We start from the raw sequence: 65,338 nt of genomic DNA, 5'->3' as shown, positions 1-65,338 counted from the left end.
AAAGAAAGAAATTGCAGGCCGGGCAGTGGTGGCGCACGCCTTTAATCCCAGCACTTGGGAGGCAGAGGCAGGCAGATCTCTGTGAGCTCGAGACCAGCCTGGTCTACAAGAGCTAGTTCCAGGACAGGCACCAAAAAGCTATGGAGAAACCCTGTCTCAAAAAATCAAAAAGAAAAAAAAAAAAGAAGTTGTAGGGCTGGCGTACTTGTCTCTGAGTTTCTGAGCTGTCCTGGGAGCTGAGCATCTGGGCGAGAGAGAAGGGTGAGCCAGGAGGCCTGCTGTATTCCCCTCTTTGTGCCTGGAATCTCATCCACTACGTGATTTACGGGAGGAGATGGGTTTTCCTACACAAAGAAGCAGAGGTCTTTAAGAAGTTTGTCCAAGTTGGGTGGTGGCGGCACACATCTTTAATCCAAACACCTGGGAGGCAGAGGCAGGTGGATCTCTTTGAGTTCGAGGCCAGCCTGATCTACAGAGTGAGTTCTGGGACAGCCTCCAAAGCTACAGAGAAACCCTATCTTGAACAAACAAACAAAAAACAAAACAAAAAAATTTGTCCAAAATCACACAGTGCAGGGGGGGTCCCCATTTTCTGATTCGAGGTCCCCAAGATAATTCCAGGGTGGGCTTTCTCTTGCTCTCCCCCCCCCTTCCCTGAGGATTTAGTGTGCGGGACAGACACACTATCTCACCCAGGAGAGACCAGGGCTTGCTTGCTTTGCGCTCAAACAATTCCAGGTGTGCTGTGAGCGCTGCTGGATTTGAGTCACTGCCTTGTGACTTTTGGAAGGTTGGCCCGGTCACCTGACTCCCTGAGTGCTTCTGTCACCTGTCATACACGTTCCGTGCTGCTGCTTCTTGATCTAACTTAAGGGGACGATGGATGCTTTCGTTGGGGGGTCAGAAGCCTTTGGTTGGGAGCTGACACAAAAGTGACCATGGACAGTGGGTAACCCAAGGCTGTCACTTACCCTTGCCGTCTCCTGTCCCCGTTCTTCAGAGCCGTCGGAGCATCTGGAGCGGCTAGACACACACCTGGCAGGTCTGTACCAGTCAGAGTGCTGCTGGCTTTCCTGGGTGGTCAGGGTGAGGGATGAGGGCTGGTGTCCTGAGCTCACACAGAAACCAGGAGGATGTGTTTCGGATCAGATTTCCATAGTGACCCCACTAAACGCCCACTGTGCTTCGCTCTAAGCCTTTTCTAACTCACTGGGCAGAGACTCGGGGGCCTGTTCTTTCGTGCATGTGCACACACAACCCATGGGGGGTTCCCCCCCTCCTCTGACTCCCACTCTTTAAGCTCTGTATCCCCTACTGTTCTCTGTGCACCTCCCTACATGGGGCTGAGGAAGGTCGTATTCCTCTCCTCTCCTGGATCATGTTGCTATTTTTGGACCAGGATCACGGGAGGGAGCAGTTGTGGGCTACGAGCTATCAATTCCAAGAAGGAGATTCAGGTAAGTGCTATGTGGTGGGCAAGGATAGATACACTCCGGAAGAGATGAACGAGTCTTCCCTTGCTCATCTAGGTCTGATTTGTCTCCATTTATTATGCCCAGCTATTTGACTTCCCCAGCTTTGCCTAAGTGTCTCCTGAGCTTGTCTTACAGTGCCCTCTGCTGGTTATTAATCTAAATGGCAGCAGCATGTTGTAGTGGAAGGGTTTCTGGGACTTGCCTCTCATTGACCCCTCTCAGTCCTCACCACGAACACCCCTCAGGCACGCCTGACTTCCGGGCTGTGATGGATGTCTGGGGTCATTGGAGAAAGGGGTCTGAGAGAATGGGATTCTGGGTCAGTGAGCTGATGGGTCTCGGGAGAAAAGAAGAAAAAAACGTTCCCTGTGGCGTTACTGAGCAGTGAAGCTGGGAGATTCCCACAGACCTTTAGGCAGAAGGGGTCCAGCAAATCTAAAATTCCAGGAAATCCTAGGCTCAGCCACACCAGTGACAATGAAGGACCTTGGCAGAGCCATTTGCAGATTTTAAAATTTAAGACACCTAGAGTGTAGCACTCTGAGTGTCCCCTTGGTCAGATAGGGTGACACATCTGAGCGTCCCCTTGGTAGGGTCAGGTAGGCTGGCAGAAGCTCATGGTTTGCCGGGAGGTGTTGGCACACACCTTTAATCCCAGCACTCGGGAGGCAGAGGCAGGCGGATCTCTGTGAGTTCGAGGCCAGCCTGGTCTACAATCGTGAGCTAGTTCTAGGGCAGGCTCCAAAGCTACAGAGAAACCCTGTCTCGAAAAACAAACAACAACAACAAACAACAAACAAACAAAAAGAAGCTCATGGTTTTACAGTTGAGGAGACAGAGGTGCAGAGATGGGAAAGCAGGTTGGAAGAGAGTTGTGGGCCATCAGGGCGTAACTGTGGGGTACGCAGGTGGCCCTTGCCTGGTCCTCTGCTGTCTTCAGACCTGATTGATTACTATTTTGAGCCAGGCAGGTCACACTGGGGGAAAGGCAGGAGCAGGGTCTGAGCAAAGTGGAGAGATAGCCTGTCTCTAAAAGTCGGGGGCACAGCTCTGTTCTGGGTGCTCGTCTAGCACGCATGAGGTTCAGGGTACCAGCCCAGCACTGAAAATAAAAACCCCACAGAATGAGCACTGGGTATGGTGGCACAAGCCTGTAATCTTGTTACTTGGAGTGCCGAGGCAGGAGAATTGCAAGTTCTAAGCTAGTTTAAGGTACATAATCTAGATCCTGGCTTAAAACAAACACACAAAGAAGCTAAACAACCAACCAGTCACTCAGTCAAGCCCAGATACCCAAAAGACTTGTGTGCAGCCTGTGGGTGGGCACAAGCCTCAGTCCCCAGGGGGTTTGGACAGGGGCAGGGCTGGCTGGCCTGGCCCCATCCGGGGTCACATTCAGGGTACAGGCTCAGTGCCAGCGGTCGTACTGAAGGAGCTGGCTGGGATCTGTAGTCAGAGGGTAACCCAGGAGCTAGACCTGTGAGGCAGCCTGTTCCACTGTGGGTCCCCTCACACCCTCTTCTCTAGGCCAGCTAAGCCGCCCTCTATACCACCGCTTGCCTCAACTTCCTGCACTTCCACTCAGCTTGCTATTTTGGGCCATCCCTAAGCTGGTGAGTCTCTGATGCATCTCCCTGAGCATCCCTGACTCTCCACCCAGGAAGGACTCACTGGTTCCCTCTCCTTCAGGACTTTGCAGGGTCCTCAGGCCTATTAACCAACCTGTAGACACCGTGGGGTCAGAACCTTTCAGATAGATACTGGTTCACAACTCTTTTTGTTTGTTTGTTTTTGTTTTTGTTTTGTTTTTTCGAGACAGGGTTTCTCTGTGTTTTGTTTTGGTTTTTTTTTGGAGCCTGTCCTGGAACTAGCTCTGTAGACCAGGCTGGTCTCGAACTCACAGAGATCCGCCTGCCTCTGCCTCCCGAGTGTTGGGATTAAAGGCGTGCGCCACCACCGCCCAGCTGGTTCACAACTCTTAAAGACAAAGCAGGAGTTAGGTTTTCATAGGGAAGACGGTCCTGCAGAGGACCGTCTTCCCCATGTCTAACCTTTCCCCTGCTTTAGAGCGAGGTCCACTCACTCCTCCCAGGGGGAACGATGCCCGTAGTAAGGGAAGGACCTCAGCCTTCCCCTTAGCAGGCATGTACTGAGTGGCTTCTGGGGACCAAGCAGGAGATGATCCAGGAAAGGCTGTGTGTGGCTGGTGTCCTACTAGGAGACCCTAGCTCCTGGGTTAAGCTCAGGGAAGTGAGGATGGTTGTGATCACATAAGCAAGGGCTCACGGGAGACAGGGCTTTCTGGAGCTTAGCTGCCAGAAGGCTTCTTGCGCTGTGCTCTCTGTGGGCTCCTTCTGCAGCGTCTGTGGGCGGGAACCGAGCACTGTGGGTAAGGAGTGATGCAGATCTCTGAAGCCTTGGGAGTTCATCTCCATCCTTGTTCATCCCAACAGATGCCTCATAAGTTGGTTATAGAGTAAGAATGGGCTAGCCTGGACCCACCCTGCCTCCAGCTTCCTCTTCTACTGACAGAAAGGACTGGGAGGCTGTGGGCTTTGCTCTCTACAGCAGAGCTGGGAGGAACCATTTCACTGTGGCTGAGAAACTCTGTGGCTTGTGGGTAACGTGGAATAGAGCAGCAGTGGCCAACACAGAAGCACGCACAGAGAGACCTTCTGTTTTCAACATAGGAATTTATATTTATGCAGCAATACAATGATAAATTCTTTCATTTTTAATTTTCATGTTTGATTAGAGAAGTATATTGGTTTTTTTAAGTTATGGAAATAATGGTATTGTTTATGAATTCCAATTCAGGTTAGTATTGGGATTTTGCTTTCAATATTAGGGACATTAGGTTTTTCAGGGTCTCAATATCTGCTCAACAGCTAACTGTTGGTACCTTCACAGACAACTGCTTGTGGGTCCGTCACCCGAACCCGTCCTCTCTGCTCCGGGGGAGAGGGTCGGTGTGTGTTCTCCTGAGCTGGAGTCTTTAGACATCAACGAAGAGGTGTCTTTCGACACGGGGGACCTTATTTTCACCCTGACACCACATCAAGGAGGAGGTGTCGTTAGCGTTCAGGGCTGGGGCTCCTGCTGTCATGAGGGACCTTATTTCCACCGACACTTCTGGGACTTGACTATTCAAAATTCCTTCCTCACTGGGTGTGAGCAGATGCAGTGTGTCTCTCCTGTGTGCCTCCTGCCTCCTGCCTGGTGGTAGTGTAGACCAGGAAGGGAAAGGACTGTAAACTAGTCCTGCTCAGGAGACACCCAGGAGGCCAGGGTAGTCATGGTCTTGACCCTGTGCCTTGGGCATCTTTCTCCTCTCCGCCCCCAATGGTGGGATCACTTCCATCATTACTGTGGATTCTTCCTGAAAATGTGTCTTTGATTCTAAGCTTTTATCATTGTCCAGACTAAGGCATTTTGACATGTTTTGGCCACTCTGGGCAGTTACTTTCCATGCCACTTTCTTTGTTTTTTCTAAGGCCCAGAGAAAGACAGAACGAGGACAAGGCTGGTGGCATCAGAGCAGATTAAGTCCTGGACGTAGGCTGGCATCATGAAGTATTTTTTTTTAGGTAACTGGAAATGTAGGAAAAAAGGAAAAGGCAAACATATCGAAATCTCTTTTGGGCTTGCTTGTTAGTTTTTCTTTTTGTCTTTTTGGCAGGGTCTCTTTATGTAGCCCTGGCTATCCTGAAACTCACTCTGTAGACCAGGTGGGCCTTGAACTCACAGAGACCTGGATGCATCTGCTTCCCGAGTGCTGGAATAAAAGGTGTACGCCACTGTATCAGGCCGCATTAAAAACTCTTATTGGACTGATTTGGAGCCTGAGAATTCTTTTGGGGGACATTATTGCTGTTGCCTTAGGAGGCGTCCTTGATGGCTTTTTTGGAAATGTGTGTGACAAGAAGTGGAGATATTTTAATTAGTTCTTCCAGGCTTGCATCACGTGACACATAAAATTTTATTTCTAAATATGTCTTTTCAAAAGAGTATTTCTGTGAACTCTGACTGTGTTTCAAAATCTCTACAATCTGCTTGGCCGGATTGTCTTGTTAGGCCGGCTTGTCTCATTAGGCAGGATTGTCTCATTAGGCAGGATTGTCTCATCAGGCAGGAGCATCTCTCTTCTGTCATCCTCTGGGCCACTGTGGCAGATGATTCATATATGCATCAGAACTCATCAAATGTCGTCCTCATAACTGGATTATCTTGCTAGGAGCCTTGCATGCGGCCTCGGTGTTCTGAGATCCTGGCTTTAATTCCCTCCTAGCGTTCAGTTTTTGTGTTAGTGGGGACAGCTGCCATCATGTGGCAGCTCAGACTGACCCTACCCACTGGAGATGACAGAATGAGTGCAGTTCTCCAGGTTCGCTCTGTGGATCAGAAGGGTGAGCATTTAGAATGCCTGAGGATTGGGGAGGGGCACAGGCCAAGTGCTCAGGGAGTCACTTGGTCACCCCTGTGTATTTCAGAAACATCCAGCTTTGGCCCTGTTCAGCCCTCTCCTCCCGGAAGTACTTCTGGGCCCCTGGGTCTACAAGGTCCCGCTCCAGGAAGACTAGGCACCTCTCTGGCTTTGTGTCTTTAAACACTAGGGGTTCGGTTAGATTGCTTATCCCTTAAGGTCAATCCACTGTAAATCCAAGATTACAAAATCTCAGAGGATTTCCTTCCTGGGTAGAAGACCAATGTACAAAATATCGAAAGTACCTGAGGGGCTCAGGGAGGGAGGAGAGAAAAGGAAAGAAAGAGGAGAGGAACAGGGAGAGAATGAGGAAGGCAGAGACGAGGTGGCCGGAGCGCCTTTCTACAGTTTCCCCTGGTCTAGAATATTCCCGTCTCTTCAGTTTCTCCTGCTCCTCTTTAGGCCAGAGCATTGCAGCTACCCTGGCTAGACCTGTGTGGTCTCAGCTCCTACCACAGACAGCTCTTTTGAGGACTTAAACATACATTTGTGACTCTGATTACAAGTCCCCACTGGGCCCTCAGCATCTTGAGGTCAGGCCACTTTCTTTGGCTTGCCCTCCTTACTCCTGGTGTCTGCAGCATCCTGGGTATTTTACTGAATGAGAAGTTCTGCGTTGCCTTGGAGAACTGCAGGGGAAGGGGTGGATCTAAGGACATGGAGTAAGAAAGAGGCAGTGGGGATAGGTGATAAAGTTTTGACTTGGGACTCTACCCTCAGGAACTTGTCTGGGGCAAGATAAGAGTATGACAGAGACCTCAACCCGAGGGCTATTCATATGCTGCAGGTTTTATCTTTAAATCTATACTCATTTTTCTCTATTTTAGAGATGTATGACATCACTCCCAGGAATATGTGGCAGATACTGGCAGTCACCTCTTGCTTACATAGTATACTTTTAATTAAAATTTTTGTTTTTTGTTTTTGAGACACACCAGGCCATACGTCCTAATTTTTCCCAAACAGTTCCACCAACTGTGGAACAAGCTGTGGAGGCTTTTTTTAAAAAAAAAATATTTTTATTTATGTGTATGGGTGTTTTCCCTGTGTGTGTGCCCACAGAAGTACCAGAAGAGGGCACTGGATCCTCTTGGAGTTACAGATGATGGTTAGCCACCATGTGGGTGCTGGGAAACGAACCTGAGTCCTTTGGAGCCATCTCCCCAGCTCAGGCCTTTCTTATTTAAACCATCACATCATCCATTGTTTTCCTGTCTGTGTCACAGTTAGTGAGAGGATGTGTGGGAAGCAAGCACCGAATCAGGACTTTATTAGCAACCGGTGAGACCTAACAAAATGAGTTTAGGGAAAAGGGGAATTTGCTAGCTCTTACAGCTGAAAGCCCAGGGTCAGGCCAGCTCCATGTGTAACATTAGCTATCGTGTCATTGATATAACATGATTTATTTTGTGTTGGGACTATTTTCCAGAAGGTTTTGTCTATAAGATAAATAAGATAGCTAATCTTAGACCTTAGATTTGCATCGTGCATTTTCAGCAACTCCATCAGGATGTCTCTTCCCAAATAAGTCTGGCGTGACTCCTCCTCCAGCCAGTGTGTTTCGTTGTGGTGATGCAGGGCTCTGGTTGTTTAGGCATGGTCACATGTACCCCCACCATTTAGACTGGGGGTTGGGAAGGTGACACTAAAGAAACGGGACCTTTCCTAGAAATAACATGTTCAGAGTGTTTTTCTTGTACGGTGAAGACTCAGCAAAGACTGTAAATGCGTCTCCGTGTCCTCTGGTTCAGTCGCTCTGTACAGTGGTAGAGTGGTGGCAGAAACGATCCTTCTTAGCTTTCAAGAGTCATGTTGTAATCATCCCCTCTAAAAAGCCATCCCTAAGCCCCAGGAGCTACATCCACACAAAGGCCCACATTCCTGCCTCCCAGGCTGTTCGGGGTTGTAGCCTTTCCTCCTACTCTCCCCGCTGCCCCGTCAGGACATATTCCTTCAGTAAACGCGAGCTTTAATAAACATCTACGGAGTGTTTCCGAAGCACGGTGGTTTTCTGCGGTCATAGCATCCCCAATTGCTCTCATGACCAGAAGGCTCCATTTAGTCTGTCTGGTCAGGCTTTGGAAACCCTCCAGTTAGTCCTTTTGAAACTAAACATGACCAAACACTACCAGTCCAACCCACACTGTATTGTCAGATGTCAGGGAGGGACCGGCACACATCCTGCAAGGAACTGGAGATGAAGAAGGCCAAACTGCTCCAGCGGCAAACAGTGGCTCTGAGGAATGAAGCCGTACACAGTCAAGTTGGTTCTCAGGCTGGGAGGAGGGTGCAGGCAAGTGAGCCACTCTAGGAGAGGGGACTGCTGGCTCCGTCCTGAGGGCCTGCCAGGACTGAAGCTGGAGGTTGAGCTTGGAGGCAAGTTCCTTCCTTCCTGAAGGGCCTTGCTTCAGACTCTAGCTTGCTGATCTGAATGCTTCTCCGAGTCTTGTGGCCATTATGCAACCCTCCAATCGGGCATGCCGGTGGAGAGGGACATCTGTCTCTCACGGAGGGCTAGTCCTCCGGCATGAAGGTTTTCTAGGTCAGTTTTATGAATCAATGCTATACAACCTTGAGCGATGGACCTGTTTACCTCACAGCAAAATCCAGTTCCTCAGGAGGCTCACGGTCAGACCCTTTATTCAGGCTATGAATGTGCTCCACATGATTCTTGGGGTATCCATAGTGTTTGCCCTGAGAAACCCTGACGTCTCTCGCTAAGCCACCACTATAATGAAGTGAACAAGCAGGAATGAACAACTATTTAATTTTTTTTTTTTTTTTTTTAGATATTACTTAGTAATAAGAGTAACAAGGCTGAAATTTAAAACATACCAAGTAGGCTTTCTATACATTATATTTACAAAACAACTCTGGTTTTCTTCTCTAAGAGCAGTGACCCAAGGAGAAGAAAAACCCCTGCCATAGTCTCTGGGATTCACAGTCTCTTTAGGCTGAGTCTCCTGAAAACAATGGATGCAGCAAGTGTCTCCACAACTTCTCTTTTCACTTGAAGCATTTCTAAATAACAAGGGCAAAATGAGGACTGTGCCCAAGAAAAACCCGGCTAGCCACGAAACTCTGGGTTGTGCTTCACTAGAGGAGACCCACTCAGCGAGGACATGAGTCACCCTCACCTATAGGGTCACTGTGACAGAGGTCAAAGGACTCCATGAATGTCACCTGGAAACCGAGTGAAGACATGGCTAACCTAACCTTCCTGATGTGTGAGGTTCGACCACCCCGCCTGGTGAGCTGGTTTCAAACTCAGATCTTCCCACCCGAGGCATCTGCCTTCCTAGTCAGTCACCCCACAGCATCAACCTTTGGGTTCAAAAATAGAATTACAGTAGATCAACAAAGTATGGTTTTTCTCTTCTACATTTGAGATAAAATATTTGATACTCCAAAACTTATGTATGCCGAAAAACTATCACAAAGTATATAACAAACACACGAGCCACAGGTTTTCCATGGGATGTGCAGTGTGAGAGTAAACCCACGCGTTGTTTCCTCAGACACAAAGTCTCTGCTCTGCATCCTGGCGTCTCCGTGCACATTTACCTCAGGCCTTCTTCACAAGAGCATCTCTTACCTCAGGCCTTCTTGACAAGAGCATCTCTTATCTCATACAAGCCATGGAAAAAAACTCATTAAATAAAAAAAAAAAAATCAAAAGATCATGATTCAAGGATTTCGAAACCTAGTGTCACAGGTAAAGCCTCATTTTCCCGGAAGACAAAGTACTCTGTTTTGTCCACTTCCAGGAGCTCATTAAGAGAAGCCACGACGACGTCATGATCCTGCAGCATTTCTGGGTAGCGGGCCACTGCTCGCTCGATCCTTGCTGAGCGCCTCACGGGAGTGATAAGCTTCATGTCTTGCATTTCTGGCATACCACATATCCTGAAATATATACCATATATTCTGAAATATACCAAATATTATATATATATATATATATATATATATACACCATATATTCTTAAAGAGACCAAAGGATGCGTTCAGAGCTATGGCAACATTCTGTTTTTACTCTTTGCCTCTTACTCACTGTAAGCGACCAAGAGACAAATCTGGAGTAGTTCTCAACCCACAGTGGCTTTCCCTGATGCTCAGGAAGCACTGGATGGTGGCCACATGTGTGCTCCTGGATGGTGTGAACATTAGATCTTATGACTGCAGGGTGAAAATGGTTTTGACTTGAAGTTAACTGCTTTACAGTTGCTTTTTATCTCATAAACTTTTGCAGGTTGTGAGGAAACTGGCCTACCACAAAACTTGATTCTAAGAGTCCCTCCAGTGTTGACTACTACAGATTACTCAAAATCTATTAAGATGTTGGACCAAACCATGTATTACTGAACAACTGGGAATCTTCCTTGTAAACGTCCCAATGCATTCAGGGAGCAAGTTTTGTATACATGACTGATCCAAAATTCACAAAACCACTGGCCGCATTAGCTTATGCAAAACTAGCAGGCAAGTCTGCTAAAAAGGGCTTATAATAGTATTTCTGGAGCCAATGGGAGGCGAGCTTTAGACTGACTGACTGACTGCTTCCAAGCATCCATGACCAATAGCAGTGGGGCGACGACGGCTAAGGGGCTAGTCTAGCTGTGCTCTCCAGGGAAGGAAGACACACCACTGAGTTGGTGCTCCTGTGTCGAGTCCTTTCAGAATCATGACGAGAGAAGAGAGATACTAAACGTTTTGGAAATGATATCGATACATTGCCACACTGCCTTAAAATAACTGTGCAGCTCTGCCTTGAACATAAGCTCGTAGGAGACAGAAGGCTCTAGAAGTCTCTGACTGTAACATCCTCAGTAGCCTCGTTCTCAAAGGGTTGGCCACGCCCTTCTCTCCCACACTAACTCACAAGTGAGTGCTAGGAGGGTGTGGACCCAGGCCAGCACCCGGGACTCTGCAGCATGACTTCACTGCAGTCATGTCTTCTCAGGGTGGGAGGAGGGGCCGGGTGACTTGCCTGTCAATGGTTCTAACCTCTATAAACAACTGAAGATGGATCCTGGATCTCCTTTTGGCACTGATCCTCATCGCTTTTTCAGGGTCACGAGCGCTCTCTGAGATAAATTGCTGACCTAACCTCACATCGTGGTCCCCTGGATCTGAGGCAGAGGTGTCTACAAACTATTGCTTCCCTGGATGGGTGCAAAGGAAACTGTGCTCAACTAGAGACAGGTCTGCAATCAAGAGCCTGCCAGAGTTTGCTTACTTCGGGACTGCGGCGATCTGTAGTTTGATGCCAGGGTTATCCCATTCTGCAGCGGTTATTGGCGGTGCTGATGTGACCTGTTCTCCCTCTGTTAGAGAAAGACACGGCTGCCCACACTCCTCCTTCTTGGCTGGCTCGTCCACAGATGTGACATTAGTTCCAGCAGCTAACGAGTCAGAGGTGACTGCTGTGTACACAAGGCCAGGAAGGGAATTAATAGTTAAGCAATTTAATAATTAAACTAAATATCAATAAAACAAGAAGGCAACATACACAGTGACTTCACAGTGACCCTCATGACTCCAACTGGCATTTATATTTGTTTTTTCTTACTGTATTTTAAAAAATAGTATTTTTTTATTCTTTGAAACTTTCATACATTTATAAAATGTATGTTAATCATATCCACCCACTGTTACTCTCCTCCAGTTTTCCCTAGTACCCCCCTTTCCTGCCAAACTCTACTGCAACGCCCATGGCATCAGGTCACCTCCCTAAGCAGTTCTCCAGACACCTTTTGGGCATTTTTGCCAACTAAAGATAGATCCTTGATCCCCTTTTAGCACTGACCACATTCTGATCGCTTGTTAACTCTCACGAGAGAGCAAATATAGTCTTGTTCCGAGCTCACCATGGGGCAGTTCTACTCTGTTCCTCAGATTACGAGTTATTTAGCTGCTATTCCACATGACTTCACGGTCCTTAGTTAAGCCCCCACCCCACGCCCTTTTTAAAGGTCTTACTTTGTAGTCCAGGCTGGCCCTGAAACAAGGCATTACAGGCATGAGCCAGCATGGCCACCTTAAAGCTATTCTTAAAGGAGAAAATATTTGTCATCTAGGATAGTAAGAGCCCATTAGATTTTCAATACACAAAGCACATTTTCCCTTTCCACTCATATAAAACGTATCTTGAACATTTATTATATGCCACTGAGTTTGGCATAGTGACAGTGACGGCCAAGTAAGGGGAGAGACTCTTGAAAGACAACATGAATTTAGATGAGTGATGGTAACTTAGGGATGATTAATCACACACTTAAACCACCGCATCTCTTCCTTTTGTCTCCATCTCTTTTGATAAACTGTCATTTGTGTTTTCTCACAGAGGACTCACTAGTCCATGCGGACGAAACTTTTGTTTAGCATTGGGTATATATTTACTTGTAATTATAGAAATAAATCAGGGGAAATATTATAGCTAAAAATGCCAGGTCATGAAGACCAAGAGGTGGGAGGTGTTTCAAAGACTCATTCCTCCCATCCCCTACATGTTCCACAATGATTTTTACTTGCAGTTCTCAAGGGAACGAATTCGAATACAAAATTAACCATACCCTCTGTGCTTCTGCTTGAGTCTTCCAGGCGGCTCAGAACCTCCCTCAGTTCTTGCGTTGGCTGGAGGCAACAAAATAAACAACGGGTATTAAAAGCATTCACGGAAAAACTGAGCTAAGGACTTCTGCTTAGCATCAAATAAACTTTCTGCAATAAAAATGTTTTCTTTTTAAATTGCAAATTCAGAGATAAACACTTAAAATGATTTAGCTTTAAAGATTTATGAGCAAAATGAAGAAACAGAAAATGTTGATTAAACAGCATACTCAATTTCATTCAGAGATGTGTTCAAAGCTGTTCATAATAAATTTCTCTAATCAAATTCTCTTTTCCCATTAATTTATATCATTTCTTTAAAGATATTTTCCTACATAAAGATTCTGGCTTAAAGGCATAAGGCTAACTGTAGGGACAGAGAAAGCACCACGCACTGCTGTTGTCAGTTTAATTCTTATTTTCACGATAAAGGCATGTGGTGTATTTCAGAAAGCTTGAACCATAGTTAAACTCAAGGAAGAGTTTTACCTAAAGTCCCATTACGTAGCCGTTTTTTTTCTTTTAGCCTTTCCTGCATCTTTCCCTGGCCTCTTCTTTCTCTCCTTTCTTTAGTTAATGTATCTTAATCATCAGGACAAATCAACCAAGCAAAAGTAAATAAAAAACTCCATTGCACAGAAAAGCATGTAAACCACACCACAGAGCATACCACAAAGGCAACTGTTGGTTTTTTTTCCTGGTAATGCTGTAATTGGAATTTTTTTCCTGACCTGGTAGTCTATATCAAATTAGTAACACACAGACACACACACAGACACACACACACACAGAGAGAGAGAGAGAGAGAGAGAGAGAGAGAGAGAGAGAGAGAGAGAGAGAGAGAGAGAGAACTGACCAAGCACGGTAACATATACCTTTAATTCTAGCATTCTGGAGGTAAGAGCAGGCAGATCTTTGAGTTCCAGCCCAGCCTGGTCTACAAGGTGAGACCACACATTTGCTGCAACAAAACTAAATGAAAAACCCCACTCCAACACAAACAACAAACAGATAAAACCCAAACCAAAGAACAAAGCCAACCAAACAGCAGGTTATGCTGTAAGCTTCTGAAGTGGGGACTACACACTTGTACAGTAAGGAATCCACATTATAAAATACTTATACCAAGCATAATTTATTATTAATTTCTAAGCTAAGTCAGGCTAAGACCAGGCTAGTCTCAAACTCATGGTAATTCTGTCTCAGCCTCCCAAGTGTTGGGATTACAGCAGTAAGCCCAGCTTCATGAAGTATCTTAAAGATGGTAGACTAAAAACAAATGTATTTCTAATCTCTCTTGAAATTCTACTGAAATGAAAATAAAGGATTAAAAAGAGACAAGGGAAGAATAAACAGCGACAAGATTTTGGAAGCTGGAATGATGGCGAGGACAGCCTGCTGGCCTGAGAGTGAATCCTGGGCCAGAAGTGTGCTTGAGGAAAAGCCTGATGCTATCCCAGAGCTTCCAAACTCAAGAACAGGAGGAAAGGCCTTTGGGACATCGACCTAAGACTCAGACCTCCAACTCTACCCTATACCCTGACCCTGCGCAGACTGGTGACTGTGCCCTACCCACTTCACCCTAACAGAAAACTGGGGTATATTCTCCACATTCCTGAGGGCCAGCATGCAAGTCCGGGGTGGGTGTCTACCTGAAAACAGGGTAAGTCAAAATCTCCAGGCTGAGGAGACCGCCCCCCCTCCCAACACTGGCAGCATAGTTTCTGCCCAAACCTCCTTAGAGAATCTGATCAGCTGAAGAGGAAAGACCTGAATATACTGAGGGTTCTCTAACCAGCCAGTGCAGCCATCCAGATCACCCTCCTGGGAAGTCCCATACATGCGACCAGGGCTGGTGTGTATGTGTGTATGTGTGTGTGTGCGCGCGTGCATATATGTACAATATATGTACATGCACATTCACTGTGTATGCATGTATACATATAGCCTTTGCCATTCCTCAAGAACCATCCACCATGTTTTTCTGAGACAGTATCTTTCACTAGGATCTGGGCGTCACCAATTAGGCCAGGCTGGTCAGTCGGAAAGCTCCAGGGACCCACCTGCCTCTGCCTCACCAGTGCTGGGAGTATACGTGTGTGCCACCAAGACTGGCTACTTTATTTGGGTGCTAGGAATCACACTCAGATCTTCATGCTTCTTCAGCAGGCACTTAAATGAGCTATCTCCCCAGGCTCCATAACTTTCAAATTTACCTGTGTGTACACACACACACACACACACACATACACACACACACACACACAGCCTGACTTCACCAGCATCTGAATAAATACTTCAATGAATAGTGGAGAATAAACAACAGTAAGAGTGGGGGAAACCACTAGAGAAGAAGAAAGAGGCAATGCAGGACACGAGAGAGACAGCCCACTCAAGAAGTACGAAGAGTGTCTGCAAGTGATGGAGGCACAACCAGGAGGACAGCCGGTGCAGACGGAACTGAGAGCTGCCTGCCCAAGCTGGAATAAACTAGAGCAGTCGCTAAGAAAAATAAATCAATAGATTATCTCAAGTCTTGACATTATTTAGAAAATTCAAGATTCTGAAAATTAGTTATATAACAAATACTCAGAAAACTAAACATAGACAAAATAACTAATTCTAGGAAAAGCAGAAGATGTGTTTGAAAGGCAAAGCAATCATAGTGCATATCCCCTAGCCCAGCACAGCCATGTATTTTTAAAAAATTGTTCATTTTTATTTTATGTGCATTGGTGTTTTGCATACATGGTCTATGTCTGATCTTAGAATTATAGACAGTTGTGAGCTGCCATATGGTTGCTGGAATTGAACCTTGGTCCTCTTGAAGAGCAGTCAGTGCTCTCAATCACTGAGCCATTTCTCCAGCCTCACCACGCATTTCTTACATATGAATACCAATATGAACACCAAAGTGCCAGAATTCCCATACGGTGTTAGCGGAAGCACAGAGTATGGCAAAGGTCCACAGGGACAAACAGGGCTGTCGGCACGTGTGTGTGAGGCCCGGGACATGGTAAGAGCTGTGTTAATGAGGGTTATGGCTGTCTCCATCTGCAAGTTTACACATTATGTCTAAAAGTGAAACAGCAACACTAGCATGCTCTCTGAAACCACAGAGGTAAAATGGAATCAGTTTGCTCTGGGAAGCAGAAGTCGGGAAGGGTGCGGGGGTGAGGAGGGCATAACCAGGTGAAACTGTGTGGACGAACAACTCTGTGAGCGGTCATGGAAGTGGGTGCCACGGGGCGGGATCAGGGAGGAAAACAACAGTTAAGTCAAAAGAGTTATGAGGTTATTTGATATATTCTTCATGAAATAAATCTGTAAACGGTGGTTTCTGTTTGCTTTTAGAATTAGTAAGCTACTTGATTACTCTGGACTAGAGATGTTCTGACTTTAATGGAATTTAAGTCTTTCTAACTATTTGATCTTGATACTATTCTAACTTTCCATTGCTACCTCCCAAACTGCTAGTCACAATTAGTGCTAAGTGAGATTTGGGCACTTGACAAGAAAACCAAAATTCTATTGGTATAAGTGTAACCCTACTTTCTAAGAAATAATTTAATGGATGCATTGATAAGAATATATCCTACTTCAGACTCCGTGATTGCCTTATGAAGCGAAGGAGGTTTTGGTTAGGATGTATTAATTGTACAAAACTGTGGGTTTCAGGTTGCACCATGCCATTGCCACACGTGCATGTAACACACTTTGATCATGTTTCCCCTGTTACCCTCTCTCACCCCTATGAATGGAAGTTTAACACTGCGTTAAAGAACCATCTTATCACCACCAACAAAGAAACCAAGCACCCAAGACAGATACTCACTGCTGCCCCATGTTTGATGGCCTCTTCATACAGCCCAGTAGCATCAAAGGGGCCTTTACTTGCCAGTAACTTCGCTTTGCAGACCCAGAACTTGGGAAATTTTTCAGCCTCAGGAATGCCGGACAAGATGGTAAATATTTCATTAGGAAATACACCCTGGAAAAGGAAATATAAGATATAATTATTACAACTATTATATATATATGTATTACAATTTTTATAATAGTTCACTGTTCACTTCATATCTCTGAAGGGTATGGTCATTAATTTTTCTGAAGTTAAAACTTCAATTTTAGTGATACATAGTAAATATATAATACATAAAATGTCCCCATCTTAATTGTACATTTCAGTAACTTTTAACATTAACCTTTATATTTTAAGAGTTACACAAGGCAGAATAGAAAGAAAAACATTTACCATAGCATAAAAGTAAAGAATATGTTCTATATTTTTATGGGATGAAAGACCCAAACAGAATCGAGACCTACAGTAATTAATACTTTTTACATATTGAAATATTCAAAATACCACATATTCCTAGTACTGTGAACAGCGAGTCAAGGCTAGACTCTTCCCTAGGACTAACCTCAGCACGCATCAAGAGCAGCAGAGGTGTGCAAAGTTCAGGGTAGAGTGTGCGTGCAGGTGTGCTGGATATTCATGCAGGTAGATTCCACACAAAGGGACTTAGAAATGGCTTCTGGCTTAGGTCCAGGGCAGGGTTACGACAGGAACTAGGACCAAGAGTGAGTCACCACACTCAGAAGTCTAGGTTCTGCTTGTAAGTCCCTCCAGCCACATGAGTGGTGAGGTCCCTCCCCCAGGACCTCTGACTGCCAGGTGCCACCCACAGAACACTCTTAATTTCCCTAGCTGCTGGATCCTGCCCCACCCTACAGACGAAAAACCCAATCTCTGGACATGAAACCCACCAATCTCCACCCTGGAATGCTCCACACTGAAAAGTTCCACCCCTTTCCCAAGAAACTCTAAGCTCTATCCTGTGCAGTTGCTGCTGTTTCTTGTTTGAGCGAAGGCAGCCACCCTCCTCGTGTTTTCCCTCCTCCTAATCTTTCTGCATCGGATTTGCTGTGTGCTGCGACTCTGTGGTGTTCCTTGGCTCCCGGCTGCTGGGACACCTTTCCCTGCAGAGCTGTGACACTCACACTGCTGCACTCAGAAGCTCCTCTGGAGATGTGGAGACAGACATGTACACTCCCAACTGAGACACACCAGCAGTTAAGGAGACCAACACAATACAGAAGCTACATACAGCTCAACAAGGAAGAATGAACACTAGTGCAGAAAATGAGGGAGCCGAGAAGCCAGCATCAGTGGAGTGGCAAGGGACTATCGCCATCACAGAACGAACACATGAGGAATTCTCCCGGACCCCAGTGAAACACAACAAAGAGACAAACAATACAAAATCCAAATTCAGAATTCCCAAGGACACACCTACTGATTACTAATTTCAGTATCAATATAAAAGAATTTCTTGAAGGTTGAGAACAAAGTTGAACACATACTCACATGAGTCACACAAGGAAAAAAAAAAACCCAAGAAACAGACAGATTCTCCAGGCAATAGTGGCACATGCCTTTAAATCCAGCACTCGGGAGGCAGAGACAGGCAGATCTCTGTGAGTTCGAGGCCAGCCTGGTCTACAGAGTGAGTTCCAGGACAGGTTCCAAAGCTACAGAGAAACCCTGTCTTCAAAACAAAAACAAAACAAGCGAGATTCACAATTGTTTACACTGAAGGTTCTTGGCGAGCTAACTAGTATGTATGCATATATGTGAACATGTATGTACATGAGAAAACCAAGGATAAAAACATAACTTAGAAAGCAGCCAGAGAGGAAGGGGGAATAAGGGATTACTTATGAGGAATGAGACTCAGCTCAACAAAACTCATTAAACTAGTAATTCCAGATGCAAGGAGGAAAATAAAGCAGGAACTTCAACATTTCTAGAAAAAATAACTTGTAGTTAGAACTTCTCCCCAAACTATGAACTCAGCATGAGGGCAAAATAAGGGTGCTTTTCTAAGCACACTGACTCAAAGTTGGCAAGTGTCATTAGCAAACATGTCAGAATTTACTTCTGCCATGTTATTTTGTTTCATCAACTTATAACTTTTTTTTTAATGAAACATAAAAATGAACACAAACACAGGAGGATCCTGTCAATGGAATTACAGTCAAGTGTCCGGAATAAGCGCATGCATGAGCCATCACTAATTGTGGAAGGGGAGACCTGCTGTTTAGAGCAGTCTTCACTCTGTATACATCTGTGATGTGTCCCTAAACTACACCAGCTCAGGAACTTAAACCTGGAGATGAAAAAGATTTCACAGATAATGATATTGGGATTCCCCTCTGTATGCTGTGAATACCATTGGTGAATAAAGAAGCTTCTTTGGCCTATGGCAGGGCAGAATATAGACAGGCAGGAAGAGAGAGTAGGCAGAGTCAGAGAGACGCTATGTAGCTGCCAAAGCAGAAAGACACACTGGAACACAGGTAGGTCACAGTTGAATAGAAATGGATTAATTTAAGATATAAGAGTTAAGAAACAAACAGAAGCAGTGAGAACACATGGGGTACCAGCCAGCTACTCGGTGAGATGACCTTGGCTGATAAGACTATTAAATATGACAGATAATAGAAAGGAAAATCAGGAGGCAAATTTAGAGCACTTATCATATTTATAAGAAACTAAGATTGCTTAACCAGCTAAGCTTTTAACTAGAAGCTAAGAAGAACAATTGACAGGACAGGTACAGACACTGACAACGAGAAAAACAGTTTCTGGAATCCGAAAGATTTTGTACCCTTTAAACAGATCAGAGAGCCGGACGGTGGTGGCGCACGCCTTTAATCCCAGCACTCGGGAGGCAGAGGCAGGCGGATCTCTGGGAGTTCGAGGCCAGCCTGGTCTACAAAAGCTAGTTCCAGGACAGGCACCAAAACTACAGAGGAACCCTGTCTCAAAAAACAAAACAAAAAAAATAAATAAATAAAAATAAACAGATCAGAGAAATAAATCCTCAGCAAATCTGGCCCCTCCCTCTTTAGCTTTTTGGTAGAGCTCAAGACGATTTGAGGCTGGCTCTGAACTTCCTATGTTCTTTCAAGGCTGGCCTTGAATCTGTGATCTTCCTGCAACAAGTGACTTTTAAAAAGGGCACAAGGTCACTATACATTCAGCCCAAGAAACACAAACCAATCATGTGAAAAGATGTGCAGACCGTTTCCAGAGTCTAGAGAGAAAGGGAAAATACCCGGCTTATTTGATCAAGACTAGGAAAACATATATAAAATGTGAAGTGCGATAACCACAACTTGCCCGGGCCCGTGAGACCCTCCCTCAAAACAACAAACAACAAACCCCAAACCAAACCAAACCAATTCCTACCCCCAAAACAAGAAAGACCGTGCCTGAGGGATGACCCTGGGGTTGACCTCTGGCCTTCACACAAATGCACACAGAAGCGTACACCCCCCCCCACACACACAAAAGAATGTATCCATGTATTTTTAAAATGAAAACAAGAAAGCAACTCGGATACAGAGCTCTGCAGTTCCATCCCAAAGGAGAAACAGCTAAGGTTGTCTGCACTGAGAAGAATTAAAACAAGGTCCCCTGCCCTTCCCCAAGTCCAGCACAACCAGAACACACTGACTTTTACTTTCTCACTCGCTGCCCAGAGGTTAAGCGGATCAATTTTTATTAATGCATTTTCATTAAGGCAATTGCTCAAGTCTCTGACCCTTTGTCTACCATCCACTTTACCCTGATCTGTAGACTCCACCACACAATTCAAATACCATTTCTAGCCACCAAAAGTACTTAGGGGCGCTGGAGAGATGGCTCAGTGGTTAAGAGCTCTAGCTATTCTTCCAGAGGACCAGGGTTTGATTCGCAGCACCCAGATGGTGGCTGGCAACTATTTGTAATTTCAGTTCCAGGGGATTTGATGCCCTCTGCATCATGGGCACTGCATGAACAGGATGCAGTTATACATATAGCATCCATATGCATAAAATAAAAATAAACAAAACTTAAACCAGTCCCCAACCAAAACTATTTAGGAAATTCCAATTTGAAAAAAAAAAAAAAAAAAAAGGCCTGCACGTTGACTTAGATTTCAATCCATCGATATATTGTTTACTCTTTGGACCTTGCCAGCTGGAGAGTTCTCCCGGGAGTCAGATGGTCTCAGTTAGTTTCCTAGCGGCTCTGAGCTGCCCCGGAAGTGCATTTCCCCAGCATTCCTGCCCCTCCTATCACTATTCTTCTGTATTAGAAAGGGCGGCTGGGTTTCTGCTGAGGGGCAGGCTATTCCTCCGCTCCGTAAGAAAACCTTTAAGCATCAGGGCTGACTCTCACTCACCTCTTCAATGAGCCTCAGACATTCTGTCAGAGTATTGTTAATCTTACTGGTCAGCTCCAGCTGGGCTTTCTTTTCTTCCTCCTCCTCTGCCTCCCTCTCCATGCTCTTCCAGAATGAGATGTTCATTTCCTCTATGACTTTTCTCTTGGCTTTGAACTTCATGGGAGGGCGTTTATAGGTTTTCCCTTTAGATTTCTGCCATTCTTCCAGCTGTTTCCTGTAATGTGATGGGAGGGGGGTTAGTTCTTTCCCTCTTTCCTTCCTCGTCTGTTTCTAAAATAGATGACAGACAGAGACTGGGCATAACTAAACCTTCCACTGCAGACAAGGTCAGGAGGACAGAAAGGAGAACGGTCTGCAATGGGCAATGGGCATGCTGGGCTGACCACGTCACAGAACTACTGGGATTGCAGAGGGCCGACTGGCTCTTCAGTTTTGGATACCTGTATTCTAATTATGTTTCATTATTTTCCTCTAAGTCTTCATTTCCTCGTGTGCTTCCTTGGATATCACCTGCCCTTAAGACACCCCAGTACTCCATTTCTGCCACCCAAAGCTTCTGGCCACCTTGACCCACCAAACCTGCATTCTTTCTTCCACAGGGTCTTGGTGCTCATAGCAACCCATTTCACTCAAGCCCCTTAGTGTTCTGACTACACACGAGACCCTGTCTTCATTAATCAATAACCCTAGGTTCTCTTCTCCATAAGTACTTGGTGTCTGACAGTGCCGAGCCCCAGTGCTGGCTGTCTGCCTCTCCGCATAGTCTTCCACGCCTACTTCTATGCAAACAGTCTATTATTTTGGAGGGCTGTGGATACCAAGTGTCTAGATGTAGATACTCTAGCCTAGTTTTGTTACGTCACAACTGTGTATCAGTGATCAGAAAACGCCCATTTCGGATTTCAGATCACTCCATGGCGCCCCAAACCATGTTAAATCCACTGTCTCATTGGTATCTTTTATTGTCTAGCAGGCATTTCAGCTCAAAGCTGCCCAAACTAGGCTCTTGACAGTTACCTCCAAATCCCTTCCTGGTTCCCCTTATTTTGATGAACAGTAGGCCCTAAACTCAGATGTCTTTGAGTAGTTGCTTTTTCTTATGCCTGACTCATCACTGTACAGATTCAGTACTGGTTCTATCCCCATGACCACCATGCTGCTCTCTGCCCCTGCATCAGTAGAATATAAAGTAGGCTGTGTCAGCGTCCCATTGCTCTTGAAATAAAATTCACCATGTTTTCTATGGCTGTCCTGCCACCCTTTCCAACTCCACATCACAGCTTCTCCCTCGCTACCCTCTGGCAGCTCTGGCAGCCTCTCAGTTTCCTGGTCCAGGCTCATTCCTGCCTCAGGGTCTTGTGTCTTCTGTCGTCCGTTCAAATGGTCCTTGCTTAAGGAGGAATGATCTGCAATTATCCTGTCTTATTTAACCAGCGTGTTCCTATTCTGTCTCCTCCACTAGGACATAAGCTCTATGAAGGCAGAAGTGGATGTCCGGTGCCTAGCACAGTGCCTGGCACACACAAGCTTTCAATGACAGTACAGTAAAACTCACCGTTTTCAAGAATGTGATTTTGTGGGTACGAATACACAAGACCACTCGACTGTACTTATAGTCAAGATATAATTCAGAGAGCCAAGCTTACCTCAAGTCTCCAGTCCCTGAGAATCACTGATCTGCTTTTGGTCTTTATAGTTTCACCCTTTACAGAATTCAATAATTATAAATAAATCAAAGTCACTGTCATTTTCCTCTGATTCTATCTAGAAGATAAGCGATCTTACAATCTGCACAGTGCTTAGTGCAGTCAGGACTGTTCCACACTAACAAAGCTGGGGCGGGCACAGTCTTTGTTTCCTCCCGTCCCTAGCATCCTCCCTATCTCCACGGTCTCCTTCTAATCACAGTGAAGAAAATCTCCCACACTCCTTCAGTGCCACGATTAACTTCTCTAAACTTCCCGGATATACTCCAAACTATAAGCTCTCTAAGGGTGGAGGCAGTGGCGATCTTCCTTCTCCATCTGAGCCTGGCACAATGCCAGCGATGGGGGAACACACATCACAAGAGGAGGGACCTGTTTCCACAGACTCTATTCCTTTTGTAACCACTTTCAATGTGCCACACACTGTCAATATGGCAAATAAGTGACACCAACCTGTCACTCATCACTCTCAGGTCTCACCTGAGACAGCACTGATGGACGCACTTCCCCCAACTCCTATTCAATCAGCTGCCCTGGCCCTGCCCTCTCAACCACACCACCAAACATGAAGTTATGTCTTTGTAAGAGGGCAGAAGGCTCTGTTCTGAGACCAAATCCTCCTCCGACTCCCCCACTCCCCCATCTAATTTTACACGTCTCTTTCACCCTTGTCAGGTGTCTAGGTTCTAGTCCACCCACGTATACACAAGTGCACTCGGAGGAGGCTCATTTGCACTCTGGGAGTGTGACTGGTCTCGGGCAGAAAGAGGACAAAATCCTTTGGCTCACCTCGAGTACCATGTACGACACTGAGTCCCAGCAACCCCGGGAACCCGATTTCTAACACTTGCTTATGCCTCTGACCAGGGCTCCCCTCCTGGTTCCATTTACCTTCCCCAGCCTGGCCCACTCATGCTCATAGAGGCTTCACACTCCTTCTCTGCTAACAGCCAAACTTCATCACTGATTGCTTCCTTCCCAGCTTCGCGGCTACTCTGGCTACTTTCAGCCTGTCCTGATCTGTTGCAGGAACCTTCTGGCACCTCCTATGTCTTCTCATCTAATCTGTTCCACTTCCATCTTAACAAAACAACTTTATAGACAACATAGAGAATGATTTATAGAACATTTGTGGGCCACCTAGTTTTGTTAAGTGTTGATATTTATTATAGCTTCCTATCTTTCAGGCTCTAGCTAGACACCACTTAGGAGCTACTGCTCAACCAAGTGTATATGCACGTATAAAAATGTGTCTGTTGGTGGTACTGAGGGTTGAATTTAGGCAAGTGCTTTATCACTAAGCCACAGTCCTAACCCCAATAATTATCAGTTTGCCTAATAATCTTAAATTGCAGTATCTCGGAATTAAAGCAAAGTACCTCCGGTCCTCCCCTTGCGTCTCTTTGACATGCGGATGAATGTGGCTGGCGCTCGGGGCTCCTCTCCTACTTGCGGCTAACATACCAGCTTGAGTTTTGGGAGCAGTCTTGCTCAGAAACTGGCTCTGGGGAAGAACTTTTTTGAGCTTGAAGTCCAGAGTCTGTGCTTTTTGTTGCAAGATGCTATTGCATTTGTGGTTATGGGTTTTATTTGCTCCTATGCTAGGGGTGCTTAGAGTGACTGACTTAAAGTTGCCAGCTGTCAAATTAGGCCTCTGGCTTATGGCTCTTGACTTCTGCAGAATGCATGATGTCCGGGGTCCAAGACAAGGCTGCACAGTTTTTTGATCCTGCTTGATGGGAGGCTGTCTGTTGTTCTGTCCTCCCTGAAGCAAGCTGGTGTGGGAACCAGGTTTAGTATGCTTTACTTTCCGTTCAGTAGCAGGGTGTGGCTGTACCGTAGTTTCATTTGGTCTTCCACATTTAATCCTAACCTTTGCGTCCTGTGTGTCCTTGACCACGGGTTTCTTTGATGTCTGAGTCTTATTATGGGCTGGAATGAAGGGAGGGGGAACTGTCCGTGGGGCTTTTTCTCTAGGTCGTGCGGAATCTGCATCTGTGGAGAGGTGCTGCGACTTCACTGGGTGAGCTCTGACTTGTGTGTTTCTAACAACCTCTTTGTTAGCTCTGTCTTTCAGAATGGTATGGTTAACCGAACTTTTACTCAAGATCTGTTTAGGAGCCAGGCTTTTCCGGGATTGATTATAGGAGCCAGTGTTTGGCTTACTTCTGGGGCATAAGTCGGGACCTGGCTTCCCAGGTTCTAGCAAGTTCTCTTTGTTCATCTCATCTCGAAAGCCCTTCAAAGACTGGTTTTTGATGTTGGTCCTAGCTGCAGGATTGGTGCAATCACCAGTTCCTTGATGTGCTGGCTGCTGCTTTTTGGGTTCCAAATCCTGGTTCCCTGGGGACCGCCTGGGTTTGCTTGGCAGTCCTGTAGTGGTTGACGTAGCCCTGTGCTGCGGCTGACTCTTGCTGGACTGTTTGTAGTCTGAGTTAGAAGAAAAACATCTTGAAGTGAGCCCTCTGTCTGCAAGTTTTCGTGGCTCCAACTCTGGCTTCTGGGACCCTGTGATACTGGCTGGTTTAGTCTGGAGTTTAATGTTGATGGGTCTTGTAGTTCTGACAGGTAAAACAGCATGGCTGGAAACATCTTTTTTGGGTCCAGGAGTCTGAAAACATAAAGAAAAAAATACATTTAAAAACTCATAACAAAGCTTACCTATTATTATTATTATTATTATTATTATTATTATTATTGAGATAGGGTTTCTCTGTGTAACAGTTCTGGCTATCCTGGAACTCACTCTGTAGCCCAGGCTGACCTAGAACTCACAGAGATCCGCTTGCCTCTGCCTCCCGAGTGCTGGGATTAAAGGCATGCACAACCAGGCCCGGCTAACAGGTCGCTTTTTAAAATGATGAAAATAACTTCAAGTACACAGTAGAAAACAATTTCAGAATGTTATTTAAGAAAGATGAATATGAAGGAATATGAAGGATCACTTTTATATATCGGTGATTTTGTAATTTGAGTTTCTATTAGAAGTAAGCCAGAGTCTTTTAAACTTGACAGAACTAGATAGGTTCAGTAAATTAAAAAAAAACAAAAAAACAAAACAACAACAACAACAACAAAAAACCCAGCAACAACAACAAAACCACAAGAAAATGCACAGGATCAACTAACCTGGGCTCATAAGGACTCAGAGACTAGTCTGACAACCAGGGAGTCTGCATGGACTGACCTAGGCCCTCTGCATATATGTATGTGGTAGTTGTGTAGCTTGATACTCTTGTGGGACTCCAAACAGTGGGAACAGGGGCTGTCTCTGACTCTTCTACTAGCTTTTGGGACCCTGCTCCTCATACTGGGTTGCCCCACCCAGCCTTAATACAATGCAGGTGCTTAGTCTCACTGCAACTTGATAAGCCATGTATTGTTGATATCCATGGGAGACCTGCCTTTTCCTGAACAGAAATGGAGGAGTGGATTGGGGGGTGGGGTGGGCACAGAGGGGGTGGAGTGGGGAGGAAAAACTGGGAGAAGAGGAGAGAGGCAAAACAGAGGTCGGGTTGTAAAATAAATAAACAAAAATGAAAAAAAAGCCCCAATGTCCAAACGTGTTTATATGGATTTCTTATACATTTAATAAAATTGAGATTTAATTAACATGCCACAAAATTTAGTATTTTAAAGCCTCCAATTCAGCGGTTTTAGAATGTTTACAAGGTTGCACACTGATTCCAACAGAATGCTAGAACATTTTCATCACCCAGAAAGGTTTGCTATTGGTCATTCTCCAGCTCCATCTCCACAGTTCTCAGCACAGAAAGCTACTTTCCCATCCTATGCAGATGGAGCCCTTAAATAGTCAGATTATTGAATGTTTTGTGCAGGTGTGTTGTGTGGATGTGTCTGGCTTTCTTCGTTTCCCTCCTCACACAACATTTTCAAGATTTTACCCATGTTGTAGCATGAATCAGCATTTTACTACTTTTGTTCTAAAAGAGTCTCATGTAGCCTAGCTACCTTTGAGCTTGATATGCAGTAAGGGGGACCTTACAGTAGTAATCCTCCCACCTCCTCCAGAGTGCTAGGGTTACACAGTATGCCATCACACCTAGCTTATGAGCTTCATGCATGTGGAGGATGCAACCCACCACCCGAGCAATATCTCCAGTCCAGTAAAAAGATATAAAAAAGCTTCTTTTTAGGGAAGTTTTATGCTCTTAGAAAAAATGAGCATGAAGTATAGGTGGTTCCCCTAAACCTCGTTTCCAAATAAGCCCTCCATTACCTGTTTAGGGTTGAATAATATTACCTTGTATGGCTATACATAGTCATTTGCTAGTTAATGAACGTTTGGCTTGCTTCCCCGTTTATGAGCTTATAAATAATGTTACTATGAATATTTGTGTACAGTTTTTATGTGAGCATACATTTTCAATTTTAGGGGTATAAACCTAAAGAATTTCAGAATCGTTAGGTAAATCTACGCTTACTTTTTAAGAAACTGTAAAAGTTTTCTCCAAAGTAGCTACATCAGGTTACGTTCGTATCTATGATGTATGAAGGTTCCAGTGTTTCCACTTCCTCCCCAGTACTGTTTGTCCTTTTGAATGTAGATATTCTAATAAGTATGATGCAGCATCTCGTTGTTTTTGTTTTGTTATTGTTGGTTTTTGGGGTGTGTGCGCATGCATGTTTTACCGGGGATTGAACCTAGAGTCAGAAACATGCCAGGCAAGCATTTTTCTACTGATCTATAATCTCAAACTTATTTTTACTTTTAATTTTGAGACAAGGTCTTACTAAATTGCTCAGTCTGGTCTTGAATTTTCAATCTTCCTGCTTTCAACCTCCTGGTATCTGGGATTATCAGTCGGTCCTAGCAGGCCTGCCCCTCACTGTCATCTTGGTTTGCATTTACCTGACGATTAACAATACTGAACATTTCATTTAATCTTTAACATCTTTGAGAAATGTCTACTCAGACCCTGCTCATTTCAAAACTGAGTCATTTGTCTTTTAACTGTTTGAACTGCAAGAGTCATATATCCTGGATACTAGATCCCCATAAGATACGTGATTAGCAAATATTTCTTTTGGACATTTTTCAGATCTTGACTTTAGATTGGCCTGACATGACTAAAGTTTTACAAGTAGTAGAACTGGTCATTCAGTTCTCAAGCCCTCCAGGAAGAGAGCAAAGCCATACTTAGAGCAGGTCATTAGACCTGAGAGAGATTTTAGAGATAAATTCAACTCCGTCATCTGGCAGAGAAAGTGAACTGGCTAAGGCTAGGCACAGGCAGGCAGCTGGAAGCTGGGTTAGGCTTAGAACTTCCGTTTCTGACTCTTGATTCCTTTAAACCATCTGAGAACTGACAGATTATGTTGAAAAACAAAACAATCAATGTACAAGAAGGAATAATTGCTTTAAATTTACTTTCACTCAGTCTGGGCATCTGAAATGGAAGGGAGAAAATTCAGAAGATGTAAGGAAGGCGTGAATCAAGAGAGTAGAAAAGGCCCTGTGCTAGACTCCTGGAGGTGTAAAGATGGGCTATACTTGATTCTGAGACCTTAGTAGAAAAGACATAAACACATAAAAATATGATATATTGAAACAGGGGTCATAATAGGGCCGGAAAAGACATTAATACACACCTTATCAGTGGTTTTATATACTTCCAGAATAATTTCTAAAAACTCAGTATATTCTTAAAGTAGCCCATGTAGTCAATATAATTTATTACCAGAATGAAACAGGATTTGACTCTTACTGGTTGTATAATTAGGGCAAGGATGTAATCTCTTTGAATCCCATCTCCCACATATAAATGGGCACAACAGTAACATTAACAGTCATATCTGTTTTTTCTAGGACAGTGTGGTGTTTAGAAAGAAAATGGCCCCCAAAGAGATTGGCACTATTAGGAGGTGTGGCTTTGTTGGAGTACGTATGGTCTTGTTAGAGATAGTGTGTCACTGTGGAGGTTGGCTTTAAGGGCTCATATATGCTCAAGCCATGCCCAGTGTCTCAGACCACTTCCTGTTACCTGCTCTTCCATGCCACCATGTCACACCGTGATGATAACAGACTGAACCTCTGGAAATGTGAGCCACCCCAACAGGAGTTGCAGTGATCACATTGTCCTATGTCCTTGAGTTTTACAAGGTATTTTGATTTAGGCTTCTTAGTTCAATACTTTATTTTATCCTAAAGAGTTCTGGGTTCTAGGTTAAATTACACAAACGACCTTCTCATAGGGCTGTTTACTTACATATTTAGAAGATGGTGGTTTGGGGCAGATATTCTTGGCTTTTAGATAAGGCCTATAAAAGACGAAAATAAAATTAATGCTTGGCACAGAAGAATCAGGAAAGTTAGGAAAGAATAGTGATTTAAACATTATGATTAGAATTGTAAACCAATAGAATTTCTGTATAGGGTAAAACAAATCAAAATCATTATTTAATAAGTGTAGAAAGAGCAGCGGGCTGCGTTCCCATCCGGATCCCAGCTAGCTTACCCCCGAAATAACACAGAAACCATATTCATTTAAACATTGCTTAGCCCATTAGTTTTAGCCTCTTACTGGCTAACTCTCACGTCTTGATTAACCCATTTCTATTAATGTGTGTAGCACCACGAGGTAGTGGCTTACCGGGAAGATTCTAACCTGCATCCATCTTGGAGAGGAGAGCCATGGCATCTGACTCACTTCCCCTCCTCCCAGCATTCTGTTCTATCTACTCCACCCACCTATGTTCTGACCTATTAGGCCAAGCAGTTTCTTTATTAACCAATGAAAGCAACACATAGAAAGAAGATCCGCCTACAAATAAGAAGTAACCTTACTCTCCCTTCCTTAGCCCTGTATTCCACTCACCAAAGACCACAGACACTCTTAACAATTCCTTTTGTGATTTTTTTCCTTCAGGATATCCTATGTACAAATGTAGCATTCTAATAATATTAATGAAATATATGTGGTCTCTTCATTGTTATAGTCTTATTTGAGCAACAGTTCTTGAATATCGAGGGCCAGACATGAGAGAAAAGATGATTAACTGCCTTGTTAAGAAACTTCCTGGGCTGGAGAGATGGCTCAGTGTTAAGAGCACTGCCTGCTTTCCCAAGGTCCTGAGTTCAATTCCCAGCAACCACATGGTGGCTCACAACCATCTGCAATGAGATCTGGTGCCCTCTTCTGGACTGAAGGCATACCTTCAGACAGAATACTGAGAATACTGTATACATAATAAATAAATAAAATCTTTAAAAAATTAAAAAAAAAAGAAACTTCCTTGTTCTATATATTTTTAGTGTTTCAGAAGGGAAGAGGGGTTTGTATATAAACAAGTCTCCAGATCATGGGTTTCACATTTAGGATTTTAACGAATCTTGATTAAAAAAAATATGAAAAACAAAACTGCATTCATACCGAACATGTAGACTTGCCCTCCGTATATTCACAAAATCAAACTATTTCCTTGGCATTTCCATTGTACTGGGAACCATAAGTAATTTGAGGATGATTTCAAGTCTAAAAAAGGATTTGCATGGGTCACATGTAAACACTACAGCATTTCATGGAAGGGACCAGAACATCTGTGGATTCTGGAACCTGTGAGGATGTGACATGAAGCTAAAGTCTAGCTAGTGACACAAAGACAGAGCAGAACTGAGAAGGACCCAAACTCCACAGAGCAAACCTCAAGATAACAGAGACTGACGAGGGTAAGTCAAGGAAGGCAGGGGCATCTCTGCCTTAGTGAGTTCCGCATCTTCCTGCACCAACAGTGATTGACAGGCCTGGGGAATGTATGTTAGTGCTACAGTGTACAGCATGTGGCCAGTCTGGGTTCCATTCACAGGAGAGGGGAGGAGGAAGAGGAGCAAGGGGGAGGAGAGACGGAGGGAGGGAAGAGAGACATTATAGGTGCCAAATGAATATTTTCTGAGAAAATGATTTGAGTTCATTTAATCAAAAAAGTAGAGGTGAGGAAAAACCCAAGGTAAAATCACCGGAGCTAAGAAGGTGGCTCAGGGGTACTTGCGGTGCTCATGGGGACCTTAGTTCAGATCTCCTGCGCTCATGGGAACCTTAGTTCATATATCCTTCAGCCACATAAAAATTGGGCATGATGAGTGTGCCTATGATCCTAGGCACTAGGCGTGGAAATGAGTGCTGGCCTGCTTAACCTAAACAGTGCGCTTCAGACAGTGGGAGATCCTGTCTTAAGGGAATAGGGAAGTGCGATAGGGCAGACACCCAACATTCCCCTCTGGCACACACACGCGTGCACGACACAGACACACAGACACACACGTCAGCCAAATGGAGGAAAATACGCTAAGCAAGAGAGAGAAATAACAGGACAAAGATGGCAAGGTGCCGGCAAGAGAAAAGGATAAAGGGGTTATGTTCTGTCCACCTCAAGTATATGCCGGGAGAGCATCAAAGGACATCACCAAGCCGGAGGATGTTGGTGCACCGCTCCTGTGGACCGACTATAACCAGTGCCCCTGCTTTAGTAAGCAAACACTGCAACCAGTTTGCACCTCGATCAAAAACTGCTTTGCTGGGAACCAGTTTTCCCAGAAAAAAAAGAAGGAACCAGAAAAACTTCCAATGAGGTAGGTAATACTGTAGATCCTTTCTTCCTTGGGCATTAGGAAAAACAAATAATGCTTAAACCTCTGCCGACAAGACACTGCCCAGATTCTTTTATTTCTTTTTCAAATCATGCCTGGACTGAAATATGTTATTACAAGATCACCATGCAGGTCAAACAGACCGGAAACAAAAAGGGCTGGGACTGTTTATTGCTATTAGCAACCGGAGCAACAAAACAAAAACGATTAGGGCGGTAAACTCACTTGGTGTTAGGATCCTTCAGCTTTCCCTTGGCTGCCAGGTACTCTTGGAGTTTTCTCCATCTTTCTTCTGCAAAACGTGGACATAAACGAACAACAGAAACTTAACGTGAGATTTTAACCAGTCCCTTTATATTCCTAAAATACGGTACTTTCCTGGAGCTATTGGGGCTCTGAGAAAGTCACCGGTCCTGTTATGCTTGCTGTCAAATTAATACCAACACCAACGGCAGCAGCTTGATGCAAAGCTCTTTACTAAACTGTTTACAGTAACACAATAATCCAAAGAGGTATTTTGCTGTTTGAGAGGGTAAATGACATGCTTAAATTTACCCACTAATAGGCAGTAAAGCCAGGATTTGAAAGCAAGATTTTTAAACCCTTGAGTAAGTGGCGCCTAGGCCGGTGTACAAAACAGCAAATGAGCTCAGGAGAGCGGACAGCGCACGCACCTTGAAGGTGCCATGGGGGTGGGGTCACAGAGATCAGTGTTCACAACATCCCTAAGCCTCAGCCCACATTTTAGCAGTCGGTCTGGAGAGGTGCAGGGAGTCGGACTGAGGCAGAATCGGCCTCCTGACTCCTGTCAAAGTTCCGGCCATCACCAGCAATGCCTGGGTGTCCACACGCGGCGGCGGGGCGCGTCACTCCTTGCTGGGTGACCCGGGTCCAGCGACCTGAACCTATCTGAGCCTGGGGCAGGCTGAAGCAGGCAGGAGGAGGCCTGGAAGCTTCTGCGGGAGGCTGGCGACCACACTTACCCGCGGCTGCGCTGGCAGCAGGGCCCGGTCCCACCATGACTCTCCCGCGACAGTTTCTTTCTTCAAAGGGCGCGCCCTGTTCTGGACCGAGAACCCCGGCGCGCGTCCGGACGCTCTCATTGGCTCCGCGACTTTGAAATTCGCCAACCAGAGAGGGCGGGATAACAGGAAATGGGCGCCTGGCGGTTGGCCCCGGGGCCTCCTCGAGGCGCTGCGATTGGAGGATCGTGCGGGGCGGGGCCGGCCGGTGGGGTCACTTCCGCGGTCGTGGCTCTGCCCGGGGCGCCGGTGGATGAGGCTCGAGTTGACAGGCAGGCGCACAAAGGCTTAGTGCTTTTTGCAGCCAGATAAGGACAGTTGTGGCAGTTAGACAAACAGGGAAAAACAATGCTCTGTATCAGTTAGTCTGGCTTTAGCTGCAAATAATAGCATGCCAAGTGAAAGTGGTCCGTAGTAGTTATTGTTTTCATCCTGTGGCCAAATACCTGAATGAAACAAGTTAACAGACTTACACTGGCATATGGTTTCAGAGGGTTCAAGCCAGGATTTCTTGGTCTCTTCACTTGGGCAAAGTATCCTGGCAGAGGGCATGTGTGACGGAGGCTTTCTTTACCTACTTCGGATAGGAAACAGGAGTACAGGAAGTGAGCTACCCCTCTAAGGATCTAGCTCATTCTAGTAGGTCCCTTTCACTAGTTCCCAACAATGCATCACATTACAAAATCATTAAAGGATCGCTCCACTGATTAGGCCATGATCAAATTGCTTCTGGAAGTGTTCTCAGAAACACTCAGAGATCAAGGAAAAGAGAGGAAGAAGATGGTGAGGTGTGGAGAAGAATGTCATAGAGGGTTGGAAGAGCTTAAACAAAAAGAACAAAGAAGATTTCACAATAGTGAGAAAATTTAAATCACAAATTTAGATAAATCTAAGAATGGAAGTAAAACACAAAAACATAATAGGTCATTTAAACAAAATAACATCAACTAGGTAAAGTTTAAATGCTACCAAAAGTCCACTAGACAGCGCGTTGATGAGCCTGGTCTACAGTGAGTTCCAGCACAGCCAGGAAACCCTGTCTTGAAAAAAAAAAAAAAGCAGCCACCAGAAAGAAAAAAGAACCATGGAGAAAAGAGAGTGGAAGGAAGAAAGAAAGACCCACCATTACCATAAGGGTAATTAATTAGATGAGTGCTTGAAGGGCAATAAAAAAACCAAGATCACAAAAGGGTGTTGTTGCTTGTGTTGTTTTTAATACGATAAGGACAAGACACTCATGGTTAAGAGCGTGTATTGCTTTTTCAGGCCACCACAGCTGGTTCCCAGCACTCATTTTAGGCAACTAAAAGCTGCCTGTAACTGCAGCCCCATGGGGTCTCACAGTCTGACATCCCCTTGTGTGAATAAACATTTCCTGGGGAGACACAATATGCATGTCTACTCACTTTGACAGGGATTCCAAGACAGGCCAAAAGGAGGCTACCACCAGAGTCCACCTTGGTGGGCTGATGAGTCTTACTGGGGCAAGAATATGGGTAAGAGTTACTGCACATGCCAGCTGTTCTAATCTTTGTGAATTTTCAAAGCTTTTTCTCTTCTTTTTTGAGATAGAGTCTATTATTTCTTATTCCGAGTTTCTTCTTCTTTAGGCCACAGGAAAGCAGCTTCCAGTCTGCTGAAAAACTGCTACTTGTTTTTGATGGTACTTTGTCTGAGTGTGGACATCAGCATGCACATACACTGAATATGTATTGTATTCACTAACTGAACCTGGGAATATAATTTTCAATGCTATCTGAATACTGGCAGCTAACAAAAAAAGAAAGAAAAACTATGAAATCTGTTTTTTTTAATGTATTTTTTGAGATAGCAATGAGACATAACAAAAGGTAGGAACAAAATTCATCATAGCAAAGTTGGACAAACCAAGCCAACAGAAAGATAAAAGAGACCGAGCAGAAGACACAAGAATCAGAGACCTACTCTTTCGCATACGCAGGAGGCCCATAAAAATACTAAGCTGGAAGCTATAGTATGTATACAGAGGACCTGATTCAGACCCATGGCGGCCCTGTGACGACTTCTTCAGTCTCTGTGAATTCTTATTAGCTTTGCTCAGTTGTTTTAGAGGGCCTTGTTCTCCTGATGTCCTCAATACCCCTGTGTCCTCCTGCCTCCACTTCCATGGGGTTCATTGAACTCTGAGGGGAGGGATTTGAGGGAGACATCTCTTTTAGAGCTGTGTGGGAGCCTGGTTTTGTAAAGTAGCACTAACTATGGTGAGTTATCTGAACGTCTAACCAGTTGTTCCTAACAGTGAGGTAAGGAAGACGACAAATAAACAATCCTTCACAATATTAAAAAACAAAAAAAAGCAAAACAGTTGTTGTGGGACAATCCTTGTACACTGTGAAGATGTGTCTCTGCCAGGGTGCCTTCTGATTGGTCTAATAAAGAGTTGATGAGCCAATAGCTAGGCAGGAGAGGGTAGGCGGGACTTCTAGGAAGAGAAAGGAACTCTGGGAAGAAAAGGGGCAGAATTCATCAGCGAGACCTGGGGAAGCCGGGTAAATAGCATGGAGGAGGGTAATGAGCTATGTGGCAGAAAGTAGATGAATATAAACAGGTTAGTTTAAGTTATAAGAGCTAGCTGGGAAAAGGCCTAAGTTAAGGCCTAGCTTTCATAATTAATAAGAAGTTTCATGTCATTATTTGGGAGCTGGTGGTGCAAAGAAAGCCTGACAACAAACAACCATCCCATTGCAAAACCCAAGAAAAAAGATAACAAATAAATATATATTAGTTCAAACTCATTTTATTGAATTAGGATCAGCAACAATACACTGATTATTATTATTGACAGTCATGCGGCACTGTGGTTTGACGACAAAGTTGGAACCCAGGGGAAACACTGATTGCATCCTAGAAAGCAAACTTCCAGTAGCAGTGATGTGGTTGTCACGGCTCAGATCTTCCCATCCTTGGATTGCTGGATTTAATTACAGGTCAGGTTGAATGATGTAAGAATACCCAGACAGCTTTAGGGACAAAATGGGGAAAGACTGGCCCAATAATCATCTTAAATGAACTAAGTAAACGATACAGATTTGTGGTCATAATTACAGGGGTCTCGAGTATGAGAATGTAGAGCGAACTTCCTGGCTGTGGAGAAAGCCTAGCGTCTACAGCATGGTGCTCTGGAGTAGCCACATCTGACTGACTCCGCCTAGAACACCCCGCTGCTGAGGATCCTGGTCAAGCTCAGAGGACTTAAGGGTGTGCCATAAATAATATAATTATCATAAATATATTTATAAATACATATATAAAATAACTTAAAAATAACATCAACATTCTGTCTTCTTCTTGAGGCGTGTTCCAGGAGGATTTCATCCAAATGCTCTCGTTGGAATAAAACCCACTGAGGTAGGAAGATGCAGCTATTGTCCCCTTCCTTTTGAAAACGATAGAGTTAGGTTTAGAGCTGAGTTCTTCTAACTTTACCCTATTCAAGCAGCAGTTTGGAAGCAGAAGGTACACAGTCCGATTGACAGCACGGGGCTGTGGGTTCTCATCCTGACTGCTACAGAGTACTTTCCAGTTTCCTTAGTTAGATGTAGTTAGCCCATCTCTCAGATGGGTAGAGTTCTTTTGCTCACACCAGCTCTGTTCCTCCTGAGAACGTCATGAAGAATAATAATTAAAGTGATTAGTACTGTACTAAGTACAGGGTGCTCTTTAAATAACAAATGCCATTGTGTGTCGGGGTTGGTTCCAGTAGGTTCTGCTCTTCTCTCACAAAGAGGATAAACATTCATTTCGAATTACAGAGGCTCAGCACGTGCTGTGCAAGTGACTCAGGGTGAAGGGCCTTCCTGTACACGGTACATACGCTGTTGGCACTTCCCAGGTCAGTAGACTCCAGAAATAAGGCTGCTCTTATGAGATCTGGAAGTCTGTCATGGAGGGCAGCCCCTTGGCCAGGTGCACCCGGCTCTGTTCTTTGGTGGCGATAAACAGCTCTGGGTAGGCAGCTGATGTGAAGTAGTTCTTAGTGTTGATCTGTTCCCAGAAGAAAACGAGGTCGACCTCACTCCCCGTGATGACTTTCGGTGTTTCAGGCAGCTCCTGTGATAAGCAAAAAGGAGATCCGTTGGTGCACGAGAAGGTGTTGGGAAAAAAACTGGAGTGTCACTTCTGGTCTGGCCTTCGTGACAAATAGCACTCCAGAAGCCTGACTCAGATATGATCCAGGCTCCTTCATTTGTTCACTCGACAAACATTTATCAAGCATGCCTATTCGGTGTATGGTCCAGACTAATCATGAGTTGATTTCCTTAGTTACTTGGAGAGAAATCTAAATGAATCATGAAGACTGTCATTGATACCAGCATCTCCCTGTATCCAGACAAGTGGGATGAAACACTGCATGTGTGTATTCTTTCTTTAATGCTAGCACCGGGTCCTCTCACCAAATCTGGATGCCAATAATTTTAAGACCTCTAAACATTCTGACCCCCCTGAGTATACAAATCACACATTTCTGGAAACAGTAGATCACTGAGATAATATTTATCTCTACATTTCAGTCAAAAAAGTTAACCATATCCATACACACAAAAATAATTAACTGAAACCCCACAATGCTTCCCTGATCGATTTAGCTGCGGGCTGCTTTGAACACAACCTTTTCAGACTGTCCTCTTCCTTTGAGTGTGAACAAATCCTAACAATAACCTTCATGGAAAAACGCATTTCAAATTATGTGTTTGGTAAGACTCCTTTTTGGAACTCATTTTAAGCTACAAGTAAATAACCTGATCAGCTTCCTTGGGGTTTCAAATCAGCAAGAACAGTACTGTCCAGACCTGTTCATCCTGTGCTTTACCTTCTCCTTGCGTTGTTCTGCCTCCGGATGACTAGACCAGGTCTGTTCCCTTCTACATGTTCCCCTTATCCTTCTGCCACCCTTCACCTATAGCTTCCCAGCTGAGCTCTCTGCTTCTCTAGTGCTTTCCTTCCAGACTACTGTCCACTTAAGAAATGTAACTGATACCAGCACCCTGCATGGTCTGGAACCCTTGTGGCTTTCAATTGTGTATCAGATGGCCGGGGCCAAGAGTCGTCCTTACAGCTGGCTGGTGTGTTCAGGAAGTGCCAGAGAATGCAGATTCTTGTGGGTGTGGGATGGCCCACCTGTACCTCTTGTTAGCCAGTCTTGCCAGGGAGCTCTGCTTTTGTCCCTCCCTCGAAATAACACGCCACCATTTTTCTCTCTTAGGACCTTGTGCATTTTCTGTCCAATACTTTCCGTTTTTGCTGTTGTCTGTTTGACTTGTCTATTGTCTGTGTACTAGAGTACTATGTCCCATAAGGTTAGAGATCTTGACTTGCCATACTCCATAGCTTTTAATGCTGTACTTGAAAAAGAGAAGGCTCTCAGTAAATAATGGCTTGTTGAATGAAGTCATGAATGAAGCTACTGCCCTACTTAGTAGATGACACTTTCATTTTATTTGATTCAGACGGAGAAATACGGGTGCCCACATGCATTTTAGGGAAATTGGAGGCATTGGATTATACATTTACCGAATGAGAGTCATATTCTTCTCCCTGGTAAAAATGTCTGATGCTTATATGTGTGTGTGAGAGTGTGAATGAGTGTGAGTATGTGTGTGTGTGTGTGTGTGTGTGTGTTTGAGAGAGATGGCTATAGAGAACATGGGGATGGAATGAGAGACAAAAGTATCACCAATGGACCAGTAAAGTGTGAAAGCTAAGGTTTGAGTGCTGTGGCTCTTAGCTTTTGGTTTCATGTGTGTTAGCAAGTGGTTAATTCTCTCTGGTCTCAGTGGGCTCATTTGAGTTTCTTTAGGCTGGCCTCATTGTCATAATGTCCAGTACTACGCAAAACAGATGGAAGATGTCAGCAAAGATCAACAGAACAAACGGATGCCCTGGGGTGGGAGGCGAATACAGTCAGGGAGTGAAAGGTGGGCAAGTGGTGGCTGCGGCAGGAGGGAAACTGTGACCACCCTAGGGGGACATCTGCCTACTGGGATCATTTACAGAGGAGGGCAAGGCTGAGATGGACGTCAACTGACCTTCAGCAGCACAGGCTCGTCTTCACCTTGGGCGCTCACAAATAGCTGGGTGTTTGAGAGTTTCAGAGTAACAGGATATTTAGAGTCTTCCGATGAGTAGGCATACATGTCAAATTTTACTGTCAAAGAATAAGCCAGAAAGAAAGTAAATTCACTACATTTTTTAATATAAAAGAGGTGTTTATATAGCTGTGTATGTGTGTGTGTGTGTGTTTGTGTGTGAAAATAGACCCCCAACTCTGGTATAAATGAATACGCCATATTTATTTGTGGAGGTCAGGAGTGGAATTTTATACATTGTCGTGTCCTTTACAACGTCTCTGCTGTAAATAATGCTTCTAAAGCTTTCTATTTGGGTAGAATGCTTAAGGACCAAATTCTTGCCAAATCTCTTACAGTTACAGTAGTGGAATAAGACCTCGACATTTGTTGGTTTATGAGTTCCTAATGGCTTAAAATGGAGCAATCTAAGAAGCTCCCCCCCCCCCAAACACACAAAGACGTCCAGCACAGTAAAATGACTGGCTCCTTTAGTACTACTAGAAATGTAAATAGGGACCATAGGGGCAGGAGCTGTGGTCAGTGACAGAGCACTTGCTTCCTGTGTATCTGGCTTGCATTTGATTTCTTGCACCAAAAACCAGGCACGTGTGTGTGTGTGTGTATGTGGGGGGGGGGCATAGACTAAGTCGAAAGGTGAGGGAAACTGTGGTAAATAGGAAATAGAAGACACAGCAATTCGCAAATGTCACAGAGCAGAGAGCATGGCAACTGGAGTGCACGGTGTCTCTATTCAGAAAGAACCCTGCCTGCTTACTATAAAGTTGCTGCCTGGGTTCTTTAAAAATAAATTAAAAATAATTTTGTATATTGATGATGCATTCTGCATCTAAAGCAGGTTTATTATAGAGGCTGGGTCTGCATAACAAGAAATTTTGGACACTGAATTTCATCCTTCAGATCCCACTGCTGCTAGGGGCTGTTTGGCTTTCCCATCCAATTAGCAAGCTCTTCCTAACTGCACGCTCGTTGTAAGCTTGGTCCCCAGCTTTCTAGCAGATAGTGCCTGACTGCTCCTCGTTAGCCGCTGGGCAAGTCATTAAATGTTTGTGATGCTCAGTTTTCTCTTCTTTAAAATCAGAATAGGGAGGTTGTGTTGAGAACGTCTACGAGCACCAAAGAGACGGTACATCAGAAAGCTCTCTGTGCCCTGTAGTGAGCTCAGGCAGGAAGCTGCGCTCTGGTGGCATAGATCTGGATGCTAGGCTGTCCTTTCCAGGGATTCTTGGTGGGGGTGGGTGCTTCTTTCTGTTCTAGAAGAATCGTGCAAAGCCAGGGAGATAGATAGGTTTGTGCTTTAAAGGCAGAAAGTTTGAATGAAACAAAGAAAGCCAAGGAGGGGAGAAGGGACAGGGTGGCCGTTTACCTTCATGTTGCAGGTCAGTTAGTGGGACAGCTCTGAGATGCACCTTGTCCACATCCAGGCTTATGTTTTGATTGAGGGAATCATTCATGACGAAATTTGACTTGATAAGCCTTAACCGTTTGTATATCACATTATTCTGGAAGACGTGAGGTGCTGAATCCGATTGGATGGTCTCTAGAATCAGTATCACAAGCTCAGGTTACTGCCTAGTGACAAGTATGGATGTTGTGCACGTGCTAACACAAGCGTCAGATGTAGCTGTGAGAGAGACTGTAAGGGTAGCCAATCCAGGTGGAACAACCAGACTTGGAATCAATCAGCAGAAGGCTTGACTCCAGCTAAGGTTTTTCTTATGGTTATTTCTTAATTTTTTTTTTGTAAACCAATTTATAAGGCAATACTTTTATTTTACTTTTTAAAAGAGTTCTTGAGAAACTTTCACATTTTTGTACTTTTCTTTCTGTCATTATAAAACCCTGGTTGGCTTGGAATTCACTCTACAGACAAGAATAGTCTCGAACTCACAGAGATTCTCCTGCCTCTGCCGTCCACTGGGATTAAAGGTGTTAGCCACCATGCCTGACCCTGTTAGCAGGTTTCCAAGTGACAAGGAAGATTACAAGTATTCCCGATCTATATTTTTCCGACGAATGTATGCTAAGAGTAAATGTGTTAAAATGGTATACCACAGTGATATGTCCCCACTATATATAATACATATGTTACATATATATGTGCCAAAGATACAAGTCTACCATCTTTCTGGAATGTGTGTGTATGAGTAGCTTCATTAATCTTCAGGTTATGACTAATTTCACTTCTAGGATGCTTTTCTAAGGAAATGAATGGGGACAGAAATTGACACAGATGTTTATTGTCACTTCAGTGTTGAAAAATTCGTCTGTAGAATGTCTATAATATATCAAATGAGAAAGGCTGGATATGAGATCGTGTGTATTCCAGGGATGATGATGGACATGTTTGCCCTCGTGTGCATCTGCATGCACCAAAGACTTTAAGGAAACATGCCATGGTGTTGGTAGGGTTAAAACTTGGGTGACAAAACGGAGTGACTGTCAATGTTCGTTCTTATGCCTTGTTTTATTTTAAATTTTTTTCTAGGTGGAGAAGTATTTGTTGTCTAGGTTTTATATTATTATTATTATTATTATTATTATTATTATTATTATTATTATTATTATTATTATTATTTTGGTTTTTCGAGACAGGGTTTCTCTGTGGCTTTGGAGCCTGTCCTGGAACTAGCTCTGTAGACCAGGCTGGTCTCGAACTCACAGAGATCCACCTGCCTTTGCCTCCCGAGTGCTGGGATTAAAGGCGTGCGCCACCATCGCCCGGCTAGGTTTTATATTAAAATGAATACTTGGTTTGTATTTCCTGTGAAGGAATGAACAACAAAGACACGAAAGAAAAACCCAGGGTTCTCATAGTCAGGTCGGACAGAATTAGCCATGAGGATTTCCCACGTGGAGACTGAGCCTCATTTCCTCATATAGAAAAGGAGAGGGAAGGTTGTTTTGCAGCCTACAAAGGGCGTGGTCATCAATAAATTAGTAGTGGTGCAACATTAACAAAGGCAATGGGAGTACTAATAACAATGGCTGACATTTCTTGGGTGATGACGTCACATTAGGCGTTCTAGTCTACATTGTTTTGAGGTACTGGCTTATTTAATCTCTACAGGAAGCCAGTGAGGTGTAAGACTTGGTCATCTCTATTCACAGAATGGGGAACTGGAGGCCAGAGAGATTGAGGAACGTGACTGAGGAGGTGGCACTAGAAGAGGTCATGAGCTAATGGGCTAGGACCGCTTTCTCTCCAACCAAAGGTCTCTACTTGACCTTCACAACACAGCCAAGAAAGGAGCCCTTGAGCAAGTGCTCTAGACTCAGGCTGTCTTTGAACGCTCGCCCTTGGAGAAGAGCCGCATTTAGGTTTTCTTTGTTATAGTTATCAAGCCAATGTCTGGTTGCTTTCCTGTTATTTTGGTTCCAGGTTTTATTTTCTTTCTACTCCATTGTCGCCATTCGCCAAAAAAAATAAATAAATAAATAAATAAATAAATAAATAAATAAATAAATAAATAAAAAACAAAATTGTATTTTTGTTATGTTTTATCCCTTACCTTCTAAATTATGGGTCATGGCCTCCAGGTCATCTTCAGCAAAGACCTGATCGAAACCCAGCCGCCTCTTCTTCAAAACCTTCCCTTGGTTTGATGTCGCTGCCACCATCACCAGGCTCTCCTCGAAGGTGAAGTTGGACATCTTTGAGGTTTCGGAAGCTCTCAGAGACACAAATTTGTCCGTGCATTTCTCATGAAGCGAGCCATAGCTTGCCTCATAGAAGGATTTCTGTGAGGAAAGGAAGTGGCACCTCAGAGCTTACCTACGACCTCATGAGGAGACTCTTTAGTAGGGTCTGTATTGTATCCTACAGACTTAGTGATGGGGATCTCCATTTTGGCTGTGGGGAACCAACCTGTGCCTCATCCCCCGCTCTTCCCTCGCCCTCCACTGCCCTTCCTTCCCTCCCGCTCCATTCCTTCTTTTCTCCTTTTATGGATTTCCCTGAAGTCATATGATTTGGGGTGGAGGAGGTCTTTTCACCCAATTTCATGCTCAAAACTAAAACATTTTGATGACATAGGTTAACACATGATCCTGGTAAGTGAGATCCTTCCATCAAGAGATCTGACATCTACTTGAGAGTGCTCAAAATATCCTGGCCCCTTGTATTGCCTGATCATATTCAACCAACTTGAAGATTCAAAATATTTTTTTTTAAAAAAATAAATGACATCTGTACTGAATATGTGAATCCTTTTGTTATTACTTCCTGTAATGTAGTCACTGATTGACAAGTATAACTTAGAATTATTCTTACAGCATTTGTATTGTGGCAGGTGTGGCTAAGTCATCGACAAACGATTAAAGTCATTTGAGAATGCATGCATATTTTATACAAATAGAAGGCCATTTATTATAAGGGACGTGGACATCTACAGAAGGTGAACTCCCTGGGGGGATTGTAATCCAGCCCCCATGTGTCTTTGGCACAGCTTTTCTTCTGGAAGGAGCTTTTAAACCCGCTATCACAGATATACGAAATAACTCACTGAGTGTGTGCAACGTTTTCCCTTCCTTTTCGCTAGCTTCCTCCACCTCATCCCTGTGGGCTATCGGGCTATCTCTGACCTCTGGCATTAGAGAATGGTGTCAGCAAGACTCCAGGTGCGGTGGACTGAGCAACTGGCTAAGGATGACAAAAATTAACATTTTGAAGGAACCTGGCCCAGAAACAAGGGCTTCAGGTAGCTCTTCTCTGTTACGGAAGAGTCAATGAACATGAGGAACGCCAGTTAACTACTAGGTTAGAGAGGTAAGTGGTCTCATGAATAAAAAAATAAATGTATTTTAGACTCTAGTGAGGTTGAAACAAACCCCTCACTGTGCTTTTCTGGTAGAGGGGCTGGTGTGTAAAGAGAAAAAGAGAAAATCTGGCTCTATAAAATGATAATCATGGACTTACCTGATTCAGAGAGAGGTGGTCAATGGCAGAATTGTATTCTTCATTTTCACTGTCAAAAACATATAACAAGACTGTATTTTTGTTCATCATTTTACTATGGTTGGTAGCTATACGTATTTCAATGGCCACATTAACTTTAGGTAATACAGGCAGCATTCCAGAATACTGATTTAGACACAGGCACTATTGAGTCCGAGTGCTCTAACACAGCAATGGGTCTTAGTGAATGTTTAAGAGTTACTCCATTTTTAGCAAAACCCGATCCCAGTCAGGATGAGAATTGGCTCTACAGTAACCTGGTCACATGAACACACCCACACCCACCATTACTCTTATCTTTGAAAAGCTAAAGACTTCTACATATTCATGTCTACACACATAGTAATTCATTTGTCACTAATTTGGAATTAGAAATTATTAAAACAGCTTTGTGCTTTATCTGTAAAAAAAATCAGGCATGACTAATAAATCAAAGAGCCTTAATTGGCTGAAACTCCTTAGAAGAAAAGAGAAACTTAGGAAGCATCACAGACACACGTCATACTCATAAAGCAGATTCATATTGGACAGGAGCTAAGCAATATATTTAATTTTTCATTATTCAATATTTTTCATTATCACTAACATTAATAGTAAACAACAAGAATATCACGTTAGTTAAGAATGTTCTAGAATTTCAACTCTGCTCATTTATCTTCTCTATCAAGTTGAAGCTTGACTGTGGGTGTGAGTTCACATGCCCAAAGAGCCATTTCCTCCTCCTGACTGGGATCAGGGTCTCCCGAGAATGAATTCTCTCTCAAACAGTTCATGAGAACCTGCTGCTGAAGCAGGGCACTCCAACTCTTTAGAGTGCCTAGGCTGATGCCAGTATAAAATTACACTGGAGTCAGTGTGCAACAAAAATATTCTTCTGTAATTTCTATTTTTCTCAATGAAATACCAGTTTAGCATGTTGGATGTGTCATCTTTTTAGGTCTTCTCTAGTCTGGCCTGACAACATGGCCCCTGGCTGGCTGCTTTAACTCCTAGTTGGGTTCATTGAATCACAAAAAGTAGGATGTGTTTCTTACCTGTAACAGTTCTTCAGGTCTTCAAACAAATCAGGAACTTTGGCCATCTTGACTTCTGCAAGAGAACACCAGTGGCTGTCAGCTCCCCACCTCCGAACCCCGTGCTCGCAAGGGTGGTAACCCTGCTTTGAGCTTCTTGAGAAACTCCAGTGAGTGGCTGACTTTTCACGTGGCCCAGCTTTTCCTCTATTCTGCTTCACACTTCCTTCCATTATCTGTGTATGCTCTGGTCCCCTCTACCAGCTTGGGCATTCGCTTTTGAATGTTTTCTCTCTCCTGGCATTGTTTGTGTCCAGCCCATCCCGTCACACTAGTAGGCATTCCGTGTGAGGTGGCCAGGAAAAGGAGAAGAATGAAAACCACCCGAGTGAGGTCTCTGCCTTAAGCAGAGGCCAGGGAGAAACAGCCTGACAGCCTGGGAACACGCAGATCTTCCTCATTTTTGTCACTAGAGATATCCTATCTCCGGGACAAGAAATCCTGTTCAGCTGCTCCCCTAGTTCCTTATCACTAGAAAGAGAATTCTTCTCTCAGTCAGTGATCCCAGCTCACACACCAAATCAGGAACAATGAGAGAAGAAAAGAGAACATTCCATAGCCTTACAGAAGGTGCCTAGAGAGAAGACAGTCAAGGAGCAAACAAAAGACAATTTCCACAGCCTCAGATGCGGTAAGGACAATACCTTGGTCGACACGAGCGCCAGTGAGGTGACTCCTTCTGTGCCTTGGAGACTTGTGTCTGAGTCAGGCTTCTCGGTCTTTTATAATCATCTCCCTCAAGTAGGTGTGGCCATGAGTGCGTCACTGGGAATTTACAGGAGGTCATTCTGCTTTGTATCTTTCTAGGTTCACTCTGCTTGATACTGGCCAAAATGCAGACTCGACACTCGGTCATAATGCTGCTTGCAAAGACTCCAGTGGCTGTGGACTTGGTTCATGTACTCATGGCTTGTTCCACCCCACTGCAAACATGCAGTCGTTCAAAAAGGGAAGCACAGCAGGAAGCTCACCAAGAACCTAAGAGCATTGGGTGGAAGATGAGGGCAGAAACCCTCCAATGAGAGGTCTCGACTGAATAGGATGGCAGCTTCGGGGGTACACTTTGGGTTTGATCTAATTTGTTTATTGTGCCCCAGGACTGAGCATGGACGGGCAGGATAATTAACAGCTAAGGTATGACATTTGAGGCAAAATGAGGTTTCCCTCTCCCTTCTGAAGAGGAAGGTTTGCTTGAATAAGTCAGCAGTCTTGAGTATGGAACAACAGCCTTATGGTTAGAGGGTAGGGGCCGTAAAAGTGCCACTGACCACAAGGTCTGGGTCTTTTTACTCCTTTGAATAATGTCAACACATTTCCTACAGAGATCACAGCATCAGGAGAGAACTCTCAGCCTCAGCCATGTCATACATGACCCTGCCCATCTACCTAAAGACAAGGTCGCGTTTCCCTAAGGAAAGATCAGAGGTGGACAAGGATAGCTGCCCACTTCCGCTGGCAGAGACAAAGCCATAGATGGGAGAGTGGAGGCTGTGGGAAAGGAAGGTATGGATTCTTATATATGACACAGAAACAGCACTGCCTGGTCATCTTTATTAGAGACAGTACCTAGAGGCCAGTCCAATTCAGGTGGCAGAACACGAAACTCTCAGGAACGCTGTGTCTCAGCTCTCCTAGTTGGCATTAAAGTAACTTAAATTTTAAATAAAGGAAGTGGGTGGTAGACAAGAAAAGAAAAAAAAACAGCAAAGAGAGAAAGGCAAGCCTTGGACCACTGGAACGTCGAATCAAAAGAAGCACGGGACTAGGAATAAAGAAGCTTCTGGGAGTTGGATGAAGCATTCCCTCTGGTTCTGTTTAGTCATAAATAATGGAGCTGTTTAGATGTTCATTGGTTCTATTGCATATGGAGACTCTCCAGTTCCAGTTCTGCTGCCCAGCCTGCCCCCTCCTTGTGTTGTATTTATAAACAGGAGTCAAAGCTGAGCGGCATCATAAATAAAGGTAGAATAAGTGCCAAAGAAGTTTGGAGCCAAAGTGTGGGCGTCTCTAAACAGATCTTCTGTGAGCAGCAACGGCAGCCAGCTAACTCCACATCTCTGCTTCCCTTAGTTCCCTGTAGGCGATGCAGAAACGTTAATCTTGTCATCTTCTGCCTGTCGGACATCTTGTGAGGACAATCACTAAGAAACAATTGCAAGGTGCACTGTGAGTGTGGGCTGCTATGGAGATGCAGCTCAACACAAATGATGACACTAATGAGGGCTGCAGTCACTCGAGCGCCTGTAGAGTCATCACCGTGATGCCTTAGTCCACAGAGGAAAACAGACTTCTTAGGAAGATAGGGCTTTGCAAACTTCAGCAGGGAAGCCATTTTCAAGCAAAGGCCACCTTGGAAGCACTGCTGCCACTGAGTTTCTGAGAACAATGCAGAGACTCTTTGGCAATCTGGGAAAGCACCTTCGGTTCTACCATCTGGAGCAACACCCAGCCCAGCTCTATCTCATTCCTGTGTTGGAGAGAAATCCCCAGATGGCAGTTTGGTTGAGAAACAGCCCATTTGGGTCAGTGTCTCTCTCTGCCTATTCATTCATATGACCTTCTTGGAAAGTGGCTTTAAGGGGAAAAGACAGTGCAGGCAGTTCAGAGAGGGAGAGCTCCGCACTTGAGCTTCCCCTCCTGGGAGTGTACATCAAGTGTGTCTAAACCAGCTCTTTTAGGGAACGGGGGAGAAATGCATTGGGTCGGGCTTTGCTGAGCCTGATGTGTTTGGTTCAGAGTTTGGTAAATAATTCAGAGAAAACATTGTGCACTTATTCTGTTCCCCAGGCTTTGCTGTACACCAACATTTTCTTTTCAGGAGCCACAAAGTTAAGCACGCACGATTGAAGATGACCTATGCTGGTATGTGAAGACGCTTTGTAAGCCCAGGTGCTATGCCTCCAAAGGGTCTGTCTGTCTGTCTCTTTCCTTCATCCTTCCATCTCATCCCTTTTCTCCCTCTGTCTTCTGTTCTTGACAGGGTGTCACCATACATCTGAGTCTGCTCTCAAGCTTTTGCTCATCCTGCTTCCGCTTCCTGAGGGCTGGGATTTTAGGCACAGCCATGTGCCATCACACCTATCCTAAGGAACCAAAGAACCTTGGTGATGCTTTTCTTGTGACAATTTTCTTATGGTTCACAAAGTTATCACACTTCAGCCTCCAATTGCACATCGACAGTGGCCATGCCTAGCCCCTTATGTGGCTGAAGATCTTGGAAGATGGAAATGACCGAGTGAAGGTCATAGAGACTGAGGCACAGACACAGCCTGAACTCGAAACTCGGGATTCCAATTCTAGGTCAGATCTCGTTTGCGGTCTGACCACTAGAATGCGTTGTCACTACCACTGCCAAGTGATAAGGCTGAAATGCTTCGTCTTTAGTGATTCTAGGGTTTTATAAAAAATAAAAGACGGTCTGTGGCGGCGGAGGGGAGAAGAACTCAGAAGTTAAAAATGATTTCTGGAAGAGCAAGAGGACCAGAGATAGCCACAACTCAAGTAAATTCTGGTGGCCATGGCATCCTGTTTGTAACTCCAGCACCAGAAAGTAGAGCGAGGGAATCCGGAGCAATGGAGCTAGCTGGACTAACCATTTCTGCAAGCTCTGGGTCCAAACAATAAGATGAAAGAGGGACTGAGGAAGATTTCTGTTGTCAACCCCTGACCTCAGCACTCACACTCACATAAAGTGTGTGTACGTGTGCTCACACAATGCACTCCCCAACACAATGCAAACAAACCCCAAAGATTAGAAAGGTTTTCTCCTTTCTCCCTTCTATTCTGCGGCACTCTGAAAGCAGAAGGAAGGCGTCCAGTGTGACTGAATAATACTACACAGTGGAACATGGCTGTGAACTCAGGCAGGTCTTGCCAATGTACCATGAAGATGGGAAACATGCGACAACCTTAGAACCTACTTTAAAATTAGCACATGATACCCGGATGTGGAAGAAATCCCTTGAATGCAGACAGAAGCACAACTCTGAATTTTTCCGGGGGAAAAAATGTACTTCTGTGTCTCTGAGCACTGTATGGCTAAATTCAACCCACCATAGGCAGAAATACTTGGATGTGGGGGAAGGAGAAGTATCGTTTTGAACAATACAGATATTGTTACTTTATTGTATCTGTATTGTCATCATTCTGCAAACAATACAGTGTAATGGCTTTCTCCAGAGCATCCACACTGCATTAGGTGTTATAAGAGATACAGAAACGATTTGAGGCATACGGGAACTATGTAGAAGTTATGTGGGGGCAAAGTTATGCTCTATCAGGGCTATGAGAATTTACAGAGTTTGTCATTCTTGAGGGGGTAGGGATCCTGTAATTAACTATTAGCTTGTGGACCTCGTCAGAGGATGCGTTTCTCCTCAGGTGACATGGAACCTGTTCAGAGGAGTAAGACATGAAGAGCCAAGTGAACTTTACAGGCGCCGCTCATGCCCTACTTAGCTTTAATTCTCTTTTTAATTCCACGACAGTTTGGGAGGAGGAAAGGATGTCCATAACGCCCTATTGGCTTCCAGGTTTTACAATACATTATCTCATTTAATCTTATTATCAGACTAGAGAGGTAGGTAATTCCGGCACAGTTTGCAGAAGAGGAAGTGCAGTTCTAGCAAAGTTAAGTAATCCCCGCCTGAGGTTGCGAGCTTCAGCAGGTTGCGGAACTGGGATTCAGACAGGAGTCTACAGTCAACCACAAGGCTATCTCTGTGTCTTAATGTAGTCCCCCTTGCTCTCTCTCCCTCCCCCTCTGCTTTCTGGTTCTCTTTTAAATGAAGTTTTACTCTTTCTACTTGGTCTGTAGGGACTCCTAGAGTTACATGTTATGGGGAACGTACTTTGGAGACCAATTACTTTAAACTCTGTTAAAAGAGCTTAGGCTTAGATGGAGACCACAGGAGAGCAGGAAATAACATTAAAACTCAGCTCTTGATTCTACCCTACAATATCCTACTTCTGGAGGACCAAGGCTCTTCAGTAAAGTGGGACAAACAGGTAAATTCTCCTGTGATGCCTCACTCTTACAAAGCAGTTACGGGGCTGGGGGTGTGGCTCAGTACAATGCTTGCCTACTATGCGCAAAGTCCCGGGTTCGATCCCTAGAGCTGAAAGATCTGTTGTGGTAGCATATGCCTGTGATTCTAGCACTGGGGAGGTGGAGGCAGGAGGAGCAGATCTCTTACTACGCAATGAGTTTAAGCCAGTCTGGGATACACAAGACCCAGGGAAGCAAGCAAGCAAACAAACGAGATAAGTAAATCAAATGCTTATCATGGATTTGGGGACAAAGAAGGTGTTCAAAAATGTTTTTAAAAAGAGGAGCTTCGGGGAGCCGGGGAGATGGCTCAGTGCTTAAGAGCACTTCTATTCTTTCAGAAGACCCAAGTTCGGTTCCCCCATCCATGCTGGTGGCTCAGAACTACCTGTAACTCCAATCACAGGTAACTCCAGATCTAGGGAATCCACCCTCTTCTGGCCTCCATGGACACCCACATGCATGTCACACATACATAGACAGACAGACACACACACACAGACACACACATACAGACACACAAACACTCAGACACACACACACACACACACACAGATTTTTAAGAGTTACAACGAAAGAAGGAAATCTATGGTACTTCTGAACTTTTTATCCTGTCATTTACTTTGCATCAAGCAAGTACAACTAGCTATGGTCTCTGGTCTCCTGAAAGCTGACAATGAAGCCAGCGATGACCTTTGACCCCACACACTTAGTTACATCTTGAGGTTAAGTGTAATAAAGGCATGAGACAGAGGCACTAGCAGGTCTTGGAGAGGGCGATTTAGTGGGGGAGAGAAAGGGAACGTTTTGGACTAAGCAGATGTTACAAAGGCCAAGTAAATGGAAGTGGGTCAGAAGGCTGGAGCCAGAGCTCAGGTCATGCAGAGAGATGGGCAGGAAAGCCTAGGACCTAAGGCTGTGAGGGAAGCAGAAGCCAGATCAACAAGACCTCATGCAACCCTCGGAAAGACTCTCCTGGAGGGCTCGAGGAAGACATCCAAGTTCTGCCTCTTAGAACCTTAATCAATTTTACACATCTGTTTTTTGGCTGTGAGGGACTGAGCCAGGGTCTTGTGCATATAGTGTCCAGCACTCTACCATTGAGCTGCACCCCCAGCTTGCTTTGTCCTTTCATAGGATAACAGCTTTGAGTTTGAGAACTAGTTCTAGGCTGTAAAACAGTATATAGAGAGATGACAATTTATCTGTGTATCAAAAGCAGTCTTTCTACCTAAACTCAAAAGTGTGTATGACTAAGATATTCTGGGAGCACAGGAGCAGAGGGACAGCCCTCGCTTGGAAGTGATAGTCAGAAGGTTGCAGCAGGAGGGACACACACAGACAGTTCAGTCATGGGATCACCGGGGAAATGGCTAGCTAGGACCCCTTCTCTCTGCTTTAGTCTCTTCCTTCCCATAGGGACGCTTTCTGTTTCTGAATTCCCTTTCTCTTGCCTCTTGAAATGCTGAGTAATGAGGTTTTGTCTCTTTCTTGCCTTCTGTTCTGGTTGCCCTTCCTAAATGAGTTCACCAGCAGGCTTCCTGTGTGGCAACCACCGTGTCTGGACTTCTCTTACTTTTCTTCTGGGCTAATTGCGATCTTCTGGTCAAAAGGGCATTTCTTTTATTTTGAGTCTTTTCTTATTGGAGTCAGGGTTATCTCTGGTTTGAACTTGTTTCTGAATTTAAAAAAACAGTATGATTAAAATGTTTATTGTTAAATATTGCTGTGTTAGAGAAATATATAAAAAAGACTAAAGTCCTCAAGAAATGTAATAACTAGGGCTGGAGAGATGGCTCAGAGGTTAAGGGCATTGCCTGCTCTTCCAAAGGTCCTGAGTTCAATTCCCAGGAACCACATGGTGGCTCACAACCATCTGTAATGAGGTCTGGTGCCCTCTTCTGGCCTGCAGGCATACAAGCAGACAGAACATTGTATACATAATAGCGGGGCGTTGGTGGCGCACGCCTTTAATCCCAGCACTCGGGAGGCAGAGGCAGGTGGATCTCTGTGAGTCCGAGACCAGCCTGGTCTACAGAGCTAGTTCCAGGACAGGCTCCAAAGCCACAGAGAAACCCTGTTCCAAAAAAAAAAAAAAAAAAAAAAAAAAAAAAGAAATGTAATAACTAGGAATAATTACTCTTATTTATTTTTATTGTTTCATCAAGCCTTTATGCATTTAAGGCCTATGTAGATGCTTTTTTAGATAATTGGAATACTCTAAAATCTTTTGATGTTTGCTTTCCTGGAATCAATATATGGTAGCTAATTGCTCAGTAAGTATCCATCTGCTCGTATGTGGGACTGCCTGATGGATGTCTGTCTTCCTGGTCTTCTTTGCAGTTAGACTGACGACACAGGGCAAACTCTGGCTAGCAAACGGAGTGCAGGAAGTGATTGATGCAACAAGGGCCTTCGTCATACTCAACTTCCCTTGATGCGGCAACCATGGGAGTCACATGGTCCAGATACGTAAAGGTATGGGTAAAGGTATGAGATTAGCTGGAACACCTGCTCTCGACTTTGCGTGCGTGAGAAACACGGCTTTAGTTTGGGTAAATGACTGAGATTTCAGTTTGTCTCTGTGGTAAAACCAGACCTATTCTGACTAATGCTGTGTGTGTGTGTCTCACTCCCTTCTTTACCACAGACCAGGATGACATATATTCTCTTAAAATTCCTCTCTCACACAATCAATTTTGTCTTGGACAGCATTATGTCTACATTAGCATTCTTCCCATAATGCTCGCTGCCCTCTGGGAGAGGGATTTTCCAGTAAGACAAGTCAACATCCTAACTAGATGATTACAGTGGGGCCTAATTTGAATTTCAGATGGAAAGATAAATCGGCTGTGAGAACAAAGTGGACTACAATAAAGTTGGCAATATTGAGTTAATAGGTCAGACAAATAAAATAATCGAACACTTGTGTAGTGCTTTATGGTTTTTCAAAGTGTTTAAACATTTTTATGTGTGTATAATGCATTTGTGTGTATGTGTGCATATGTGTGTTCACGTGTGCACGCATGCATTCATGTAAGTGCTACTTCATACCTGTAAGAGACCAGAGGGCCATTTCGGAGTCAGTCTTTCCTTTTGCCTACTTTGAGATAGGGCTGCTTTTCTTGTTTTGTCCCTGTGTCGTCCTGTCTGGTTGGTCTGTGAGCCTCCAGAGATCACCCGTGGTCTGTGCATCCAGTTGTAGGAGTGCTGATATTACATACATGTGTTATCATACACAACTTTATATGGGTTCTGGGAGTTCAAACTCAGGTCCTCATGCTTGAGTGACAGACGGTGCTTTATCCACTGAGCCATTCCCCAGACCTCAAGATATTTTAAAATAAAGAGAAATATAAGACTTTAATATGGTGTGAGGCTGACTTTTATGCATGACAACTGTCCTATGGCCAGCGTGTGGCTGTCTCCTTCCTGGTTTTTAATATGAACAGGTGACTGAAGATGCCAAACCTCCACCTGAAGCAACGAGGGTGCAGGGTGGGATCAAAAGGTGCCACACGGTGTGGCACAGAATTTTGTCCTGACTTTGATCTTGACCACTGTACGACCTTAAACAATTCCCACCCTTCTCGAGGTTTCCCTTATTTATGAGGATGAAGATAGGACTGGATAATTACCTGGGGGTAGGTTAGCACTGGTTGTCCATTCCAGACTTCACGATGACCCTGAATACAGCCTGTTCTGCAATGGCTCCCTTGTGCTCCTGAAGCACTGTGTGTTGTGGCATGGTGCCCCTTTCCAGACCCACCCCTTACCATCCTCTCTAGTTGTCTCGTGCACAGTCGGTTCCCAGATGTGTGCTAAGTTCTCTCTACTTGTTTCCTTTGCGATTTCAATGGCAGACTTGATATTTTGTCTCCAAAACAGAAATAAATCCTTTCTTAGCATAGGCATATATGATAGTTACTGACAAGTTGGAAGGAATTGGCCTTTCTACCATGACAGCGAAAGGGTCATTGATCACTCAATCTTGCTTTCAGGAAAACCTGATATGTATGAAAGACCTCCAGGGCCCTTTATAACCTTTATGGAAAAGAAGTTTGTGTTTCCGAGACTAAAAATCTGGACGAATTTTAAAGTGTTTTAATAAGAAAACAAATATCCAAGGGAGGGGGAATATGTTTTTAACTCTCCTGTTTGCTTTCTTTTGGTGGGTTTTAGCGCCTAGAGGGTATATTTCATCCTGTACAGGATTACTCCAAGGTACTGTGGTTCTCTTAGAAGAGGAGCAGAGCTACCGAGCCAGCTCCGGAGTGGAGCCGTGCGAGCCCTGGACAGGTGTTCCTCGGGAGCACGGTAGCTGGCTTGCTTCATGGTCGGTCATCAGCCAAGTACTGGAGGAGAGCTGTGGGGAAAGGAGCAACAAAGAACCCCGCTGTTTTAAAGTTCTGTAAGTTCAGGGAACAAGGGAAGGTGAGCGAAAGCAAGGAGCCTAGCAGGCAGGCAGGAAGTACCGGAAGCTCACGGAAGGAGAGGAAGTTCCGGCCAAGCCTTCAGGGAAGCTACCTGAAGCTGCCATTTAGCTTGGGAACTTGGATTTGCATAGCGGAGAATGGCTAGTCCAGGCTGAGGAAACTGGGTGAGTAAGGCTTAAGGCGTGCCTTTGTGTCTCCTACTGTGTGGTAATTGGGTAAACTGCTCGCCCTGCAGCTTGGGTTGCCCCACTTGCAAAACTGCTCTAGCAATTCCTCACAGGGATTTGGAAGTGTTGCTTTAGACTGTGTTGGTGAGTGTTCGAGTTAGCGTTGGTCGCCTTTCCCCTCTCTAGATGCCGCGTTCTCCCGGCTTTACTCCTTGGCGAAGCTTATTTTTTCTTTGGAAATTATTTTCCTTCCACCCATGGAGCTCAGACGACTTCTTTACTCATTGCCCAGGCCCCTTCTTGACACAGGATGGAGGGCATGGCTTTCTGAAAGTTGGACATGTCAAACGTGACTAGGCAAAACAAACAAATCAATAAAAAAAAAAAATCAAGCTACAGTCGAAAGGATTCTAAGTACACTACAAACTTGTCTACAGTCAGCCTAGCAGGCTGGAATAATTATTAAAAGCTTATCTCTTCATTCATTCACTCACACACAAAATTCATTCGAAGTCGATGGGGTCTTTCACTTGGGAACACACTGAGAGCTAAGAGTTGAGTGGTAAGACAGACGCATTTTTTTTTAACTTCCTGGACTGCCTCCCTCAGCAGAGAAGCCACACTTTCTCCATAAGTCATCTTAGTCTCTCAGCACAGCTATAGCAAAGCACCATGAAGTTGATGGCTTACAAACCATACAAGTTCTGGAGTCTCAGAGAAAGGTACGGGCTGATTCTGGTGGGGTCCGCTTTCTGGTTCATAGATCACACTTTTCTCGAAGTCGCACATGGTAGAAGGGGCAAAGGAGCACTCTAGATCTCTTTTATAAGGTTACCGGGTAGTGCCCTCATAAAAAGCAATCACTTCTAGTGCCCTCTTATCTCCCAATGTCTTTACATTTGGGATTTGGATTCAACGTGTGAATTTCAGGGGAGTTGGCATACAACCATGCCAGTCTATAGCAGGTGATCATTAAGGAAGGGAATGTATGGGATGCTATGGACACACGTGTAGGAGACCTTCATCCTCTGGAAGTCCCCTTGAAAAATCAGCATAATGTCTAGGTGTGGAAGGAAGAGACACGGAAAGAGTCCCATTCCAACTAACACGAACAGCCCATGCAGACCCTGGAGTTGGAAGATATGAGCATTAGGAAAACCAAGAGCAAGCCAGCGAAGAAGCTCTGAGAGTGAGGCGCAATGTGGTATAAAAATAGGGATGGAGGGAGGGACAGGGAGGACAGCTTGCTATAGGACACCAAGATCCTTGTTGGAAAGACCTTTGAGCTCTGGATTCTACTTTTAGAGATCCATCTTAAAAAATTCATCCTCAGGGTTACCTAAAAATTTGCCTTTGATATCTCTTGGTAGTTTATAATATAGTGTTTTATGTTTAAGCCTATAATTTATTTGGAATTTAATTAAGTATGGCTTAAGATCCTGAAAGTTTGGCATTGAATCGTAACCTGCAGTCTCTAAGGAGACTTTTGAGGAAATCAGAGAGCAGAGACTGAGAAGCCTCTACTTCCTTCCTTAGAGGGACGTGGACATCACTTCCCCTGTCTCCACTTTGTTTCTACGAATTCTCTCTTTCCCCACGGCAGAGCCCACTAGTTCTGTTCTCTAGAAACTCTCACAGGCTGCAGGCAAAGCAGAACTAAGCGGTGAGGAAATCTGGGCAATGTTTCTGTATTCGTGAAACTTACCCTATTCTGTGACTCAGATTGTCCAGAGAGAGCATCGTTTTTCCTCCAGACTTCTCCATTTTCCTAGTCCAGACTCAAGATCTTGATGTCACAGAGTCCTTTTCTGCTCTCCTGGACAGCCCGGTGACCCCCTCATCGGTTCCTCCCTCCCTCTGCCCAGCCACTCCTTCCATCGCCCGCTCCCGCCAGTGGGTCATCTCATCACTGAGTACCCTCACCCACTTTCTCCAATGTGGTCTGGGAGGATGAGCTACTGCTCCCACTCACGTCTTGTGCTCCTCCATTCGTTTGTCACGTTGGTCACTGTCGGACTCTTTCGCGTTACATACACGGCTCTGCTTTCCGTCTCCATTCCCAGGAATTCCTCGTTGTTCACCAGTGAACGTTCAAATGCTAAATACCCTACAGAGGCAGTAAACACCAGAGGCTCACCCTGGAGTTCACGCCCAAATGAAAATGCGATTATTATTGTCTTTGGTGGCTTGGCTGGCTGGTGTTTTGAGACTGGGTCTCGCTACTATAATTTGCCCATACCATTTGGTCCCACTCACCCTTCAATTTCATAAAACAACGACTCGAGGGAATTACTAGTATGTACCTTTGATGGTTAGCATGAATAGCCATCCCGACACAATTTAGAATCTCCTGAGAAGAGTTATCCTCTTATGGGTGCGTGGGGGTGGCATCATTCCCTAAACTGGGGATTCTGATTGTGTAAGAGCGAAGAGATGGGACTGAGTACAAGCAAGCAAGCAAGTGAGCGAGCATGGTGCATTGATCTCTCTCTGTTCTTGACTGTGGGTGACGTGACTGACTGAAGCCCCTGTCTTGCCTTACCCTACGCCGAGGGACCCATAACCTGGAGTTTTAAAGCCAAATAAAATCTTTTCCCAAGTTGCTTTTTGTCAGGTTATTTTATTCTAGCAGCAAAAATAAACTAGGGCGGCACCTTTAGTTGCTTCTTTTGGAACTTTGGAGTTTTTCTGTAATCTGACCTCCTCAGATCACTAAGTCTTATTTATTGTATTCCCGTGAACATGGAGTTGTCTAAAGAGCCAGAAAACACCTTACAGTCCACAGAGAAACCGCAGAGTGCTGATATGAGAATGCTCTTCCTTCCGGTACAACCTGTGTCTGTGGGTCCTTAGCGCCCATCTATTTATCTTAGGTATTTCCTGAAAGATGCACTGAAGGCTTGATACCCGAGGGAGCCCTTAGGACCCTACGGTGTTTCTTTGTCCTCCAGAGTGTCTTCCAACTGGTCCTCACAGAACCTGTCTGTCTGATGGAGCTGGTAGCTCTTTTTACGTCAGGTTCAGTTTGTCGGGGCTCCTCTGAAATAAGGTTGACTCCTGAATATTCAAATGTGAAAGATAGAGCAGGGTGGTTCTTCAGTCACGCTTCCATGGAGCAGAGTTTGCTTTCACAGTGAGCTTCATTGCTCTCTTGACAGTCGTAACAATGTTATCTCTAGAAGCAAGGCCTGACCGGGTAATTATTGTTGTGCATTGGCTCAAGAATAAGTGAGATTATTATAGAACTATAATGCATGCTGGGAATGGTGGTGTGTGCCTGAAATTACAGCACCTGGGAGACTGAGGCAGAAAAATCTCTAGCTTTGATGTCAGCCTCAAGACCCTGCTACCTGCCTCAAAAACAAAACAAAACAAAACAAAAACCCCAAATGCAGCTATTTAACCAACCAACCTACCAACCAACCAACCAACCCCCACTACTGTCCCCCCAAAAATTTTGGTTTGGGGTAGAACTCACATGTGTGTCCCTATGGAAACCAGTTGTTTGGTTTCTCATTCCAGAAAGAAGAACCTGTGCTTTGGTTGAGGGCAGATGAGTTTCTATCATCCCGAATAGGGGTAGCTCCATCTTTGTAAGATAGTTGTAACAAATAAGACAAAACGTGTGTTTATTGGTAGAAATAAGATTTGATATTATTTGTTTTCTTTCCCATGTAACCTTAAACTACTTGGAAAGTTGCTGTTATTGTAGAACTATCACTGATGTATGTAATTTTGACAAATTAACTGTTTCACTGTTCCTATTATCTAGACAGGAAACTGAGCCCCCGGGAAAGTAGGTGATTTTGCCCCGGATACTTAGGTAACATTTTACAAGTTGAGGGCTAAAACTGGAGGCCCCGTCTACCCTAATCAGCCATTTGCTTTGTCTTAAACCACACCCCACTCTATGTTGGCACTGGCACAAATTAGCCTGGCATACCATTAACAAATTGCATTTACTGTGACAAAGACCAATCCTCTGAGTATTTCCTCTAAGGTTGACAAGGTTTTGAATGCTAAATAGAATGTAAATCTAATTCAAGGCTCTCGGAAAAGCCACACAGTTATCAGTGTGTTTCAAATTAAGAAGGGTGAGAAAGGGCTGGAATTTTCATGTGCTGTTGATTGGAATGGAAAGTGATACAGTCATTTTGAGATGCAGTTCATAGTTTTTAAAAAAGCTAACCAGATATCTAACACGAGACTCCACCTTTCCAGTCCTAGGCCTTTATCTACTTGAGGAAAAAAAAGTAGTTCCTTATGTAAACATTTTTCTATGGGAATGTTCAGAGCAATGTTCTTTGTCATTGCTAAAAATGGAAACAACTCTTAAGTCTTCAACAAGCGACGGACCAAATAAACAGTGGCTAAGCCATAGAATGAAATAGTACCACTGAGCAATGAAAAGTAATGAACCGAGGACACACGGGGCAATGTGTGAGTCTCAGACTAATCATGGCGCAGCATGCCATTCAGAGGAGAGTACATACACTATATGCTCCATTATACCAAACTCTAGAAAGTGCAAACAAGTTCATGCGGAGAGACTGCACCAACATTTGTGTGCTGATGGGAGTGAGGGCGGAGTGGAGACGAAGGATTTACCAAGAGCAGGAGGAACTTCAGGAGAATGACAGATGTGTTCAGCACTTGGTTATGTCATTGTCTAGACTTCTGTCAAATTATTGAATTGTACATTTAAAATGGTCAGGTGTTCTTTGAGAGACCAAATTGTACTTAACATTATTCTTTTCCAACCAAGGACTTTTGAAATAAAAATATAGTTAGTGTGTGTGTGTGTGTGTGTGTGTGTGTGTGTGTGTGTGTGTGTGAGCATGTACTCAGGCATGCGTGTGGAGGTCAGAGAACAGCCTGTGGAATTCTGTTCTCTCCTTCCACTGTGTGAGGCCAGGGGATCAAATTCAGGTCCTCAGGCTCGGCAGCAAGTGCTTTTTGCCCAACCGTGCCATCTCCCTTGTCCCTTGTATATTTTTGTTAACTCTACCAAATAAGGCTGCTGAGAGAATATATTTACGGCTAAACAAATAAATTCTCACCCTTGGGTCTCACAAGTTTGTGGTAAACAAGGACACTTGGTAGTAGTGACTCCAGTCTCTCTGATGGTCTTCACCCACCCACCATGGCTGTCTTATAATCCTCTGCTGAGGACTTGTGGTGGCTCAGGTTCCTCTGCATCGTGCAGGAGGGAGAGCTAGGCCTCTGCAGGCTTGTGTTCTGGGCACCCATTTATGTTTGCACCTCACAGTCTTTAGTCAAATTCCTTCTTTCAACACCTTTCGCTGTGATTTCTTCTAACTGAGCAGAGGCACCTGCTTGAGAAAGCTGTTCATTCAGGGGCCCCTCCTCCACAGGCTTGCACACCCAGCATGCAAGTCAGCTCATGCAAGGGCAGGATTTCCAGTTGCGTGTGCCTTAGTGCCCCTCGAGGTCACAGGATATGCCTGGGCGTACCGGATCCTTGGGCAGTGACTTAGGCCTCAGTGGGAATTCCCACCTCATGTGCAGAAGTCTGGGTGGAGTGGTCACCTGCCCTGGTAAACCCCACAATCAGAAGACTTTCCATTTCTAGGGTTGGAGGAGGAAGAGAGAGCCAGAGGCGGAAGAAGGAAAGGATGTGGGGAAAGAGGAGTCCTTCTCTTCCCAGTGCTGGGGTTGGCGGAGTGCGACCGGACTGGATGTGTGGCTTGTGTGTTTCCTCCGATCTCATCATGACATCTTTCATATGATTCTGCGCGTACACACACACACACACACACACACACACGTCTGTGTGTTGACTCTGTGAGCTAACACTTGTCAGTTTCAAGGAATCTCCAATTTCCCAAACTCCCGAAGGCAGTCCATGTATCGGGAAATGAGCTGAACTTGATGAAAGAAGGATCTCTGGCGGTTAGATAGAAGTCAGCATCCCCAACTTGTGAAGCTGGTTCCTGTCAAATGCCAAAAGGAGTCATTTCCCTTACCCTGGAAAAGGGGGGCATATAGTTCTCCAACGAACATACGTCTTCGTGCTTGTGAGCCTAATCCAGATCCATGCTGGTCTGCAGGCTCACCCAGTCCCTCCTCATGTGTACCTGCGCTCCATTTCAGAGCCTCTGTGGGCTCTTCCCCCTCCAGTCTCTCGCTCTTCTTCTAACCTCCTGTTCTGCTCCTGAAAAATACTGCAGCATTATTTTTGTTTTGTTTTTTTTTTTCTTCCAGTTTTGAAGTCAGTTTTGTATAGAGTCCAGTAGCTTTTGAAAGTTTTTTTCTTTTAAAAAAAAAATCAGATGCTCCACCTGCCTCACTTTCTCTATCTCTCTCTTCCAATTTGGCATGTAGCTCTCGGTTCTCTCTTTCTCTTCCCGTCCATCTGTACGTCTGTTCGTCTGTCTGTTCGTCCGTCCCTCCTTCCCTCCTTCCTCTTTTCTTTCGTGTGTACATGTGAGTGTACATGTATAGAGGCCGGAAGTCCAAGTTACTCCTTTTCCTCAATTTCTCTCCTCCTCGTTTTTGAGACAGGCAGCTTGTTGATCGGCTCCGCTGCTGGGTACCAAACTCCCAGGCCTCCCTGGCACTAGGGTTGCAGATGTGTGAGAATGTCAGCTTTTAACGTAGGTGTGAAGCATCCGAACTGTAGACTTCCTGACTGTCCAGCAGGCACTCTACTGACTGAGCGTCCCGGTCTTAGTTCTTGTGTCTTAACGACACACTTTATTGTTAAGTCTTAGAATTTTAGGCTTATACCATACTTCATCTTTGGAAAATGAAGCAAATTCTTTGTTCTGCTCCAATCTCCAACTGGCGTATCTTTCTGTCTTTCCTATCTGCTAATCCTCCTAATATGGGTATCTTAATTTTCTTGGAACAATACCTGTTGTTGTTATTATTACTATATATAATTATACTCAGACCCAATATACTAAGTAAATTAGGCATTCTTTCTGTTCAGTTAAGCATTTTGTTTTTTCTTAATAACTGTCTTCTCTTTCTCATTTTCTTAGTTTTCTGTGTACTGATCAGTAGGGTGGTGTATAATTTCTGTGGCAGACCTGGCTAAGAAAAGAAATACATGCTGGGCCTGTTATCATAGGCCTGTAATTCAGCTACTTAGGAGGCTGAGGCAAAAAGATTGTATATTCAAGGCCTACCTAGCTAACCTAGTGACATCCCATCTCAAAAAATGACAGAGAGCTGAGGCTGAAGCTCAGTGGCCAAGTGCGTGCCTAATGTAAGTGGGCTCTAGTTCAGTCCCAGAGAGAGAGAGAGAGAGAGAGAGAGAGAGAGAGAGAGAGAGAGAGAGAGAGAGAGAGAGGACACATACACACAGAGACAGAGAATTACACAGAGGCAGACAGAGAACGCACACAGAGACAGAGAGACAGAGAACAGAGAAACAGAGGAGAGAAAACATACATACAAAGATAGACAGAACACACACCACACACACAGACAGAGACAGAGACAGAGACAGAAAAGACACACACACACACACACACACACAGACAAAGATAGATGGAACACACACCACACACGTAGGAAGAGACAGATAGAGAAAAAAAAGACACATACAAACACACATACACACACACACATACACGCACACACACACACATGCACACATAATTATAAAGGATTTTCTAACTTGGGGAAATAAAAAATTTTAACATTTAAGCTTGATTATCTTCACAGAAGATTCATCTAACACTGCCATCAATTCTATTACAGATGTGCCAGTAATTACTTAAGTCTTCCTTTAGATTCAGCCATATTAGGCAGCTTGCTTCTACCTTTTGGGGAAATTCGGAGAGCTCTGTGATCTGCTTCAGTGTGGACTGTGGTTATCATTGCTGTCTCTGGCTTTATTCTGTTCTCTGTCCCTTTGCTTTTCTCCTGACCTGGCTCTTGTTTCCCACTTGGGGAGAGCCGTGTAAGTGTAGAACTTTCTTTAGGGATTTGCCTGTGTGGCAATAGATTTATTCTACTCTGACATTTGCTTGATAGTATGTCTGGGTATATAATTCTAGGCTGGAGTTGGTTTTGTGTCCTGGCTTTGAAAGCATGGCTCCTTTTCACTCTAGCTTCTAATACTGCTCTAACGAAGTCTGACTTCTAGTTCTTTTCATGTGACCATTGTTTTCTGACTGGAATGCCATAGAAATATCCTCTTAGTCTCAATATTCTGAAGTTTTCTGATGTGAGCTCATTTTCATTCATCCTGGGAAGTGTTTTAGAGCTCACTGAATCAGAAGCCTGTGTTCTTTAAGGTTGAAGAACTATTATTTCTCCTTACCGCTTTTTTCTTACCTTTATTTAAAAAAATATGTATGCATGCTTGTGTGTGTGTGTGTGTGCATGTGTGTGTGTGCGTGTGTGTGTATGTGTGTGTATGTGTGTATATGCATGCTTGTGTGTGTGTGTGCATGTGTGTGCATGTGTGTGTGCATGTGTGTGTGCATGTGTGTGTGCATGTGTGTGTATGCATGCTTGTGTGTGTGTGTGCATGTGTGTATATGCATGCTTGTGTGTGTGTATGCATGCTTGTGTGTGTGTGTGCATGTGTGTGTGTGTGCGTGTGTGTGCGTGTGTGCGTGCGTGTAGGGTAGAGGACAACTTTGGATGACGTTCTCAGGAATGCTGTCCACCTCCTTTAGACAAGGTCTTTTATTAGCTTTATCATGAATTAGGCTAGAATCGCCGTCTAGTAAGTTCCAGGAATCCTCTGTCTCCTCCTCTCCAGTGCTGGGATTACAAACATGGCCACCATGCCTGGCATTTTTATGGGAGCTCTGGGGATTGAACTCAGGCCCTTGTGCTTGCAGGGCAGGCACTTTACCAACTGAGCCACCCACTCCTGCCTTACCCCTAACCCTCTATTCTAGTCTGTTTTTTAAGTCTTTCTCTTTTTCTCCACTTCCTGGGAGGTTTACTTAACCATTGTCCCTCAACACTTTTATTGAGTTTTCATTTCTCTGACATTTTAATGTTTTATTGCTTAAATATTCTTCCTGTTGAATATCATAGCATTTTATTATTGTTTCACAGTTCAACTGTCTTCTTAGCATAACATACTTTGTTATATACTGAGATACTTACCTACTTAGTACATATTCATAGTATTTTTAAACTTAAAATAAATGAAGATAGACCCTTTCTACAGTTGTTCAGGCAAGTCTTGAATTCCTGAAACTCAGGTACCCCTCCGACCTCAGCCTTCCGAGCATCTAGGACAGATGTCACGGTATCTGTGCCTGACTCATAGAAGCCATTGTTTGATTTTCAAGTTCTTTTCTCTTTGCGTGCGCTTTCCCCCCCTCTGCCCTTATGAGTTGGTTTATTTGATATCCTTCTTGTGAGAAATCTGTAGGTGTTTGATAATCTTACATTTTTAGACTGGGCAAAGCTGGGGTGGATTAGAGCATCTGAGTGCTTGGTGAGGCTTACTAGCTACAGAGAACATTGATTTATGGCTTATCAGGACTGTGGGGTGAAGCAGCCCTTGATAGCAGTTTGGGCTTGGTTCCCAGGAATGTCTCTTTTAATCTCCTGCCTCGGGCAAAAAGGCCTTCAGTCTTAGCTGCTTTTCTTTTGCTGTGATAAGACACCGTGATCACAATTTATAGAAGAAAGCTTTTTGGGGGGCTTACAGTTTCAGAGGATAAGTCCATGTCCATCACGGCAGGGAGCATGGCAGTGGGCAGGCAGGTTCAGAGCTGGACCAACAGCCGAGAGCTTGCATCATAATCTACAAGCATGAGGCAGAGAGAAGGGACCTGGGAAATGGCGTGAGTCTTTTGAAGCCTCGAAGCCTGTCCCTACTGACACACCCCCTCTAATGAGGCCACAACTCCTAATCCTTTCTAGACGGTTCCTCTAACTGGGGACCACATGTTCAAATATATGTGCTTATGGGGGCTGGAGACCAGCCTGCATAGGTGTGGAGGAGAAGGCTGGGATTCTCCACAGAAGGCTGTCTGGCTTCATTAGCTAACTATTCTGTTTTCAGGACTCTCTTCTTGTTTTAAAACACACCAGGCACCCTCCAGTCCTAAAATGCTTCATTTTCCAGTTTTTGCAGAAAAAGATTCCTGGTAGTTTGATAAGAGGTATTCTGGAAATCTAATCATTTTTCATGATTATTTAATTTTTTATTTTTCTACTATATGTTAAATTATTACCATGCTGTTCTCCAAAAATCACAGAACCAACTAGCAGCTTACAGTGTGTGTGTGTGTGTGTGTGTGTATGTGTGTGTGTGTATGGTATATGTGTGTGTGCATGTATGGTATATACATGTGTGTATGTGTGTGTACATGTGTGTGTTTATGGCGCCAGGGAGGCATCAGTGTCTTCCTCCACTCTGCTCTCCGTATTTAGTTCAGGTCTCTCCCTGAACCTGGAGCTCTCTGTTTTAGCTAGGCTGGCTGGGCCTCAGAGCTCCTAGGATCCACTTGACTCTAACTCCCAATGATGGGACACACTTTTCCATGCCTCGCCTTTTACATTGGTGCTGGGGACTTGAACTCATGTGCTTTTTCTTTCACAGCAAGCACTCAAGCCATTTCTGCAGCCCCTCAGCAGCATTTTAAACTGGAGCTTTCTAGTATCAGCGTATTCTTTGGCAATTTCATACATGCATCTAATAAATTCTGGTCATGCTCATTCCCCCATCATCCTCTCTTAACTCTCTCCCACTCCCACAAACCCCTCCTCCCCCACATTCCCATTACACTTCCATGTCTTTTGGTTTTGCTTTGTGACCTACTGGATTTAACCAGGGTTGTCTGTGTGGCCATGGGTGTGGAGCTATTGCAGGAGACATGAGTAACTCACCGGTGGCTACATCATTGAAGAAGACTTCCTCTTCCTCAAAGTTCTCAATAGCTCCCCTGGACAGGGCTGGGCTTCAGGAGCCCCTCCCGCATCTGTGACTGAATGCTTATAGGCTCAGTCTTGTGAAGATCCCAAGTAGGCAACCGCAGCTGCTACTATTCATGAGCACCACACCTTTTCCTGCCCAAAGACAGCCTTTCAGGGCTCCCCTCCCCATCCACTGGCTCTTACGTTCTTCCCATTCCTTCTACCTATCCCTTCTTCCCATCCCTTCTTCTTTGATGTTTAGTGAGCCTTGGAGTGAGTGGTCTGATTGACCCGTTTAGGCTAAACCCTCAGTGGTCATTTGTTCTTAGCATCTTGACTAGCTCTGAGACTCTGCATCAAGAACTCGTAAATGACAGATAATAAACCGTTCCTATCTAAATGGCATGTGTTTTGATGTATGCCTATCAAACAGTCGTCATCATTGAAGACATACATAGCCCTCTTATGTCACCCCAGAATCCTTTGCAATTCTTTTCCTTCCCTTCTTCCCTTCAAGCAAACCC

The 65,338-nt window shown here is 44.5% G+C and overlaps 2 protein-coding genes across 2 annotated transcripts; both read right to left on the bottom strand.

The window, feature by feature from the left end:
* Nucleotides 1-8,738: 8,738 nt before the first annotated feature.
* Nucleotides 8,739-32,189, bottom strand: Ckap2l (cytoskeleton associated protein 2 like). Its single transcript, XM_005365642.3, has 9 exons — nt 32,108-32,189; nt 31,350-31,416; nt 28,747-28,798; nt 23,896-25,127; nt 20,808-21,024; nt 16,406-16,561; nt 12,534-12,594; nt 11,198-11,384; nt 8,739-9,864 (listed from the first exon to the last, which is right to left on the bottom strand). Exons 1-9 carry the CDS (start codon nt 32,142-32,144, stop codon nt 9,639-9,641), a joined length of 2,235 nt encoding a protein of 744 aa, XP_005365699.1. The 5' UTR covers nt 32,145-32,189; the 3' UTR covers nt 8,739-9,638.
* Nucleotides 32,190-34,981: 2,792 nt separating this feature from the next.
* Nucleotides 34,982-45,013, bottom strand: Il1a (interleukin 1 alpha). The gene is made up of 7 exons (XM_005365641.3): nt 44,946-45,013; nt 44,263-44,317; nt 43,190-43,238; nt 41,784-42,012; nt 39,638-39,811; nt 38,212-38,330; nt 34,982-36,235 (listed from the first exon to the last, which is right to left on the bottom strand). Exons 2-7 carry the CDS (start codon nt 44,307-44,309, stop codon nt 36,047-36,049), a joined length of 807 nt encoding a protein of 268 aa, XP_005365698.1. The 5' UTR covers nt 44,310-44,317; nt 44,946-45,013; the 3' UTR covers nt 34,982-36,046.
* Nucleotides 45,014-65,338: the final 20,325 nt, after the last annotated feature.

This window comes from Microtus ochrogaster, unplaced genomic scaffold (assembly GCF_000317375.1).
Source record: "Microtus ochrogaster isolate Prairie Vole_2 unplaced genomic scaffold, MicOch1.0 UNK3, whole genome shotgun sequence".
Lineage (NCBI taxonomy): Eukaryota > Metazoa > Chordata > Mammalia > Rodentia > Cricetidae > Microtus > Microtus ochrogaster.
The sequence above is the reverse complement of the archived record's forward strand: the minus strand, read 5'-3'. Positions and strand labels throughout refer to the sequence as shown.

Bases quoted from the DNA above. Each gene is read 5' to 3' on its own strand.
- Il1a (XM_005365641.3), bottom strand. From the start codon at position 44,309: ATGGCCAAAGTTCCTGATTTGTTTGAAGACCTGAAGAACTGTTACAG. The intron at 38,331-39,637 runs GTAAACGGCCAC...ATTCTTTGACAG, and splicing joins AACTGACCTGCAACATGAAG to TAAAATTTGACATGTATGCC. The intron at 36,236-38,211 runs GTCAGTTGACGT...TGCTTATCACAG, and splicing joins ACGAGCCTGTGCTGCTGAAG to GAGCTGCCTGAAACACCGAA.
- Ckap2l (XM_005365642.3), bottom strand. From the start codon at position 32,144: ATGGTGGGACCGGGCCCTGCTGCCAGCGCAGCCGCGG. The intron at 28,799-31,349 runs GTGAGTTTACCG...CGTCTTTTATAG, and splicing joins CTGAAGGATCCTAACACCAA to GCCTTATCTAAAAGCCAAGA. The intron at 12,595-16,405 runs GTGAGTATCTGT...TGTTGCCTCCAG, and splicing joins CCATCAAACATGGGGCAGCA to CCAACGCAAGAACTGAGGGA.